Below are 72,089 nucleotides of genomic sequence, written 5' to 3'. Positions count from 1 at the left end.
TTTCTTACATAACACAGTCCCTCTATTATAAATCATCCTCCCACAATCAGAGGAAAAATGAGCACCGCACAAAACAGTCCTCTACACATACTGTTGGGGATCAATCAGAATTAGTTGGGTAACATAGATAAGATGTTTTATTTTCATAATATGCTTATGTGAGATACTTGGCATTAGAATGTTTCCCTTTGGAGTATAGGGTTGGCAGTTGCAGTTATCCCTTCTCAGCTAGGGCTCAGTCACTTGGGGCCCAGAGAGGGGAGAGGTCAGGCTTGTCTTCATATGTGAATGTGTCTGTTAAACCATGTGGTGCTATGCAGAATATCAGAAGGGGGGGAGGACAGAATGGAACACTGTCTTCTTATGGGAATGTGTCTGTAACTATTCCTAAACCATGTGAAGGGATGGCGTGATTAATGGGGAACCAGTTAGTTGTCTCCACAATGTCTGTACGCCAGTCACTCCCTCCTTTTCTCATTGGGGGGAGGAGTATGGCAGTGTCTGGAACCATTGTATGTCCCCTCTGATGTTGCCCTTATCTTGACCTAGTATATGACCTAGAGGCTCACTCCCCTCAGTGAGCTTGTCCAGGAGTGGGGAGAAGAGGGGGTGTATTTGAGATGGGAGTATCTAAAGTTTACAATTGATATATGCCATTGGATGAGGTAATGTTTTGGTACTATGAAGTACCAAGAACGAGATTAGAACCTGGTCTTAGAGACCAAAGTGAACGATAATTTATAGCTAATGCTATCTGGCTATGGGATACTCCTCTCTCAAGTAAAAGGCCCTTTGTGAAGTTCCTGAGATCTGTGGTTCGTCATGTGAGTTGAGAGGGGTGTATCTTGGCTATAAAAGATACTAGAATTATTTTGTAAGGACTCTCAGAATTAATTTATAGACACTGAATCGATCTGAGAGTCAAAGGGCTATGGTGAAGCTCATATAATTAAAGATGAAGTTTAAGTATAACTCTGACTGGTGTGTGGTTTATAACTCTCTTAATTTAGTAATACAGGAAATTACCACGACAATACACATGCAGATACATACCTACTCAGGGATACATACATCCGTGGGCACACGCGACATCCCCCTGGCGCTAAAGCCTTTATAAATAGTTTAACAGGAGTTGAATAAGGGTCCCTGCAGTTCACATGTGAATCAAATACCCCCGTCCTTTGCTTCCCTGTCAGGAAGACCTTAAGCCTGGTCACCTGCTAGATTCAACACCTCGATAACTCCATCCACATCAGGCGTCAATGTACGTGCCTTCATTACGGAAGATTGAAAGGTGAATAATGAGGCAGGGAAGGCTTGACGTGAATGAAGGCAAAGATTGAGGAGGAGCAAGAGACAGAGGCGTGCGTGACGTTGGGGAGAGTGTGCCAGAGAGAAAGACAATACACTGTAGCCGGGGGCATGACCAGGATGAAATTGAGATTGCTTCAGTTAGGCTGTCAGTCGAGAGGAACGATATACAGTATACAGTAGAGGCTGAGGGTGCAGGCATGAAGTGATCTCGATCGTATGCAATTAACTGAGGCCTTTAGGCTGCAGCCAAACAAAGGGAGCGAGAGGAAAGAGAGTATGGTATCTAGTTTCATTGACATATGGATAAGAAAAAATATCAAAACAATATTCTTCAATAGTCAAACCACTATCTTTTGGCTAGATCTGCATCTACTCAATTTGCCACTCAAATGCTGACAAGCTTTTCAAACTTGACTATACCATTGTTAGGCAGGCCTAGCCTAAGGATCCACACCGTATCTTACCTGCCCCACTGACTCCTTAGCATTTATGTGCATACTTAATCCTTAGACTACTGGAGGCACCACCAACAGAGAAACATTACTCTTATCTTCAAAGGAAAAGTAACGTTTGGTCATGCAAACAAACCCTGAATAACATGGCCAAAGGCATATTCATTCATTCCTTCATTCTAATTAAAAGGTCTGAAATAGCCCAAGTACAAATAAAGTAGGTAGAAAAGGGGCAGTAATGTTGGTGAATAAGTGACCTTGTCCCCAGGCTCAATTGCTACGCATGGAGTTTCGCATGAAAAAGAGAGCCAACTGGAGGATGAGATTAGTGAAAAAGATCATTTGATCCACAAAGCTGTCTGGAGGATGAGTAAGAGAAGATTGGGAAGGCGGATGCAGCAGTGATCATTCACTAAAGATCACAGCTTCTTTTATTGTCCTAATGTGGGCCAGCTACAGTCATGTCAGCTAGGGGGGGAGATCATGTTAATTTGGAAGAATCTCAATTGCATACTCCTCACGGTCACTCTCCTTGCATCCTTCTCAAAACCCTTAGGAAGAGAAAGCCAGAGGAACCTCCCCTCTGACCTTCTCTTCCAATGGGTTTTGAGAAGGATGTGACCCCCAGCTGACATGACTGTAGCAGGCCCGCATTAGGACAATACGAGGAATTAGGAATGGAACGCAGACGGGACCATTCAGTCATTTTACCTAATTTCTACGGTTTGTACTTTGCTTTGAACTAGAGACACAAAACGTATTCATAAAGAAATAATCACAGGAGACGACCATTAAATTCACAATAACCTTTATCATATCTTTGCAACATGACAAAATAAGAAACTAGTTGGGGAAAAGCGTATTTTTGGGGGGAAAGGGGGGAGTCATAGGGATAGGTCTTTGCGCTAAGACATGAAGAAGTGAAGGGGAACAAAGGACATGTTACAGCACTGCAGGGAGATCATGTGCATCTGGTCAAATGTAGTGCACTATGTAGGTAGTAATAGGGTGCCATTTGGGACGTACAAAAGTAATCCATATTGGAGAGTTGAATAAAGAAAGATAGAGCAAGATGGTAGACAGGAAATTAAAAAGAAACATGGTGAGAGATTTATATATATATATTTTTTTTTTTACACGTAACAGATAAGGCACAGGCAAAACTAAAACATACTTTGGTGTCCATTTTATTTAAAAAACTTAATGAATTGAACCAAACGCTTTACAAAGAAATGGAAAAGGACTCCATGAAAATGAAATAAATAGGAAATGAAAACTGTAGTGTAATTGTAAACCCCAATCATAATCCAAATCACTGTATGGCCTGGACTGTCATTTTGCTTTAATGTTGTATTGGGTCTATGCTGACCCATAAAGTGCCTCTTTGGATGAATGGGCATAAAAATACAGATTTTAATGAATATATTCTCCTCCAGTCTGGTTGAATTAAGTGTTGGACTGGTTTGGGTAGGTCAGACCATTTCTCTGAAATGTGTCTGGATCAATGACTGGACTTTTTAAATAAAAAAATAAAACAAAATCAAATCTGATAACTAAAAAGTTATTTTCAAAACATGAACAAACATTTAAAAAGTATTATTTCAAGCTGTGTGCTTTCTGCTCCCCAAGAGCCATTGCATTTGGAGACCGGCATAAACTAAGACAAATATCGACACAATGCAAACCCAACTCGTCAGCTTTTAAACCATTAAAACAACTTAATTATTAACCGCCATATTTTTTTTCCAACAAAATCTTAACCAAGAACATTAACAACAACGGCACATTCCAGGTTGAATAAGAATGCCATGGCAACAATAGTAGTGCCTGATCTACAATCCAATAACAAAATGGCAGGGGCAAAAACCAATGACTTATTTTCCATTATCGCTACTGTATGCTTTAGTGGTCTGACATGGTGATTTGAACACTTATACTGACCTGTACCATGTTGTGGTCATTAAGAGCACCTCATCTCTCTTGGCAGTTTTAAGTGTTGGGACATTGCATGTCATTTACCTCAGTGTGTCATTATTTGGGAAGGGTGTCAGTGTACTGAGAAGGCAGCATTTGAACAGTCAAGTTTCAGTCTAGCAATACTCAGAGCGGGGACCCAGTTTGGGGAAACCCTGCCTTAGTGAATGATTTGCAATGTAAGGACTCAGAACAGTAAGAAATAGAGGCGGATGGATAGAAATGATAGGGAATAACAGTTTGTTGGTAAGGCACTGGACAGCTCAGACCATGCACAGTTTTACTGTGTGTTTGGGTCCATTGCAGTCTTTCCTGAACTCTCCCCTCCCTCCTTCAACTAGTGTGATCTACAGAGCAGTGAAACCCATCCAAGCCTCGTAAGGAGTGTGATCTTTAGCATTATTTGTGTATATATCATTCAGCGGTGTGTGCGTGTGTGTGTGGCTTTTCCACCATCCATTCTGCCCTACTTTGGCCTCATGGGAGTTGTTCTTCCCTATTCCTGACACATCCTCCTTGGTGTCTCTGTAACAAATCACTCCATTTTGCTGTGGTGGTGGTGGTTGTTGTTAAGCACTGTGTGGCCATTGCCATTCTGCACAAAGCCATTTTTTGTTTTCTCCCTTTTCTCATGGTCATCATCCTCCTCGTCTGACTCAGTCTCTTCCCTGTCGCTCCTCTCATCCTCAACGATATCCTGATGGGAGAGAGAGTACATTTAGGTAATTTTGTCAAATGTAGGTCAAATTCATGCATTTAAGTTAAGGCAGAGGCTGCACAGCCAACTTTTCTAGACCCCGGTTCCTAGCAGCTGGAGGTCCCAGGGCTTCTTCTGCACATGTGCAGGACTCCACTTTGCGCATATTCTCTGAACGTCCATGCAGCATCTGCATACCAACCAATCAGTTTCATTGGGGGGGGGGGGTGTATTTAGATCTTCAGTTAAAGGCTACTATGAAACTGTAGACTATAACTCAACCACAACATTTGTACAATCTACATGAGTAATTTTATTTTAGAAAGACCCGTCGCTCCGTAAACATGCCTGGGCGAGAATAAATAATACTAGCAAGTAGGGCCGACCCCATTTCGTCGACAGGTCGATTGTTTGATCGATAGGCTTTTGGTCAACCAAGATTTAGTTGAGATTTGGCAAATATATATATATTAAAAAAATGTATTGCACACAAGACACCTGTCTGATTCACACCTGTCTCAGTGTCAATTAGACAAGCAGAGGCCGTGGGGATGGCACACCAGTATCCCCAGTAGTACATTTACCATTAATTCCCATAATTTCTACAATGTTTATTTCATTCTATTTACGAGTTGTAAATTTATTCATCGTCTTTTGTTTGGAGCGCTCCTGTCAATTTTGAGTAAGGACACACACCTGATTTGACTGGAGACTGGAGTGTCGGCCTTCTCGCCCGCTCCAATTTAACTCGAGTAGCACCCACTTCTCCAGCACAGGTCATGACCGCCCCAGCATGCATTTGTAGTCTACTTGTGTGCTGCTAATAGCTCCATGCTTTAGCTACTGTCATGGAGTTCGCTAAATATTTTCATAAAGAAACTGATAAAACACACAGGTGCTAAAAGGTGACTTACAGGACCAACAGCAAGAGAGGGAGTGTGGTGATGTAGTGTCCACAACTAAAGAATCATTGTGGAATCTGAAAAGACACATATCCTGAAAGCCACATGGTGTACTTACTACATGCACATGCTAAAAGAAAGGAACTAGGTGGGTAGATAACTAAGTGTGTCATTGTAGCAATGCATTTAGAAACAAGAAATCAGATCTCTTAAACGTGTCATTCATTTTTGGTCTATTATATTTACAATAGGCCATAATTGATTTTGGCCCAATAGGCCCTGCATATTCCCACATTCAAGCTTTCCATTTTGGTTGGGTTATTTTGCCTAAAAACCTTTAAGCCTACCTATAATAAAAATAAACTCTACATCTCTGCCCAGCCTGGCAAGAGGGGCCAAAAGGGTGTTTAGCATCCCCAGTGGCTCTGCAAGTGTGGAGAGGATATTCTCCGCTGCTGGCCCGCTCTCCAGGGACCATCACATGAGCCAGACTGGCCAAACCAGTGTTTCTAAAAATGAATTCAAAGGCACTAGCAAGTCATTTTTCATTTAATTTGTATTTCATTCTAAGTCACAGCCTATTAGCACAATCTATAGACTATAATAATTTAATACAACAAAATGTTAAAATGCAGAGTCCCCTATGTCCCTACCAGCCTACTGTGTCGCACTCGAAAATGCTTCACAATGTATTTCGTTGTAGGCTATAGCCTTGAAATAAAGCCTAAATAATACATTTTCGTTCCTTCTTAGGCTCCCCGTCTGGCTCCTGACCTATTTAATGTTTATATGCTGTTTAATATGACATGCATTCATCTTTTCATGTTTATTGAAATCCATGTGGTTTGGTTTAAATGCTTCGAAACCAAAATGGTAGCTCCAGGTAGTCACAAAAATAGATGGGTGTTGGTTAAATTGTGATTTTAATTAATGGAGCAAATTCGGAGCTGCAGTTTATTTTTATTTTTCCTGGTGAGCGCGGAGCGGTTTTTAGCAGCGCGGTTGGAAAGGAGCTTGCGCACAACTCCGGGATTTCCAACATCACAACTCGGCTCACATGCTCTGGTGGGAGGAGAAGCGTGTAACAGTTTTTTTTTTTTCTGTTAAGGCTATATTGATCTCTGGCTCCCGCTTTAGTAATTTGTGTGTCATCATTTTTAACCGCAATGCTTACAACATCAGACAAGCGCAGTATAATATATAATAGATTTAATAGATTTTTTTCAATCATAGGGTGTGTGTCTAGATATGTATTTCTTTGTCATGGACAGCACTAGCAAGCAAGCATCGCGACACACATATCAGCAATGGAATAATTATACAGACAAAGTAGCCCTACTAAACAAAGCCACGTAGACAGACAAAAATAACCATACGGCCTCAGCAAAATCTAAAGGAAATAACTAGATTGAACAACAAGAAGACTGTGTCCTCTTTTTGGTCAGTGCCAGCAGAGGAAAGGAAGAGCGGCCCTCAGTTTCTTGCGGTCTCCCCCCGCCGAGACTGACCAGAGGCAGGCACCATCAACCCAGTAAAAAAAAAAAAAAAAAAGCAAATGATATTCATTTATGCTCACTCAGCCGTGCCTCACAAGCAATAAAACAACTGATCCATTACCAATGTGATCATATAACCTACCTCAAATGTTGAAATATATCAAACAAAAATGGTCTGAGGAGAACAATGCATTGGCAGGGCAATTCAAGCATAGCCAACATATGGTGATAATCTATTAGGCCTAAAGCCTACTGAACAAACCCATTGCTACAGCAATGTTTTTAAATAGGTTAATGCTGCATAGGCTTAACATTACTTTTTTTTTTTTAAATCACGTAAAAAATATGTTTTATGTGAGCGGTAGAGCTCGGCTTGCCTTTTGACTCAAAAGGTGATCTTGACTCAAAAAGGTTGGTGACCACAGTCTTTATATCCACCAACCAATGGCATTTCTTAAAGTAGGTCAACCACTAGAGGGATATTTAAAACCTACAAATTCAAGTTTTATGTTTGTGCCGTTGTGTGCCCACATTGCATTGACGCATCCTTGACTAGGCTACTAGCATCAACCAGGGGTGAAAGTAATTAAAACAAAAGTGTCAAGAAAAGTATAAGCTTCTACACCATTACTGCATGAAAAATTAGCAAATGGACTTGAAAACAGGTGGTATATTCTACGCTCCAAAATGCGATGTGGTTCGAAGAGAGCACTGACATTTTGCCAAGGCAGATATGAGTGGCCGAGACGCGCGCGGATAGCAGTTGGCGAGTAAATTCTGGCCTAATGACAATCGCAAAATGTCTGTACACTTTTTTGGTATAACAACTGAACTGTTTGGAGGCTGGAAATATGTTGCGTGTCGTTGAATGCGCACGGGTAGCCTAGTAAAGAAGCTCTTTGAAGTGATTGTTCGGCAAATCAGAAGAAGAAAACATGACTGGTTGTGTTTATGCCATAAAAGGTAAAACGTTTTTTTTAAAGTCACAGTGCCTTTAAAAAATATTAATATCCCTTGATTTATTCCACATTGTTGTTACAGCCTGAATTAAAAGTTGAATAAATATTGGGTAAGTCTAAGTGCTTTGCCCACAAATGTACAATATTTGCACATAATAATATTTTTAATTCTTCAAGCTCTGTCAAATTGGTTGTTGATCATTGCTAGACAGCAATTTTCAAGTCTTGCCATAGATTTTCAAGACAATTTAAGTCAAAACTGTAACTAGGCCACTCAGGAACATTCAATGCCATCTTGGTAGGCAACTCCAGTGTATATTTGGCCTTGTGTGTAAGGTTATTGTCCTGCTTAAAAGGTGAATTTGTCACCCAGTGCATGTTGGAAAGCAGACTAAACCAGGTTTTCCTCTTGGATTTTCCCTGTGCCCCCCCCCAAAAAACTCTAGTCCTTGCCGATGACAAGCATACCCATAGCATGATGCAGCCACCACCATTCTTGAAAATATGACGAGAGGTACTCAGTGATGTGTTATTTGGGATTTGCCACAAACGTAACGCTTTGTATTCATGACATAAAGTCTATTTCTTTGCCACATTTTTTTGCAGTCTTACTTTAGTGCCTTAATGTAAACAGGATACATGTTTTGGAATATGTTTTATTCTGTACAGGTTTCAGTCTTTTCACTTTGTCATTTAGGTTAGTATTGTGGATTAACTACAACAGGGATGGGCAACTGGGGGCCTTTTTGTAGGCCCATGGACCAATTCATTTTGATTTATTTTTACTGTTTAGATAGAATAATAGAATACACAAGGTACAATTTCAACATTTGGTTGTGCATCAGCAGTCACATCAATTAGCCCATGCCAGCATTTTTTAAAAGATTGGTATGTTAGTCTAGCGTCCAACCGTCTAAACTTGTAGTGAGCATGGTAAAATTACAGACCAGGGTGGGGTCCATTGATCATCAGTTATCATATTAAAAACTGCAAACATTTGCCTCCACCCTATTGCAAAATGTGTAGAATTGCAGTACATTCTAAAACTGCTATTTCAAAACTGCTATTTTTTTCTCTGCCCCATGACAAAACATTTACAATTGCATCAAACTTGCTTCAAAACAAACATTTTCTCTATGCCCCATGGCAAAATGTGCAGAATTGCAGGAAATTAACTTTAAAACAATTTTTTTGTATCTTTGCTGTCAAGAAAATGTTTTGCTTGCAAGGTGGTGGGCCACTGAGGCCACTCTTCATGAGTTCTGAATTTTTGTGGAACCCGCCCATCCCTGAACTACAATGTTGTTTATCCATCCTCAGTTGTTTTCTGCTATCACAGCCATTAAACTCTTATTGATTTAAATCCCTGAGCGGTTTCTTTCCTCCGGTAATTGAGGTAGGAAGGACGCCTGTATCTTTGTAGTGATTTTTTTTTTACCCAACTACCAATAGGTGCCCTTCCCAGCTGCACAACCCAACCCAGCTGCATTGCTCCTTGACACAATGCCCACTTAACCCTGAAGCCAACCGCACCAATGTGTTGGTCGCAAGTGTACGGTGTTTCCTCCGTGTCAGCGTGCACTGCCCCCGGCCCGCCACAGGAGTTGCTAGTGCGCGATGGGACAAGGACATCCCTGCCGACCAAACCCTCCCCTAACCCGGACGACGCTGGACCAATTGTGCGCTGCACCATGGGTCTCCCGGTCGTGGCCGGCTGCGACAGAGCCTGGACTCAAACCCAGAATCTCTAGTGGCACAGCTAACACCGTGATGCAGTGCCTTAGACCACTGAGCCACTCAGGAGGCCTAAACACTATTATTGCACACAGTGAGACAATGCAATTTAAGATTATTTTAATTTTTTTTACTCCTGAACTTATTTAGGCTTGCCATAACAAAGGGGTTGAATACTTATTGACTCAAGAAATTTCTGCTTTTAATTGAATGAATTTGTAAAACTTTCTAAAAACATAATTCCACTTTGACATTATGGGGTATTGTGTGTAGGCCAGTGACCCTACATTCTGAATTGTATCCATTTTAAATTCAGGCTGTAACACCAGAAAATGTGGAAAAAGTCACAGGGTGGGAATACTTTCTGAAGGCTCTGTATATACACCCCCCCCCCTTCTCTTTTACACCGCTACTACTCGCTGTTATCATCTATGCAGTCACTGTAATAACTCTACCTACATGTACATATTACCTCAGTTACCTCGACTAACCGGTGCCCCCGCACATTGATTCTGTACCGGTACCCCCAGTATATAGTCTCGCTATTGTTATTTTACTGCTGTTCTTTAATTACTTGTTACTTTTACTTCTTGTTCGTATTTTATATTTTGAAACTGCATTGTTGGTTAGGGCCTCATAAGTAAGCATTTCACTGTAAACTCTACACCTGTTGTATTCGGCGCATGTGACTAATAACATTTTATTCGATTTGTTTTATTTGATTAGATAAATGCTTCATGAGCTTAGTTAAACTGTCATACCACATTAGAACCCAAAATACAAGCTTATTTCACACCAATGTGTATAAGCAATCTAAATGTAAACAAACAGTAATAAACATCGTTAAAACTAAAAAAATTATATCATGGATGGTCAGTCCTTGCATCCATAGCCCCATCTATGAATTTGAAAGTGGCTACATTTCTCCAGGCCCATCCCTAAACTTTTGACCAAAACAGAGGCGGGGTGTGGCTTTGTTATTGTTTCAATGGAGGACTCTATGTTTAAGTTAGCTAGGTAAGACAACCACATCAAAATAATTGTAAGTAAACGTTGAGTTTGAGTGGTGATGTCGAACAGTCGGTTTACATGTACAGTTGGGTGATAGAAAGTAGAGCGGTGAGGATCAGAACATTTTGACATAGGGGCGGTTTCCCAGACACAGATTAAGCCTCACCCTGGACTAAAAAGCACTTTCAATGAAAATTCTCCATTGAGTTTGCTTTTTAGTCATTAGGGGTATTAGGGTTTTCTAAAGCTAGCCAGCTGCAGTTAGCTTCATATTCCAGAGCCCTATATTACGTACGTAGTTTGAGCACCTTTTTCCCCACTCCTATCGATAAAATAATTTGCACACGTTTGACTATACATGAAGTTTCAAATGCATTCTGTCATTACTAAATGTGCTAGGTATTTTTAACACAACTATTTTTTTGAACACAAACATTTGGCTAATAAAATATTTAACAAGTTGTCTTACTCAAGTTAAAGGTGATGATGATGCAACCTTTGCGAAAGGTAATATGATTTTATTGGTCCTCAACTCGCAGCTCAGACCCTTCATTCAGGATAAATAGAGTTAGCCCTGAGTTAACCTGCCCGGGAGCAGACTAGTTCGTTGCCATAGAAATGTACCTGGCTAAAAAAGGTGAGCCACGTTCGTAGTACCGGTTATCCCGAGCTGAACGCAGAGTTACCTTGCTAAACTCCTCAAACCACATATATAGTATAGGGCTCTGGGCTAGGCTCAATCGCTGTCCAGGGAAACCTCTCCCTATAGTGATTAGGTTCGGGAATACATACATTTCCAGGTAGGAACTTGACGGCCATGCGCAGGATGAGGCCAGCCCAGAAGATGTGCAGACACTGTAGCACAAACAACAGCCCGTTGAAGAAGTAGAACCCAAAGAAAGGGGGATAGAGGGTCAATGGGTACACCCACGTAGTATGTATGATCCTGGGGGAAGAAACAGACAGATCCAGTCAATACAGCTCTGCATGGGCAGTCAAAAGCATTTTGACAAAGACTTAAGTAAATCCCCAGAATGCATTGCATCCTGTATCACTGACAGAAAATAATACTTGACACATATGGAGGCAGTTTCCCCAGACACAGATTAAACCTAGTCCTGGACTAAAAAGCAAGCTCAATGTAAAAGCTCAGTTGAAAAGGCTTCTTAGTCCAGGATTAGGCTTAATATGTGTCCGGGAAACTGCCTCTAGGATGCAGATGAGTGTCATCCAAGATCTGAGCATCTTACCAGAAGGGGAGTATGACAAGGCGGGTAAGGATGAACACAGCTGCAAACAGGATGAAGATGTAGTTGCAGGTCTTTCTCCATCCTGCATAGTTGAACATCTTTGCTGACTAAAAGGAACAGGAAAAAATAAATAAATAATAAATATATGGTTGCTGTTTCCGAAATTCTCCTCTAGATGGCAGGCTTAACAGTATGACCAGTTCTGTGAGTAGAGATTCTATAAGCACCATTTATTATTATAATGATAATACAATGACTTTCCATATAGAAATAACACTCACTCTTCTATACTTATCATGGAATGGATATAGTGTCTTTAGGTTTGTAATGGTGAAATAGCTGGATGCCTTTTTGCTTGACATTGTATTGCATTGTTGGAGAAATAAGATTGGGTATGGGGGGGGGGGGGGGGGGGGTTGTACCTCCAGTAGGTAGTCTGAGGCATCATGCACAAGCATGATCAAAGTCCCGGCACGGATGTAGTTGACCAACCACGAGAAACTGATCAGCAGAATAGTGGCCACATGGTGAACAATCTGCTCCTTAAAATCCTTGAAGAGAGCGAGAGAGGTGGAGTTTGTCAGTTATGCAAATGTTTAGTTTACTTTGTGCACTGCACATCAGCTTCAGTCATAACAGCGGTGGTGGTAGTTCCCTTTAAAATCTTGTTGAAACTAGTTCTAGTTCTGATGGATATGGCACCATGGTCATGACGTTCCTCACTCGTAACTTGATTATCGAGTTTCTTTTGGATGCGTCGTTCTGAACTACAGTTATCTTAAATTAGAGCTTTAACACTGCGGAATATTAGCAAAACGTTCAAAGATTGAAATGTCTGGAGGGACACCTAAGCTACGGTTACAGACACCTGGTTTCAACACCGAGTCATGTAGTTCAAATGTTTCCAATGATCCAGGTTTATTCAACAAAATCAATGTCACAAAAATGTGTCATGGAAACGGCAGCTATAGGAGAAATTATCATTTTTTTATCTGTTCGACAGGGGTTTATTTTTCTTATGTCTAACTTTCTTTGTGACAAATGATAATGGAAACTGTGTTTTTCAAATAAATTATGATTAGGGAATAATTTTGAAGGTAGGCCTATGCACGGCACGTGGGTTATAAAGCTTCACCACATTTAATTCTAAATGCCTACTGTTTGCTAATTTAAAAAAAAATGCAACTATAAAAATAAATGTTTCTTTGCAGGACAAAGACTGTCTTGACTTTCAAGAATGCCTGAATCACTTTGCCTTGCTTTTCTGGTTGGCTGGATGCAAGTTTCACCAGCCAATTATTTCAGATCTACAGGAGTGCAAGTTTCACCATGACACGGACCGTGGCGATAGTTTGCACATGGTAAATTAGTACATACGTGCATTCTATCCAGGCTGGCTTTCGCGGGCTACTTGAGACATGTAACAGATAGCTGGGGAAGTCATACAGGCTGACGCTGATTTATTAATGTGCAATTTTCATAAATGGAAACACTGAGTGCATGTAGCCATGTGCACTTTCCAATTACAACTGAACTAAAAACCCTACAAAGAAAACCTGAACAAAAAACAAACAAGCCCAATTTGGAATTCCACTGCAATTACAGCTAACTTAATGACACCATTGTTTTGGATCAGCCCCATTATTTCATTGTGTCTGTCAAATCAACCGACAAACAGGACTGGATTTCAGTCAAGTCTGCTGACTGTTTTGAAGAGTTGCCACCTTTCGTTTGGACTCGCCGGCTGGAAAATAAATAAGTCTGGAAAACATGGTCAATCAGTCTCCACTGCCATACCTTTCCACAGTGTGCCGGTCACACATTAACCCACAGATTAAATTAACACCCCTCCCTCCCTAACTTAGTTGTGATTCCCTAACTGACATCTGTCGAAATAAGGTTAGCTTGCTTTTATCGCTCTCTCTGCCTTCTTGACGACAGTCTCTCCTGTTACCACTGTAAATGGTACTGAATGTAAATTGTCAATGTTTCTGAATTAGGCTCCACTTACTTTGCGCTTGACATCCGTTGCCACACTGAATAGTAGCGAGATGTAGAATCCCAGCTCAATCATGTAGTACCAGTACTGAGAAGGCAGCAGTGGCTATAAGAGGGAAGAACAAACATTGAATATAAAAAAAATATGGTATTTAGCAGACACTTCTAAAGCTACTTAAAGTATAGTGCATGCTTACATTTATGCATGCATACATTTTCATTCATAAAAGGTGTCTAGAAATACCAAACTGGAATCTTCAATCAGGCAGCTCATCGAATTTGATAAACAAGCATGAAAAACTGTTCATGTACTGGGAACCTTTGAAAAATAATTTGCTTGTGACTCTCCCATATTGTGGTAGACACTGACTTTGTAAAGATTTTAGACCAACTAAACATTTAAAACCAATTAAAATTTAGAGACCAACAGTCTTATAGAAAATGTGGGCAAAAAAGGTGGCACATAATGTACATACCAGTGTGGGGAAGCCATTCCACATCTCCTCCATGTCATAGAACCATGGTTTCTAGGAAGAGATTTCAGTGTCAAACACGAACACAAAATGGCACACGCAAAGGTATAAAACATTACAAAGGCAAAGCATTGCTAGAGAAAATATATGCCAACAGTAAATGGTGGTACTCACATCAATTAGGGCACCCAGGCCAGCAATGAAAGCAAGAAAGTAAAAGGTAAATCTCCAACTGCAAGAGAACGCACAGCAACCTCAGAAACCCCATATGAACAGAACACAACTTCACATGTTCACACAACAGATAGACAATAAACTATGGCTCCTTCAAGACAAAGTAAAACATGAGCTACAACTACCTGTAAACTATACAAGGGAGCTTATGTTTTGATCAGGTGAATAAGACTCACGTCAAATCACGGTAAAGACAATAGCAGGCACTTTTACAGAAGGCACATAACATGTTACACAGTAGAAATACGCCCACATCGGAAATAAATAAATAAAGGTTGTTTAATTAATTAAAATGTGGGCAAGTGCAAGTTCCATTCAACCATGTTCATCTGCTCCGCTACTATTCATTTCAGTTAGCGGTACCATACTTTCTTTGCTAAAACAATTGATTTCAACCATATTCAATACAGAAATGAGTGTAGCCTCTGACTGTATAACCACAGATAGAAAAATAAGGCTTGTGGGTTTGCACTTGGCTGCTAAGGGTACCAGGCTTCCCGGAACTTCTTGATCTGGCTCGGCAGTTCCTGGTTCCTCCGCCGTCGGAACCACCTCTGGACCTGCCGCACCGAGCAGGCCGACTGTTTAGTTAACTCCTCCACTGAACTCTGACAGAGAGAAACGAGGGTTAAGAGCAATATACACTTAAATTAAAGGGATAATCCACCCCCCCCCCCAAATAAATACAAACATGAAACTCCTGTCAATTTGGTGAAGGTCTGTTTCATTAGTGTACCAACTCAGTGGCTTTGTGGTTAGTGTCTGCCCTGAGATTGGAAAGTTGAGAGTCCAGACTGCAAATTGGGGGTAAGGCCCTGAACTAGACTAGCGTCCTGTTCAGGGGGTGAACTTGTACATCAAGCTGCCTCACGCTACAGAAACAGGCTCTTATGAGTCATTCCAGATTGCACAATGATTTAACCTCTATGTGGTCCTTCTGTGAAATCAGGAAATCGTGTAGGAACGTGTCATAGCTACCTGGTTCTCGTCACTAGAGATAGGGGATAACACACCATCACATTTCATAAGGCTTTTAAAATAATTACCTGCACTCCAGATCGCCAAATCAGCCAATAGATGGTATGGGTGGGTATACTTGTCAAGAACACATCCATCCGTTCATATCGTCGTGACGAAGTACATAATATATTTCGCTTAGATGTGCTCAATCTAAACAGTGTCCCAAATGATTCAACTCAGGGTGTTTTCGTAAATTCACTGTGGAGTGCCTGAGTGTGCTCAGAGTGCGCTCTGGCCGTTCAGAAATTCAGAGGGTTGTCAGATTGTCCAGTAGGGTTGATCTGAGCGTTCTGACCTCACAACGGCTGTCAAGCACCTAAGCTAACTTACTGAAGTTGTCTAGCTTGCTAGCTACTTTCCAGACACGAATGAGAGAACACCTCCCTCTGACCATTTTACTCACCTTAGCTGAGCTGATTAGGTTGTCTACATGTTATCTAGAGCATTGGTGGCTAACTGTCCTGCTGGCAACAATTTAATAAAACATTTTTTTGCCAACAACGTTGACTGACACCAATCGTATTCAACAAGTGTTGCGCGTTTGTAAATTCCTCAGGTATTCTGCTCCCTGGCACACTCAGACGAGAATGCTCTGAAACCGGAGTTGATAGCCAGAGTGAATTTACGAATGCACCCTCAGTTTCTCCATCAAGTACCATCTTGCAATGCGCTTTGTGTGTCTGTGGAAAACGTGGGAAAGGGCCGTTGTTGCCATAGCAACGTACTCTGCACTCGTTTGTTCAGGCGATTTTACAGCTAGCTAGTTACTTCACATACTGATATTGACTTTGGTATTATTGTGTGTAGTGTAGCTACGTTTGCTAACTAGCTAGCCAACCAGCCCAGAGAGAGCCATGTTTTGTAGTCGACTTCAACTTCAACAGATTTCCAATGACTTTCACATTGCTACCAGCCTTGTTATAACAACAAAAAAAATGTGTTCACAAAAAACATTGTTTTCACATATTAGTGTTGTTTAACACAGTTAATCATAGGAATTAATGGTTTGGTGGTTTGGGGTGGATTATCCCTTTAACATCTTATGTGCTAATGTCTCCTTCAATTATTGTTTTACTGTAAAGTGTGCTGCGATTTTGAATGCACTTTAAATAATGGTTGATTTAATGTAGATATTGTGCATGGATTTGACTAAGGAGTTGTGCAGTGTTTGTGTGAACTATTGAACTGTGTGGCCACGTGGATTTGGTCAGTGGAACTGTATGGTAGTTTACTACATGTAGGATTAGGAAGGTGTTGGCGTTTGACCCCGGTATGTAGCATTATAGTTATGCTGTGCAATTACCTGTGAGGGGAACTTTGATGCATTGCAGAAATAGGATTCCAGTGTGGTGTTGGGAGCAGCTCTGACACGCGGTTTCTCCCTCACTCTAAGTAAAGAGGCAAGTTGAACGGCCACGGTCCTGGATAGTCAAGAGGAAGCAAAGGAGGACAGGAAAGTGTTGTAGGGACTGTAAATCAGTTATGATTGTTGTAGTGAACACAAGTCAACAAGGCTAGCTGAACAGGAAAACGAGATTTGAGCAATACAGGTTAAAAACAACAGCAAACTAATGGAACATAGCAAGGCCATTGCAATGTGAGGAGGTGGCGAGGGGAGGTATTGGTTTCATCCTGAATAGGGTGTCCCTACTTCTGACCAAGGCCCAAAGGATTCTTGGTCTTGGGCCTGGAGTACTGACCTCTCAAATATCTGTCGTACAATCAGGAAGCATACTGCGATGGGGAAGATGACCCAGAGATCCCTTCCTTTAGCGAAGACTTGGCCATCCCGGTCCTTGAGGTTGGCCCAACCCAGGCCCGCTGGGAACCACAACCGGTCCTGCCAGATCCATTCACTAAGCTCCCTAAGCCAGGTCAGCATTCTGAGAAAGAAAGAAAGATGCAGACAAAGGGGTAAAGGGACAAGGCTTTTTTGGTGTCAGGTACAGTCTGACTTCAAAACATTTGTTAGATCACATACCAAAATAACATCCAAAATGGTTCAAGTAAAGGAACGCTGCCACAAATATTTGTACGGAATGTATTGTTGTGTTAGTGAATTTAAAATGTGGGTGTGTCATGCCAAATAGTGTCCCCCTGTCAAAAAAGTATCTCCCCCCGCTTCATAATGGGATTTGATGAGTTCTAGCTTCTGTTGCTAGGGCTGTTGCTAGAACTTGCAAAATTCTGACCGGATTACGTAATGAACCAAAGCGTCCGTTGCTATGCTGGTTGCTTGGCTCTCGTAGCGGTCCCGAAGGATGGAGGACGCGGGGAATTCTAGTTCCATTTCGCCTCATAAGCGCTCAAAATTATTACCTCAAAATTGCTCTCCAATGACGGTTGGTGTTTTTAACGGTGACAACCTGCCAACTACCTGCTGCTTCAAAGGATCGAAAAGACGGGAAAGAGAACACTCTTTCTTAAACATATGTCTTTATAAGAAAATATTGTTAGAGGAATAAATCATTTCAGCTGTTTTTAGACTGACGTTGTTAGCTAGTGTACTTATTTACCTCAGCCTGCCTAGTCAGCTAGCAAGCCAGAGTTTTATTTAGCTAACGTTAGATCAGTTTCATTTAGCTAACGTTAGCTAGCTAGCTACCTTTTAAATATCATTAGGTAAAAGAGGATTACTATTTGCATCCATAACTTTTATGCGATCATTTGTGATGTGATTATTATGTCATGTTGATCTTGGTGTGCTGGTGCATCCATCCATATTTGCATAGTCACTCAGCCATGAAAACATGAGCGAGCTGGTGACACTTAATACACTGACAACCTTATCTGACCCATCAACATTTCCAACAATGCGTTGGCCTGGTGTATAAGAATGTATAACAAAGAACAATCTACAGATGCTTCAAACACCTACTGCAGGACTTCCTGACATTCCCCAGATGAATCCATTAGCTATCTGAATACAAGCTTTGACAATGCAGAGCAGCTGTTGTGGCATAGATGCAGCCATTGATACTAGTTGAGTGGGCAAGATGCTGTGTAGGTTTAATTACAACACAGGCAATGGGATATGCTGTGAAAGACTCTCAAAGCCACTATGACATCACTGCTACTGTCATTACTGGCAGGGTTTACTCGTTTTGTTAGAAATGGTGTGTAAATAAGAGGGCCTGATTCTCATTTTACTGAGGCACCTTTGTGTCTGAAGTCTGTCAGAGGGCAAGAGGCCAGCATGACCACACTACCCGCTTGGTTATTTTAGAACACACACTGACTGTGACACTGATAGTTGTGCAAAGCCAGATCATCAAATTAATGCAGAGAGAGCACAGATCTGTGCCCAACATCACACTTTTTACACAATCCTAGGCACAGGAGATGCCTTGTTTTTTTTTTGGGGGGGGGGGGGGGGGGGTTATTTTCACTTACGATGACAGTTCTTGGTACAAAAGGGTTTAAGAGTATTCACATAGGGAAGCCTCAGTGCCAGCTACACTAGAGAGATCCTCCAAACAAACCAGTCACTGTGTGACACCCAGTGCCCCTCTCCTGTCTGTTGATTGTTTAACAGGGATTGCATGCATGGACTTTGAACACTCCTATGCTTACTGTGAATTAATAGGGCTGTGGCGCTCTGGCGCCTGCCTTTGTTTGCACAGGAGGAAGGACCATTCTTGCAGTTTTCAGAGAAAGCTGGATATAAAAATAAATAAATAAAAATTTTACAGAGTATGTATGGGAAACATACCAACAATAGTATGCCACATAATTAATTGATGGAGTAGTTGGTCAGTATAGCACGCATATGCATGGTGTTTGTCACATCATTTGCTTAAAAAACAGCAGATCCTGGAATCTCCTTTACCCTCCAGGTGACCTATGAACTTACTTACAATGTCAAAGGACATGGAGGGAAACTTCACAAATAACACCGCAAAATGAAACATTGTAGTCAGAGGGTGAAATGCGATGAATTGATTGAATACAAAGTAGACTGTCATCGGTCCGGAGAGGAAACAATGTTGCGAGCATTCCAATAGTGTGTGCTTTTTGTGGCCTGGGATTTTAATGCAGGGTAACTGAAATCCGTTTGACCTCATTTTTACCAGCATGTCACCTGTGCAACTGGAGGCGACAAAACTCTTGAACACCAATACTCCACACACACAAACAAGGCTCTCCCTCACCCTCCCTTCGGCAAATCTGACCATAACTCCATCCTCCTGATTCCTGCTTAGAAGCAAACAGGAAGTATCAGTGATGCACTCAATACAGAAGTGGTCAGATGACGCAGATGCTAAGCTACAGGACTGTAGATTCACTGTGGGGAGGACAGGAAATGGAGGGCAGAGCACACCCCCTCCACAGGACTATAGTGGAGCGGGTCGACAGCTTCAAGTTCCTCATTGTCCACATCACGAAGGAATTAACATGGTCCACACACACCAACATAGTGGTGAAGAAGGCACAACAATGCCTCTTCCCACTCAGGAGACTGAAAAGATTTGGCATGGGTCCTCAGAGCCTCAAAAAGTTCTACAGCTGCACCATTGAGAGCATCTTGACTGGCTACATCACCGCTTGGTATGGAAATTGCTTGGCATCCGACCGCAAAGCGCTACAGAGGGTAGTGCGTACAGCCCAGTACATCACTGGGGCCGAGCTCTGCCATCTAGGACCTCTATACCAGGCGGTGTATGAGGAAGGGCCTAAAAACAGTCAAAGACTCCAGCCATCCAAGTCATCGACTGTTCTCTACTACTGCATGGCAAGCAGTACCGATTCACCAACTCTGGAACCAACAGGACCCTGAACAGCTTCTATCCCCAAGCCATAAGACTGCTAAATAGTTAACCAAATAGCTACCATACTATCTGCATTGACCCCCTCTTTTGCACTAACAAGCTAATCACATACGCTGCTGCTACTGCTTATTATCTATACTGTTGCCTAGTCACTTTACTCCTACCTATATGTACATATCTACCTCAATTACCTCGTACCCCTGCACATCAACTCGGTACTGGTACTCTGTGTATTTAGCCAAGTTACAGTTACTCATTGTGTATTTATTCCTTGTGTTATTATCTTTATTATTGTTGTCTCTGCATTGTTGGGAAGGGCCAGTAAGTAAGCATTTCACTGTTAGTCTACACCTGTTGTTTACAAAGCATGTGACAAATACAATTTGATTGGATTTAGATTGTGGCCGGCAATGTGGGCGTTGCTACACCTGCAGGAACGCGCCCCCTCAAGCATCCCATTGTGGGCATCCTCATGCTTGTGTTCAACTGCTCAGTGAAAATTAATTTTAAAAGTTAATATTCTGTTAACTCCTATCCAAATAATGTTGTTGACTCATCCTATACTTGTATGTGGCCAAAGCATAAATTGGAGAAAAAACACTTTTTCAAACCCCACCTCAGACCTTTTCAAAAATGCTTCCTATTTCCTCATTGAAAATGATGTAATCTACCATAGGAAGGTGAGCTGTCCAATCAGTCTACTTGCACAAATATATAAAAAATATATATATCACCTTTATTTAACCAGGTAGGCCAGTTGACAACAAGTTCTCATTTACAACTGCGACCTGGCCAAGATAAAGCAAAGCAGTGCGACAAAAACAACAGTTACACGTTCATTAACACGGTACTTAATTTTGTTTATCTGTCGGCCCCAGCCTGTGTAGCTAACTGACACTCTACCCATTCATTGCCATCTACCCATGTTGTAGTCTTAGGTGTTTACCCATTGTTGTCTTAGCCCTCCCAATCAACACCTGTGATTGCTTTATGCCTCCCTCTAATGTCAATATGCCTTGTATACTGCTGTTTAGGGTAGCTCTCATTGTTTTGTTTTACTGCAGAGCCCCTAGTCCTGCTCTACATGCCTCGGTTAGCTCCCTTGCCCCACCCCCCACACATGCTGAGACCGCACCTAGCTTAACTGGCACTTCCAGAGATGCAGCCTCTCTCATTGTCACTCAATGCCCAGGTTTACCTCCACTGTACTCGCACCCTACCATGCCCTTGTCTGTGCATTATTCCCTGAATCTATCCTACCACGCCCAGAAGTCTGTTCCTTTTACTCTCTGTTCCGAACACACTAGACGACCAGTTCTTATAGCCTTTAGCCGTACCCTTATCTTACTCCTCCGCTGTTCCTCTGGTGATGTAGAGGTTAACCCAGGCCCTGTGTGTCCCCAGGCGCTCTCATTTGTTGACTTCTCTAACCGGCAAAGCCTTGGGTTCATGCATGTTAACATCAGAAGCCTTCTCCCTAAGTTTGCATTATTCACTGCTTTAGCACACTCCGCCAACCCTGATGTCCTAGCCGTGTCTGAATCCTGGCTTAGGAAGCCCACCAAAAATACTGAAATTTCCATCCCCAACTACAACATTTTCCGTCAAGATAGAACTGCCAAAGGGGGAGAAGTTGCAATCTACTGTAGAGATGGCCAGAACTCCGCAGGCTTACTATCCAGGTCTATGCCCAAACAGTTCGAACTACTACTTTTAAAAATCCATCTCTCCAGAAATAAGTCTCTCACTGTTGCCGCTTGTTATAGACCCCCCACAGCTCCCAGCTGTGCCCTGGACACCATATGTGAATAAATTGTCCCCCCATCTATCGTCAGAGTTCGTACTGTTAGGTGACCTAAACTGGGATATGCTTAACACCCCGGCCGTCCTACAATCTAAGCTAGATGCCCTCAATCTCACACAAATGATCAAGGAACCTACCAGGTACAACCCCAAAATCATAAACATGGGCACCCTCATAGATATCATCCTGACCAACCTGCCCTCTAAATACACCTTTGCTGTTTTCAACCAGGATCTCAGCGATCACTGCCTCTGCCTTCGTCCGTTATGGGTCCGCAGTCAAACGACCACTCCTCATCACTGTCAAACTCTCCCTAAAACACTTCTGCGAGCAGGCCTTTCTAAATCGACCTGGCCCGGGTATCCTGGAAGGATATTGACCTCACCCCATCAGTTGAGGATGCCTGGTTGTTCTTCAAAAGTGCCTTTCTCACTATCTTAAATAAACATGCCCCTTTCAAAAAATGTATAACTAAGAACAGATATAGCCCTTGGTTCACTCCAGACTTGACTGCCCTTGACCGGCACAAAAACATCCTGTGGCGCACTGCACTAGCTTCGAATAGTCCCCGCGATATGCAACTTTTCAGGGAAGTCTGGAACCAATATACACAGTCAGTTAGGAAAGCAAAGGCTAGCTTTTTCAAACAGAAATTTGCATCCTGCAGCACTAATTCCAAAAAGTTCTGGGACACTGTAAAGTCCATGAAGAATAAGAACACCTCCCAGCTGCCCACTGCACTGAGGTTAGGAAACACTGTCACCACCGATAAATCCTCGATAATCGAGAATTTCAATAAGCATTTCTCTACAGCTGGCCACGCTTTCCACCTGGCTACCCCAACCCCAGCCTACAGCTCCGCACCCCCCACGGCAACTGGCCCAAGCCCTCCCCCGCTTCTCCTTCACCCAAATCCAGACAGCTGATGTCCTGAAAGAGCTGTAAAAGCTGGATCCCTACAAATCTGCTGGGCTAGACAATCTGGACCCTCTCTTCCTAAAATTATCTGCCGCCATTGTCGCAACCCCTATTACTAGTCTGTTCAACCTCTCATATCGTCTGAGATTTCTAAAGATTGAAAAGCGGCCGCGGTCATCCCCCTCTTAAAAGGGGGAGACACTCTAGACCCAAACTGTTACAGACCTATATCCAACCTGCCCTGCCTTTCTAAAGTCTTCGAAAGCCAAGTGAACAAACAGATCACTGACCATTTCGAATCCCACCGTACCTTCTCCGCTATGCAATTCGGTTTCCAAGCTGGTCATGGGTGCACCTCAGCGACGCTCAAGTTCCTAAACGATATCATAACCACCATCGATAAGACTGTACTGTGCAGCCGTCGTCATCGGCCTGGCCAAGGTCAATCACTGTATTCTTATCGGCAGACTCAAAAGCCTTGGTTTCTCTAATGACTGCCTCGCCTGGTTCACCAACTACTTCTCAGATAGAGTTCAGTGTGTCAAATCAGAGGGCCTGTTGTCCGGACCTCTGGCAGTCTCTATGGGGGTGCCACAGGGTTCAATTCTCAGGCTGACTCTTTTCTCTGTATATATCAATGATGTCGCTCTTGCTGCTGGTGATTCTTTGATTCACCTCTACACAGACGACACCATTCTGTATACATCTGGCCCTTCCTTGGACACTGTGTTAATAAACCTCCAAAAAAGCTTCAATGCCATACAACACTCCTTCCGTGGCCTCCAATTGCTCTTAAACGCTGGTAAAACTAAATGCATGCTCTTCAACCGATTGCTGCCCGCACCCGCCCGCCTAGCATTACTACTCTGGACGGTTCTGACTTAGAATATGTGGACTATATAAATACCTAGGTGTCTGGCTAGACTCTAAACTCTCCTTCCAGACTCATTTTGAGCATCTCCAATCCAAAATTAAATCTAGAAATCGGCTTCCTATTTCGCAACAAAGCCTCCTTCACTCATGATGCCAAACATACCCTCGTAAAACTGACTATCCTGCCGATCCTGGACTTGGGCGGTGTCATTTACAAATTAGCCTCCAACACTCTACTCAGCAAATTGGGTGCAGTCCATCACAGTGCCATCCGTTTAATCACCAAAGCCCCATATACTACCCACCATTGCAAACTGAATGCTCTCATTGGCTGGCCCTCAATACATATCCGTCACCAAACCTACTGGCTCCAGGTCATCTATAAGCCTTCGCTAGGTACATCCCCGCCTTATCTCAGCTCACTGATCACCATAGCAACACCCATCCGTAGCACGCGCTCCAGCAGGTATATTGCACTGGTCATCCCCAAAGCCAACACTTCCTTTGGCTGCTGCCAATGACTGGAACGAATTGCAAAAATCACTGAAGTTAGAGACTTATCTCCCTCTCTAACTTTAAGCATCAGCTGTCAGAGCAGCTTATCGATGGCTGCAGCTGTACACAGCCCACCTGTAAATAGCCCCTCCAACCAACTACCTACCTCATCCCCATATGTGTTTCTGCTCTTTTGCACACCAGTATTTCTACTTGCACATCCTCACCTGCACATCTATCACTCCAGTGTTAATTGCTAAACTGTAATTATTTCGCCACTATGGCCTATTTATTGCCTTACCTCCTTACTTCATTTGCACACACTGTATACAGATTTTCTATTGTGTTATTGACTGTACGTTTGTTTATCCCATGTGTAACTCTGTGTTGTTTTTTTCCGCACTGCTTTGCTTTAACTTGGCCAGATCGCAGTTGTAAATGAGAACTTGTTCTCAACTGGCCTACCTGGTTAAATAAAGGTGAAAAAAAGTGTGTACAGTCAATAACACAATAGAAAAGGAAAATAGAAAAATATATGTACAGTGTGTGCAAATGTAGAAGAGTAGGGAGGTAGGCAATAAATAGGCCATAGAGGCGAAATAATTACAATTTAGCATTAATACTGGAGTGATAGATGTGTAGATGTGCAAGTAGAGATATTGGGGTGCAAAAGAGCAAGAGGATAAGTAACAATATAGGGATGAGGTAGTTGGGTGTGCTATTTATAGATTGGCTGTGTACAGGTACAGTGATCGGTAAGCTGCTCTGACAGCTGATGCTTAAAGTTAGAGAGGGAGATAAGTCTCCAACTTCAGTGATTTTTGCAATTCGTTCCAGTCATTGGCAGCAGAGAACTGGAAGGAAAGGCGGCCAAAGGAAGTGTTGGCTTTGGGGATGACCAGTGCAATATACCTGCTGGAGCGCGTGCTACAGATGGGTGTTGCTATGGTGACCAGTGAGCTGAGTAGGCGGGGATTTACCTAGCAAAGACTTACAGATGACCTGGAGCCAGTAGGTTTGGCGACAGATATGTATTGAGGGCCAGCCAACGACAGCATACAGGTCGCAGTGGTGGGTAGTATATGGGGCTTTGGTGACAAAACAGATGGCACTGTGATAGACTACATCCAGTTTGTTGAGTAGAGTGATGGGAGGCCATTTTGTAAATGACATCGCCGAAGTCAAGGATCGGTAGGATAGTCAGTTTTACGAGGGTATGTTTAGCAGCATGAGTGAAGGAGGCTTTGTTGCGAAATTGGAAGCCGATTCTAGATTTAATTTTGGATTGCAGATGCTTAATGTGAGTCTGGAAGGAGAGTTTACAGTCTAACCAGACACCTAGGTATTTATAGTTGTCCACATATTCTAAGTCAGAACTGTCCAGAGTAGTGATGCTAGTCGGGCGGGAGGGTGCAGGCAGCAATCGGTTGAAATGCATGCACTTAGTTTTACTAGCATTTAAAGATTGGTATATGCCAACAACATTCTGTTGTTGAGGTATGCCCACACCATTCCAACACAGAGAAGCAGGTTAACATAATAAATAAATATTTCACTCATATTTTAAGTAATGATAAAATATTGCACATGAATTATATCACAAAGCAGAGATGCTAAAAAAATGTTGCCCGTGCTACAGACATCTATATTGGTCCGCTAATACTAGTAAAGGCCGAGTGCACTACTTCTGTGAATACCTTTTTCAATTATAATTGTTTTATTCAGATTTTTCAGGGGGTGTATGGTCCTAGCTAGCTAGCTAGCTACCTACAGGTGTTTCCCCTGAAAGCGGGGGCGAAGGTCACTGTCTACCTGTGTCCTAACTAATTAGCTACTGGTGTAGCCCGCTGCCTCCCGCCAGCTACAGTACAGGAGTCCTATCTTAAAAATTGACCAATAGAATTGGACCCAATAAAGAGGGGTTCCTGCAAATGAAGGAACGCTCCGAATTGCGGGCCGCAATCACACCCTTCTAAACATTTCCGGTAACTTTCCTTAGGGTGTGGGACTTCTTACGTTTCATCATCTGTAGGTTATAACTCGTTATAGGCTATTTTCCTCCACAACCAAAGTAAACGATGGACGTCCAAAGCATTCGTTTTCACGATTTTCTTCTTTCCAACCTGTTATTGTGCGATAGTTCATGGTTGCATTTCAAACCATGACCTTCATTTATCGCTGTGTTCCTAAACAAACATCACCACGAGATCAGCACATAGCCTATTCGGACAAACTCCAGTTGACAGGAGTTACTGTCATCCGGAATTATTTGAAAACATTCAAGTATATTTCTCTTTGTGTGGCAAGGGGGTGACAAGTTTGCGGAAAAGCCATTATAGGCGCGCATCTCAGGGTACTAACTATCCAAGGGAGAGTGAATGTTAAAATACTAACAAGGCGAGGCGAGTAGTCCAACGTAGCCTGTTTTAAAATGACAATTGCAAGAATTCAAACAAAACTTATATCACATCTAGTTCCATATAACGGTGGGAACTTACCTCCGTTTTATCTTTCACGCAGGTAGGCCTATTCGCCGCAGTGTGAAAACGCGGAAACTGGAATGTTGCTGTATGTCTCCTATAGAATAAGCAATTGAGCTCTATGCCGACGACGCCATCAGCGATAATCCAAATTGATTATGAAAATTGGCTGGAGTCTGCATTGAAGATTATTATCCGGCCACTCGATCATCGACAATTTTCTGCATTTGAGGGAAATGTAATGCTTCCCCTTGGCTTGTAGAACTTTCTCCCTTATGAAATACTTCTACTTTTTGTTGGGATGAGGGCCCGGAACAGTTATTTTACTTACTCGGAGCAATATGGCAGATGTTTGCCGGGAATGGGCGTCGGTTAGCCCGGTTTCTCATTTGGACAAACGGAATGGGAGTAGAAGATGGTAGAGTAGGAGCACTGAGGTAAGGGTAGGAGTCGGGACAGTGGGAGTGGCGGGGATCAAGCTATTTAAAGTGACGTTCACGGCATGCGAAAACGCCTGAACTTGTTGGGACGCATCTGCCAAACCCTAGTACAGTCGACAGATTATCCTTTATATTGACCAGATACTCTAGTGCCGGCTCTAACAATGAAAATACATTTCTTTAAAAAAATGGAAGGCAGTCGTCAAATTCAGGTGGGACCATTCTAGCCAATGAGAAGGCAGATATGCGTGTGAACAGGCACACCGGTTTCCACTAATTACCACAGCCCTAAAAAAAATAATCATGAAAACAAACATTTGCTTTTAATTTATGTTTAGGTATAAGGTTAGCAATGTCATTAAGGTTAAGTTTAAAATCACATTTTAAGTAGATAAATTGTAGAAATAGGCGGGGTGACTACCAGACAATTTCAGGTGTTATTTTCTCAAAGTTGCCAAGATGTCACGTGTGTCCTACTTATATCCATACACTCGTAACAACCTAATGATTGCGACATTTCTATTCGATCAAATAAGTAAAAAAAATATGCCATTACATTATTTTGTTCACCAAATTCAAAACTCATTGACCACCGTACAAATACTTATCTCACCTGGTGAGCAAAAACGAGAAATGCCACCTGCTGGAGAACAGATTTTGGGCCCATTTATCCCTCTCACTTCTTCTCTGCCACAGTTGTTTTGAGCCTAGGCTACATCAGATAGGAACAGGCGAAGCAAGAGGTTTTACTCCGCCCAAAATCTGTCGAAGAAAAATAAGCTTACGAAGTGAGAGATTTTTTTGTATGGAAGTCAATGAGTGTCGAATTTTGTCAACAAAAAAACAATTTATCTCTATACACCGTTCACACGCGTATAAGCCTTCTCATTGGCTAGAATGGTCCCACCTGATCTCGCCCCTCCCGCGTATTTCCATAACAGGCAATCTCTGTCTTCACGCACTGACCTGTGTACATTTTATCTGAAGATCTGCTGAGTATCTGTGGGGCTGACCTGTAATAAATGACTATGAAACAAATTGTTGGTGTAAGAGCTAGAATGAATCACATTATTAGACAAAGTCTTTAAATTAATTGTAGCCTATTATCTAAGCGGCAATTAACATGACAACTCAAACTAAATTATTCCACTGCTCTCTTTGCTACATACTTTAGTCAGACAACCATCATTGAAGTGGTTTATAGTGAGGAGGGGCGTTGTACAAAACAAAGTCATCAGCGATTGGATCATCTCTAACCAATCAGAGTATCAAAGCCAATTACTCATTTTCAAAAAGCTGCTTTACCAGCATAGTCTGGGTAGACAGGCAAGGCTGCAATATGAGTGAAAAAGCAGTTGCTATAGCGCTACTTAGATTCCCGTAGGCATACTTTGTACAGGGTTTTAGCTTAGAATGGGTTATGGATAGGGGACAATTTTTCACCTTTACTTGGTGATACTTCCTTATTTCTCGATTTGTAAGGCACTGGTGTCTTATAAACGCCTGTTTCCAGTTGCAGGTAGAACTCCGATAACAAGGAAATATAAAGAAGTGGCACTGCATCACAGTGCTTGAGGCGTCACTACAGACCCGGGTTCGATCCCAGGCTGTGTTACAGCCGGCCGTGACCGGGAAACCCATGGGGCGGCGCACAATTGTCCAAGCGTCGTCTGGGTTAGCAGAGGGTTTGGCTGGCCGGGATTTCCTTGTCCCATCGCGCTCTAGCAACTCCTTGTGGCGGGCCAAGCGCCTGCAAGCTGACTTCGGTCGCCAGCTGGATGGTGTTTCCTCCAACAAATTGGTGCGGCTGGCTTCCGGGTTAAGCGAGCAGTGTGTCAAGAAGCAGTGCGGCTTGGCAGGGTCGTGTTTCGGAGGACGCATGGCTCTCGACCTTTGCCTCTCCCAAGTCCGTAGGGGAGTTGCAGCGATGGGACAAGACTGTACCTACCAATTGGGGAGAAAAATGGGTAAAAGTAAAACATTTAATAAAATTAAAAATAATATATTTTTGTACAGAGTGAGAAATGCCTCCTGCATGTGTATAGGTCTTTGTTTGTGTTGTTTAGTTTGTGCTGTGTGACATGTTATCTTCTCCTACACATGGCCACGTTGCTGACAAATGACTAGGTCCATCAAAATTATATTTTTCAGAATATTCTCAGGTTTTTGGAGTTCCTCCTGGAACTAGAAACAGACGTTTATCAGACACTGATAACTTGCAAATCAAGAATGAAGAAAGTATTGCCAGGTTAACGTTGGTTGAAAATAAGTTTGCCATGCTTTCAATGGACCATCGGATCGACCTCCAGTACAAACTAGTTTAGCTATGCCGCTGGAGGTTCGATCTAGATACGTTAGGTCTAGGCCAATGGGAATCTGTGTTGTATACCCCTAATACAATAATCCTTAAATTGTGTCTTACTATATTGCAATATTGCAATATATTGCAACCTCAAAAAGCACAAGAAAGAGGCTTGACACCCACCATCTCAGATGATTCTGAAATAGTTTCTGTTGTTAGAAACAGATAAGATTAGCATTTCTGCAACAATTTTGTTGAAGTATAATTTGATCTCTAAGAAATTAAGATAATTGATTGCACCCAATTGGCCACTTTAATTTATACGATTCATGTGGGAATGGCGTGGGGGGTCCATGGGTGGCGTCTGACCATTTCTTTGGATTCCTCATGTCTTACTCATTGTTAGAAAAAAGTTTGCTCCAAATAGAATTTTAGGTACAGTATTTATTGAATATTATCTGAATCCTGTAAATTAAAATGGTCAATTTGGGCGCAATCAATTAGTTGATTTTTTTCAGATCAAATTATATTTCAACAGAATAACGTTGCGGGAATGCTAATCTTAAGTGTTTCTAACTACAGAAACAGTTTCAGAACAATTTGAGATGGTGGATGTCATGACTGACATGGAACGACCCAATGGTGAAGTAAGCTACCTTTTAGCAGTAGCCTGGGTGTTACCCTTTGCAGCATATTTCTCCGCACTTCACAGTTCTATTGCGATGACTAGAATGCTCTACTTCTTGGGCCCTGTAGAGCAGCAAACTCCAGGTGATCTCAGAACAAAATACTGTCCTCCACCCAATGACAGTAACTATTCAGGTGTTTTTTGTGTGCCTGTGGAGCCATATAAATTGGATTTGCTTTCAAATGACAAGCAGGCATCCATCCAAGAAAATATTTTACAGCAAATATTTAACATTTACCAACATGTGGTTTGATATACCCATTTCAGACAGAAGATGTGGTATATTACCTGTAAAAAATGTAAGGCAATGTTTACATGACCTCCTTTCAAGCAGGCCCTTATTTACCACGTTCTTGCAGGTATACCCTATTTATACATATCAGTGCGTAGCAAAATTGATAGGGGTGGGGGGGGAGTTGTTAAACCATGGGAGCAGTTTGCTTTTCAAATTAGGGAGGTGTTAAACAATGGAAGTCTTAATGAATTTACTTGCAAAAAAAAAAGCTGAGAACCATTCACACAGACCCAATACCTGTATTTTGGTTACAGGGTCTGTAAAAATGCAGGAATCATGACCCCCTGTCCCTTTCCGATATATCAAAAGCAGGCATGGTAAATTAGTGGGATTTTTGTCTGTGTATGAAAGGGGTACTAGAGTAAAATGAAAGTCAGAAAATACATCTTTCAAGGTATATAGTCACAGACAAATATTGGCATCCTTGCACTTTTCTTAAATGTCTTTTTCTTTTTTCATTTAACCTTTATTTAACTAGGCAAATAATTCCCTATTTCTTGTAAAATAAGTTGAAATTGAAAATACAACTTTTGGTCACCACACAAAACCTATTTTATTTTTTGTAAATTTAAGTTTACAATTTTGAATTGAGAAAATAAAGGCAAATGGCTTGAACAAAATTATTGGCACCCCGGAGCTAGTACTTGGTTGCACACCCTTAACCATGACAACTGCAGACATATGCTTATTGTAGCCATCAATGAGCTTGCTGCACCTTTCTACTGACAATTTGGCCTACTTTTCAACACCAAATTGATCAAATTATTCAATATTTGAGGGTTGCCCTCCACCAACTGCTGTTTTCTGATCTCACCATAGGTTTTGGATGTGATTCAGATCTGGACTCTTAGCTGGCCATTCCAAAACAGTCCAGTATCTCTTCTTAACGATTCCTGGGTGCTTTGTGATGTGTTGGGGGTCATTGTCCTGCTGGAAGACTCACAGCCTTCAATGGAGACCCAGTTTTTAGACTCTGGGTTGAACATTGGACTGATAATCTGCTGATTTCATGATTCCTTGTACACATTCAAGACCCCCAGTACCAGAGGCAACAACGAAACACCACAGCATTATCAAACCTCCCCCATCTTTGATTGTAGGGAGGGTGCATTTGTTGGCATTTACTGTATCTTGGCCAAAATATGTGCAATCAAGTACTAGTTCCAGGGTAACAATAATTTAGTACAATCCATTTTCTTTATTTTCTAAATTCAAATTGTAAACTTAAGCTTACAAAAATAAATTTGGTTCTGCAATGTTCCAAATCCAACAACGTGTGGAAACCAAACGTTTTTTTCAATTTCTTATTTAAGAAAAGTGCAAGGGTGTCTATATATTTGGCCGCAACTGTATATATAAAAACCCACAGCTCTCTGTTACACACCATGCACACATCATTTTCGAAATTGTACTTTATTTTTCTTAGACATATGTTTTAAAACAGCAATTGTAGAGAATAAATAATGAAACAATTATGATTTTGATAATTACATTTATGTAATTACAAATTCTACAATACGTGTATCCATAGTCTTGTACTGTAGACCACAGGAATATTCTATTTTCTAAAATAAAAAATAGCCATATCTCCCCCTTCAATTGCATAACAAATACATTAAAAGTAAAAAATTAAGATACAAAAATTCCACCCAATTCCCATCCCTCACACCCCTATGCCAATAACAATAGTAGTGGTTGTAATAACTTACACATGTTTTCATTATTTGACTCCATTTAAAACAAAGATATGTACAGTGAGAAGAAGTTGATTGTTCTTCTTGCTTAATTACTCCTCGTCTTTAATTTCAAATAATAAACTAAATCTACATACCAATTCGACCAATGGTAATCATACAGAATAGCATTTTTCCCCCAATAAGGTTACCATCCCACTTCTCCATCCCCATACATTGCCCTTCCCTCTTAAGTTATGGACCACAAACCACACTATACAGTGAAACCCTGTTCATAAGAATAAGTGATATACTTTTTCATGTAGACCGTGTAGCTGACAGTACAGTTTGTACAGTACCAGTCAAAAGTTTGGACACCTACACATTCAAGGGTTTTTCTTAATTTTTCTATTTTCTACATTGTAGAATAATAGTGAAGACATCAAAACTAAGAAATAACACATGGAATCATGTAGTAACCAGAAAGTGTTTATCAAATCAAAATTATATTTTAGAATTTCGATTCCTTAAAGTAGCCACCATTTGCCTTGATGACAGCTTTGCACATTCTTGGCATTCTCTCAACCAGCTTCACCTGGAATGCTTTTCCAACAGTCTTGAAGGAGTTCCCACATATGCTGAGCACTTGTTGGCTGCTTTTCCTTCACTTTGCAGTCCAATTCATCCCAAACCATCAATTAGATCATGAAGGCCTGACTCATGCAGTCCCCTCTGAACAGTTGATGTTGAGATGTGTCTGTTACTTGAACTCGGTGAAGCATTTATTTGGGCTGCAATCTGAGGTGCAGTTAACTCTAATGAACTTATCCTATGCAGCTGAGGTAACTCCGGGTCTTCCTTTCATGTGGTAGTCCTCATGAGAACCAGTTTCATCATAGCGTTTGATGGTTTTTGCGACTGCACTTGAAGAAACTTTCAAAGTTCTTGACATTTTCCAGATTGACTGACCTTCATGTCTTAAAGTAATGATGGACTGTAATTTCTCTCCGCTTATTTGAACTGTTCTTGCCATAATATGGACTTGGTATTTTACCAAATAGGGCTATCTTCTGAATACCACCCCTACCTTGTCACAACAACTGATTGGCTCAAACGCATTAAGAAGGAAAGAAATTCCACAAATTAACTTTTAACAAGATACACCTGTTAATTGAAATGCATTTCAGGTGACTACCTCATGAAGCTGGTTGAGAGAATGCCAAAAGTGTGCAAAGCTGTCATCAAGGTAAAGGGTGGCTACTTTGAAAAATCTCAAGTATAAAACACTTTTTTGGTTACTACATGATTTCATGTGTGTTATTTCATAGTTTTGATGTCTTCACTAATATTCTACAATGTAGAAAATGGGAAGAATAAAGAAAAACCTTGAATGAGTAGGTGTGTCCAAACTTTTGACTGGTACTGTGCATAATGACTGAATCCAGCTGTGGAATGGTATATGTACTCCGAACCACCCACCACATTTGTTTTATTCTGTTGTTGCTGATTTTTAGAAGATGCATACAGTGGGCTCCAAAATTACTGGCACCCCTGACTGGCAATGCACAAACAATACTTAAAAAAATATTAACAATATAATTATAGAGAAACTCAAAATACCAACATGTGAGAAATACTGTACTTTATTAATGTTTCAATGGAACCAACCAAAATCATTCAATTATTTAATACAAAATAAATTTAACCAAAATCAAGGTTTCATAATTATTGGCACTCCTCATTTAGTACTTAGTGCAACCACCTCTGGCAAGGATAACAGCATGGAGTCTTTTCCTGACAAGGTTAAGGAACACATTTGGAAGGATTTTGGACCATTCTTCTATGCAGATCCTTTCAAGATCCTTCACATTCTTGGGTTTGTGCTTATCAACTGCCCTCTTCCACTCAGCCCACAGGTTTTCGATTGGATTGAGGTCCGGCGGCTGAGATGGCCATGACAGAACATTGGTTTTGTTGTCACAGAACCATTTCTGTGTGGACCTTAAGGTATGTTTCGGGTCATTGTCTTGTTGGAAAGTCCACCTACGGCCAAGTCCCAGCCTTCTGGCAGAGGCAACCAGATTGTCAGCCAAAATTGCCTGATACTTGGTGGAATTCATTATGCCATCAATCTTAACCAGTGCCCCTGGACCTCTGGTATTAAAACAGCCCCAAAACATCAATGACCCCCCCTCCATGTTTCACCGTGGGTATGAGGTGCCTCTCCTTGTACGCATCTCTGTTTCGACGCCAAACATACCGATGCTGTATCTGACCTAAACATTCAATTTTGGTCTCATCTGACCAGAGCACCTTCTTCCAGTCATAATTTAAATGACGTTTGGTAAACTCCAAGCGCTTGCATCTGTGTCTTGGGGTCAGAAAGGGCTTTCTTCTGGGAACCCTTCCAAAGAGCCTGTGGATGTGGAGGTGGCATCTGATGGTGCTTTTTGAAACCTGATGACCCCAAGACGCCACCAAGGCCTGCAATTCTTTCACAGTGACTCTTGGGGATTTTGTTGCTTCTCTCACCATCCTCCTCCCTATCCTGGGGGCAAAATGCATTTGTGTCCTCTATCCGTGAGGTTTTCAGCTGTTCCATGTCTTTCGAATTTTCTAATAATTGCCCTGACAGTGCTCAGTGGTATATTCAATCGTTTGTGGATCTTCTTGTAGCCATTACCAGATTTATGAAGGTCTATGACCATCTGTCTCTTTTGAACTGCTAGTTCTTTTGTTTTCTTCATGGTGTTGGATGACAGCGGGATATTGCATGCGTGTTACCTCATTTTTATACCCTAGTGAAACAGGAAGTGATGTAATGGCTCAATATAGTTCCTTAAGACTTAGATAAACTTAAATAAGTGGAATTTAATTTGTGGTTTAATTTTGGTAGATGTTATTTACAATAACCTTTAAGGGTGCCATTAATTGTGAAACCTTGATTTGGAGGACATTGATTTTTAATTAAATCAATCAATTATTTTGGTTGGTTCCATTGAAACATTAATAAAGTACAGTATTTCTCATGTTGGTATTTTGAGTTTCTCTATAATTATATTGTTTATATTTGTTTAAGCATTGTTTGTGCATTGCCAGTCAGGGGTGCCAGTAATTTTGGAGCCCACTGTATATTTTATCTTATTTTTCGAGAAGTGTTGTTGCTCCTTTGTTATACGGTTTGGGCGAAACCAAAATGCTGGAAGTAGTTTCTTGATAGAACTCATATCTTCCCTGGGAGAGAGAGACAGAAAGAAAGAGAGAGGATGAATACAAATATTCAAATAGTTTAGATGAGCATATACAGTGGAGTCCGAAATTATTGACAGCCTTGATAAAGAGCAAAAATGATTGTATAAATTAAAGAATTCAAACACTGAGCTGTATTGTATGCTCAAAATAATGGGGAAATTCTATTATTTTATACTAATACAATTGTTCAGAGAAAGATTTAGTCATTTTTCTTTTCCTCAGAAAGGTAGGGGTCAAAATGATTGACACCCCTGTTTTCAATACCTCACTTTGCGAGGATAATGTCGCTGAGCCTTTTTCTAAAATGTGGTATGAGTTGGAGAACACATTGGGAGGGATCTTAGACCATTCATCTAATCAAAATCCTTCCAGATCCTTGATATCCTTTGCCTGCGCTTATGGACTACTCTATTCAAACCAAACCAAGTCTGGAGACTGAGATGGCCATTGTCAAATTTTGATTTTGGGGTCAATTAACCATTTCTTTGTGCATTTTGATGTTTACTTCAGTGCTTGGGGTTATTGTCTTGCTGGAAGATTCACTTGTGGCCAAGTTTCAGCCTCTTGGCAGAGTCAACCAGGATTTTGGCTAAAATATCCTGGTACTGGGTAAAGCTCATGATGCCGTTGACTTCTTTGACAAGGCCTACACGTAAGCTATTTTGTTTCAACTGGTCCTGGAGCCTTGTTAAGTTTAACGGCATCATAAACATTACCCAACCAGGCAAACCTGGTTGCCTCTGCCAGGAGGCTGGAACCTGTCCGCAAGTGGATCTTCCAGCAAGACAATCACAAGCACACATCTAAATCTACAAAGAAATTGTTAAATTTGCCAAAAATCAATATTTTGATTCAGTCTCAGGACTTGAAACCCATTGAAAACCTGTGGTTCGAATTGAAGAGGGCAGTCCATAAGCGCATATTAATGATATCAAGGATCTGGAAGGATTTTGTATGGATGAATGGTCTAAGATCCCTCCCAATGTGTCCTCCAACTCATAAAACATTTTTTTTAAAGGCTCAGTGACGGTATCCTCGCAAGGTGAGGTATTGAAAGGTTTTGAAAACAGGTCTGTCAATCACTTAAACCCCTACCTTTTCTTAAGGAAAAAAAAGTATTACTTGTTAAACAAAATCTATTTCACTGAGCAGTATTAGTATAAAATAATAACGTTTTCAAATTTTTGGGAGCATAGAATATAGATCAGTATTTGAATTATATATTTTCTAGAGTAATTTTTCCTCATCTTTATCAAGGGTGTCAATCATTTCTGACTCCACTGTATATTTAATATGTTCACACTCTTCAGTGTGGGAGAAACATCTTCAAACACGTTGGTTACACAGATATCACATGGATGTCCTCATTTTTAACTATACAAGCACGCCTAGGGTACATGCAACTCATACAGTGACAACCATACTGCTGCATTGATGTGCATTTCTTATTTAAATATTTTTTTTGTCTTGTTTTGGCAGGCAAATAAATTCCAAACATGCACAATAGGAATTCTGGGCGGTATTTTTTTGTTGTTCTCTTCTTAATACTCTAGTATAATGTTAAATCTCATTGACCAAACAATTGAGTCAAAAAAGATCAATTCTTATTCAATCATTTTTTTTAAATAACAGAGGACGATTTTCAAACTCATCCTCTTAAATAAGCAGTTATATCAAAGGTTGCACATGAGACCGTAGCCTATGGCTTTTTGTTTGATTGGAAATTCGTAGTAACCCAGAATTCCTACAGAGGAATGCTGTACCTCAGTCAGCAGCACGTGTGATGTGTCACAATGACAACATACAATTTCACCCAAAACTCTCACATGAAATGTTAGTGTCTCACTTGGTACACACAACCACACACACTACTTTATGTATTAATACACACAAGTACTTTATGTGGATCTGCACAGGTACACATATGCACACAGCATCATTATGTCACTAATTTGTAGGTAGGCTACACATACTTATTCTCACAACGAGTCATACCAAAAACAAACAAAGTTCAGGCACAAAGTCACTTGGATTCAATTACAACCTCACAAAAACCCTGCGCTCCCGGAAACTAAAACACCAACCAACTAAACACGGGGGACATGTAAGAATGATAATCATGACAAACAACAAAAAGGAAACTAATCAAAAACAAAATCCATCAAAGGAAATATTTATATCCATGTTTGATTTAGGGTTAATGCTTAATATTGCTCTGCGCAATAAAATACTTATATTACAAACAAATATAATATCATGTCATGATAATCAATTGCTTACAAAATCTCAAGTACAGTGACAGTATAATTGATCAGTGTTTGCAAAACAGGACAAAATAATAGAGGAAACTCACAATGCACCAAACACAATTCATGGTCGCCACAGCAACTCGCCATGCAGTTGAGCATGGTGAATAAAGGCAACGGTCAAAAATAAAATTGCTAATGGCAACCATCACAGGCAGTATTGCCACAGCAACCAACACAGGCCAATTAACTTACAACGCTGTGAGAGGAAGGGGGTTTTAGCGGTTGCTAGGCAACCATAGCCACGTAGTCTCCACGATATATGTATGGACAGGACAGTCTTGACTGTGGTATGATGTTTTTTCAGGAAAATGACACAGCACAAAAACAATAAATAAAAAGTACAAAATAAATTAATGACGTATAATAGTTAGTCTTCAACCCAATCGTACAACACTTGTTATATTTGTCTGGACTATTTAAAATCTACTTTTGAATAATTAAACATTTTGTCAACCCTTTTGTCATGGCAGTGTTATGGCCATATCTCAACAAACCAAGTAGTCCTATGATTTTGTCTAAATGTTTTAAACAACTACTGCTTTTAGAAGACTCCCCTCACTCACATGTGGATCTGGTTCACTTACACTATATATACAAAGTATGTGGGCACCCCTTCAAATCAGTGGATTCGACTATTTCAGCCACAGCCGTTGCTGACAGGTGTTTAAAATCGAGCACACCGCCATGCAATCTCCATAGACAAACATTGGCAGTAGAATGGCACGTACTCAAGAGCTCAGTGACATTCAACGTGGCACTGTCATAGGATGCCACCATTCCAACAAGTTATTTCGCAAATGTCTGCCCTGTTAGAGCTGCTCCGGTCAACTGTAAGTCCTGTTATTGTGAAGTGGAAATGTCTAGGAGCAACAACGGCTCGGCCGCAAAGTGGTAGGCCACACAACCTCACAGAAAAGGGCCGCGTAGCGCGTCTGTCCTTGGTTGCAACACTCACTACCGAGTTCCAAACTGCCTCTGGAAGCAACGTCAGCACTAGAACTGTTTTTGTTGGGAGCTTCATGAAATGGGTTTCCATGGCCAAGGAACCATACACAACCCTAAGATCACCATGCGCAATGCCAAGCGTTGGCTGCAGTGGTGTAATGCTCGCCGTCATTGTACTCTGGACCAGTGGAAACACGTTCTCTGGAGTGATGAATCACGCTTCACCATCTGGCAGTCCGACGGAGGAATCTGGGTTTGGCAGATTCCAGGAGAACGCTACCTGCCCCAATGCATAGTGCCAACTGTAAAGTTTGGTGGAGGAGGAATAATGGTCTGTGGCTGTTTTTCATGGTTCAGGCTAGGCCCCTTAGTTCCAGTGAAGGGAAATTTTAACACTACAGCATACAATTACATTCTAGACGATTCTGTGCTTCCAACTTTGTGGCAACAGTTTGGGGAAGGCCCTTTCCTGTTTACGCATGACAATGCCCCCGTGCACAAAGCAAAGTCCATACAGAAATGTATATTTGTCATGATCGGTATGGAAGAACTTGACTGGCCTGCACAGAGCCCTGACCTCAAATCCATCTAACACCTTTTTGGATGAATTGGAACACCGACTGCGTGCCAAGCCTAATTGCCCATCATCAGTGCCCGACCTTGTGGCTGAATGGAAGTAAGTCCCCACAGAAATGTTAAAACATCTAGTGGAAAGTCTTCACAGAAGAGTGGAGGCTGTTGTAGCAGCAAAGAGGGGACCAACTCCATATTAACGCCCATGATTTTGGAATGAGATGTTCGACGAGCAGGTGTCCACATACTTTTGGTCATGCGGTGTATTTTATCACAGTTGATCCTTTTAATAATGATCTTCCACAAAATTAAAACATAAAATTCTCACTTTATCCCATAACCCCCTTAAGACCTCGAAGCCAGTTCCACTGCATTTTTTCATTGTTGCCCTCTAATCAGATACTGATTTAGACCTGGGACAGCGGTTGGGCGCAATTCATTCTCAGGTAGAACAGAAAACCAGCAGGCTTCGGCCCTCTTAGGTTATAAGATGAATAACCCTGCCATAACCTACCTTAAACACAGTTTCCACTCCCTGTCAATCCCCCTGACCATCCATCTCACCCTTCATTCTCATCCCACCTTGCTCACCTCATTTAGTAGGGTCGGTTGGCATCCTTGGGCCTCTTAAGCTGCACCTTGAGTCTCTTCATGCCAATCTGGAAACCATTCATGGCCTGAATTGCGGTCTGAGCACTGGACGGGTTGTCAAAACTCACAAAACCTGAAGAGAAGCAAACAGTTATAGACAATTCTGTGAAAGTATTAATACTACAAAAGAAGGGAGCAATCCTTCCCAGCACTGCCTCCTCGTTATCATCATTGACTGTGTTCCCAATGTGGCACACTATTCCCTATGGGCCCTGGTCAAAAGTAGTGCACTACATAGGGTGCATCGTGTCATTTGGGACGCACTCGTTGCCGTCACCGTCACTCACCAAAGCACTTGCTCTGATTGGTGGCGCGGTCAACAAAGACCTTTGCTGAGATGACGTTGCCGAAGGGGACGAACATTTGCAGCATCTCTGAGTCAGAGAACTCCTGAGGCAGGTGATAGATGAAGATGTTACACCCCTCAGGCCCTGAGAAGAAGAAGAAGAAGAATACAGGGGAAGGTTAGACCATCAAGGCTCCCTGAGGGGTGCTAACGTGACTTGAGATGATCAGGATGGAGGTAGTGATTGAGGCAGTGTAAACTTTGTGGGAAACCAACATTGAAAATAGTCAAAAGTGAGAATTCATAGGAGGGAGGACAAGTAGGTAGGAATCACCTTCTCGTTGCTGCAGTTGCTGAGGCTGCTGGTGTTGCTGTGCAAGCATTGTGTGTTGGTGTGGGAATGGCTGCCCCACCATTCCATAGGCAGCAGGGTAGGTTGCTGTGGGTGTGTTCGCATACGGAAACATTAAGGACTGTTGAGAGGGCATTTCAAACCTAAAATTTCCTCTGGGAAATTTTAAGGACTCAAACGGACTCACTACTGTCCCACCTGTGTAGTGCTGCATCCCTGCGTATGCTTGCTGAATAGGATCCAAAACTGGACTCTGAGCTGAGAGAGAGAATCAAAGAGAAAAATAACAGCATGATTTATCAACTGCTTTTTGGAGGATGCGTACATGCTCTAAATGGCATTGGGTGCCGTGCATCAGGATTCTTAGTAAACAAACCAAACTCCTAGATAAGGTTAATTTGATTACATTTTCATAATGATACTCTGACTTTGCTTTCATCAGATTAAGTGAGATACCTTGGTAAGAATGAACTCCATTGGTGTACAGGGTTTCAGATGCTGACTGTCCATTGGGTGGAGCTGGCACTGGAGGGTAGCTGAGTGGTGGAGGCAGAGCAGGCACCGGTGTGGCTGCCATGGTGGGCGGAGTGCTGGTACCTGCACAGGAAGACCATTCGGGGACAGACAGACATGGTCAAACAAACACAATAACAAATGCAATAAAATAGTATCAAAGGCAGAATTATATGGGGCAAAGACTCTCGAAAAACAAAATATATACTGTATAAAGAATAAAGAGAAACTGTGAGACGAGCAGAGAATCCTGTAGGAGGGGATGAAGTGATGGAGGATGGGAGCTTCTTATTACCTGAGGTAGTAAGTGATGCGATGGGCGTGGCAATGAGGCTGCTGGGGTTGAGGGCAGCCAACTGCTGCATGGTAATGGTGGATACAGGAGACAAATACGCCGACTGGGCCACCAGAGCCTGCTGCTGCACCAGCTACAAAGAATAAAGAGAGAAAGAGGGAGTCCTTCGATGTCATTCACTGTCAGGATGCGTCCCAAATGGCACCCTATTCCCCATATACAGTACATTCGGAAAGTATTCAGACCCTTTGACTTTTTCCCCAAAAATGTTACGTTACATCCTTATTCTAAAATGTATTCAATAATTTTTTCCCCTCATCAATCTACACACAATACCCCAAAATGACAAAGCAAAAACAGGTTTTTACACATTTTTGCAAATGTATTAAAAATAAAAAGTATTCAGACCCTTTACTCGGTACTTTGTTCAAGCACCTTTGGCAGCAGTTACAGCCTTGAATCTTCTTGGGTATGACGCTACAAGCTTGGCACACCTGTATTTGGGGAGTTTCTCTCATTCTTCTCTGCAGATCCTCTCAAGCTCTGTCATGTTGGATGGGAAGCGTCACTCTACCGCTATTTCAGGTCTCTCCAGAGATGTTACATCAAGTTCAAGTCCGGGCTCTAGCTGGGCCACTCAAGGACATTCAGAGACTAATCCTGCGTTGTCTTGGCTGTGTGCTTAGGGTCCTTGTCTTGTTGGAAGATGAACTTTCTCCCCAGTCTGAGGTCCTGAGAACTCTGGAGTAGGTTTTCATCAAGGATCTCTCTGTACTTTGCTCTGTTCATCTTTGCCTTGATCCTGACTAGTCTCCCAGTCCCTGCCGCTGAAAAACATCCCCACAGCATGATGCTGCCACCACCATGCTTCACCGTGCCAGGTTTCCTCCAGATGTGACGCTTGGCATTCAGGCCTAAGAGTTCAATATAGGTTTCATCAGACCAGAGAATCTTGTTTAGGAGCCTTTTGGCAAACTCCAAGCCAAGTCTGGCCACTCTACCATAAAGGCCTGGTTGGTGGAGTGCTGCAGAGATGGTTGTCCTTCTGGAAGGTTCTCCCATCTCCACATAGGAACTCTGGAGCTCTGTCAAAGTGACCATCGGGTTCTTGGTCACCTCCCTGACAAAGGCCCTTCTCCCCCGATTAGTCTTGGTGGTTCCAAACTTCTTCCAGTTAAGAATGATGGAGGCCACTGTGTTCTTCGGGACCTTCAATGCTGTAGAAATGTTTTGGTATCCATCCCTAGCTCTGTGCCTCGACACAATCATGTCTCGGAGCTCAACGGACAATTCCTTCAACTTCATGGCTTGGTTTTTGCTCTGACATGCACTGTCAACTGTGGGACCTTATATAGACAGGTGTATGCCTTTCCAAATCATGTCCAATCAATTGAATTTACCACAGGTGGACTCCAATCAAGTTGTAGAAAACATCTCAAGAATGATCAATGGAGACAGGATGCGCCTGAGCTCAATTTCAAGTCTCATAGCAAAGGGTCTGAATACTTATGTAAATAAGCTATTTCTGTTTTAAAATGTTGAATACATTTGCAAACATTTCTAAAAACCTGTTTTCGCTTTGTCATTATTGGGTATTGTATGTAGAGTCATAAGGATTTTTTTGTGTAAAAAGTTAAGGGGCCTGAATACTTTCCGAATGCACTGTAGTGCACTACTTTTGACCCATATAAGAAATAGGGTGCCATTTGGGACATAACCATTTTACTACAACTAGTGTGTTACAATCTCTGCATAATGCCTGTGTTTGGGGTTCAGTACTACTAGTACTCACTACCTGTGTGTAGGCATTGTAAGCCCCGAGGTGTAAGGTCATGGGACTGATGACCCCCAGCTGGGACGCCACCTGCTGCATGCGCCTTATCCCTCGCTCTTTCTCAGAGTCGGCGAACTTCACCACTAGGCTGGAGGAGGCACCCTGCAGGGAGAGATTACAGATATTACACAGCAAAAATGACACACATCTCTGTAACCAAATGACCTATATCACTAACACGAGGACTGATGAGGGCATTCCACAAATATGTTCTCACCTCCTATAAATTACAGTAGGCCATGGAGTGTTTGTGTAGGAGGAGGTCTGACGGTAGCAGTGTTTAACTGTTGATGAGTCCCTATGTTGTCTAAATTACTGTGTGTGTGAGTGAGTGAGTGAGTGAGTGAGTGAGTGAGTGAGTGAGTGAGTGAGTGAGTGAGTGAGTGAGTGAGTGAGTGAAAGAGAGAGACTGACCGGTAGAGTGCGGCTCCCATGCAGAGTGCTGATGGCTGCCGCAGCCTCTACGTTGTTCTGGTACTTCACAAAGGCACAGCCTACAAAACATGACACATCGTCAAACCCTGGCCTCCCCTCACGTGACACAACATATCCCTAGAAAATGCATCAGACAATCGGCGCTTCATTAGTTATAGCTGCGTCATTAACTGTGGTCCACAAAACATTAATTTCTTCATCAATCATAGCTCATAAACCACGTTGAGCATTATTAACTATGACCTATAAAACATATTGCATCATTATATTCCCCAGGTCGTTGCTGTACATGAGAATGTGTTCTCAGTCAACTTACCTGGTCAACTAATAGTTAAATAAAATCATAAAATAGTCATACCTCATACAACAAACACAGAAAATGAAGCATCCATCTTTGTAGTGTCACGAGTTTGGATGTGACTGATTCCTGACCTTAATGGTAATATTTTAGTGCTGTTGGTGTTGATGTAAGGCTAGACGTTGTAGCGGTCAGTGTTGCAGTAATGGTGTTAGCTACCTTTGCTAGTGCCGTCAGGCCCGCGGAGCACTGTGCACTCTTCAATGCTCCCAAACGCCTCAAACATCTTCCTCACGTCAGCATCCGACTGCTGCTTCCCCAGCATGCCAGCAAACAGCTTCCGGTCTTCTAAGGGGAATGTGAGGTGAGGCGCCAAAACCGGAACGAAGAGAGAGGAATATGGACAGAGAGTGATGGAGAGAAGAGCAGAGAGAGTGGTTGGTTGAGGCCAATAATAGGTAGAGGCAAAGGGCATGAATTAGAATGGAATAATTGAATGATTGAGAGAGAAAGGATCAAATGTAGGTAAAGAGGAAGAACATGCTCAGGAATTTGCACCTTGTTTTACTTGATTAACCCAATGTGTTAATCAATCAGCTACATTTTTAAATTGGATGTTGTTGCAATATATAGTATATTGATGTCTGTGAATATTGTGCGATAACCCTGCTATATATGGAAAAGGCCACCAGAGTGCATTATCAATAAACCTGCTGCACAAAAGAGCATGATCTGGCTCTGACTGGAATGCTCCTTCGTCATCCACTGTTCTGTACGCTAGGTGACAATGTCTTTGAGGTCATGAAAACAGCAGTTGAAATCGTTATTATATTTACTTTCTTTAGTCTGGCATTTAAGAATGCTTCTACTTGAATATGGGGGGGGGGGGGGGGGGCGTTAGGAGGAATTTCTAGAGGTGTTGTTTAGAAGCAGGTGGTGCTTAGCAGCAGTGACGAGTGGGTATTTTTGTTGAAGCTGGGCTGAAACCATTTCGGGGTTTTGTCTTGAAACGTTGTAGTTTGTTGTTTAAAAAATGTAACACGTTAGACAGGTGTTTTGGAAAGGTGTTGATTGAACAGTTGCAATTCTCTTCAGGTGTTGTTTGAACAGGTGTTGCTATGGAGGGGTGTCTCTTACCCCCTCTGCCCTCGCTGTCTGCTGGCTTCACTTGAATGGGCCGGTTCATCTGAAATAGAAAGCCCACATTACATGGTCCTCTTATCCCAAGGCACATCCATAATTATGAAGATTCTTGTTTATTTGCATATGTACTTTACATACAGTACCAGTCAAAAGTTTGGACACACTTACTCATTCAAGGGTCTTTCTTTATTTGTACTATTTTCTACATTGTAAAATAATAGTGAAGACATCAAAACTATGAAATAACACATATGGAATCATGTAGTAACCCAAAAAGTGTTAAACAAATCAAAATATAGTTTATATTTTGAGATTCTACAAAGTAGTCACCCTTTACCTTGATGACAGCTTTGCACACTCTAGGCATTCTCTCAACCAGCTTCATGAGGAATGCTTTTCCAACAGTCTTGGAGTTCCCACATATGCTGAGCACTTGTTGGCTGCTGTGGAAATTCTACCATGAAGACCTGATTCATGCAGTCTCCTCTGAACAGTTGATTTTGAGATGTGTCTGTTACTTGAACTCTGTGAAGCATTTATTTGGGCTGTAATCTGAGGTGCTGTTAACTCTAATGAACGTATCCTCTGCAGCTGAGGTAACTCTGGGTCTTCCTTTTCTGTGGTGGTCCTCATGAGAGCCAGGTTCATCATGATTTTTGCGACTGCACTTGAAGAAATGTTCGAATTTCTTGAAATTTTCCGGATTGACTGACCTTCATGTCTTAGTAATGATGGATTGTCGTATCTCTTTGCTTATTTGAGCTGTTCATGCCATAATATGGACTTGGTCTTTTACCAAATAAGGATATCTTCTGTATACCACCCCTACCTTGTCACAACACAACTGATTGGCTCAAACGCATTAAGAAAGAAAGAAATTCCACAAATGTACTTTTAACAAGGCACACCTGTTTATTGAAATGCATTCCAGGTGACTACCTCATGAAGCTGGTTGAGAGAATGCCAAGAGTATGCAAAGCTGTCATCAAGGCAAAGGGAGGCTACTTTGAAGAATCTCAAATATTAAATATATACTTTTCTGGTTACTACATGATTCCATATGTGTTATTTCATAGTTTGATGTCTTCACTATTATTCTACAATGTAGAAAATAGTTTAAAAAAAAGAAAAACCCCTTGAATGAGTAGGTGTGTACAAACTTTTGACTGCTACTGTACATATATTGTGTATGTATGTAGAACACAAGAAAGGGCTGGAATATGAGCTGGCCACTCCCTCGGCTTCTAATGAAGCCCTGCCCATCACCCTCCTGGTTTACTGTTCTTCTTTTCCTCTCTCATTCCCTATCCATTATATTCCCTCCCAGAGAGTGAGTGTGTCTCTCTCTCTCTCTCTCACACACACACACACACACACACACACACCACACCACACACACGCACACACAGGAAAAGCACCCACACACAGGCACACAACTACGCGGGATTAGGCAAGTGATAAGATTAAGAACGCTCGCTGGCTAATCCGGATTACAGAAGCACGCTGGATTAGAATGGTGGGAGATTCTGAACAGAGAGAGAGGGGGAAGGAGCTGTAGAGGAATGGATAGAATCAGAGTAAGGAAAGAGCAACCAAAACAAATAAGGAAACAGACAACCTTTCACACATCATAAAAACACAATCCACAAAAATTACTTTTGTGGACCATTGACACAATCATTATAATGATGCAGGTCAAGCTTGGCACTTCTATACTCTCTTTCACATGTGTGGTTGTGCACTGAGAAGGAGAGCAGGTGGAGGATGCAGAAAGGACAGTGATTGGCGAGCAGAGAGGAGCATAGCAGAGTCACAGTGTGTTAACGGTGGCTTAATTAAGGTCTTAATTATGGAGCTGGTGACATTTGAGTCAGTCACTGATCCCTGTCTCTGATTGATCATCCTTGATTGGTCACCAGGAGACAGTATTGATCAGTGCTGGCAGGGCCCTTGCCATCTGCATGCACAAACATTATCACCAGCAGGCCTTGGGTTTCTAACGGAGTGTCCCATTGATTACGACAATTAATTAGATGACCATGTGGATTAAGAAGCACCTGTTTACCGGGAAGGATTGAAAACAGTCATCAAAATGCATTTTTACGTTGTGAATGCTCCCGGTAGTCAGTAAATAGAATAGAATTTTGTGCTCAGAGGTGATGTTTTTCTACACGCCTCAAATGTTCGGCAAAGTCACCTTGGATAAAGTCGTCCACTAAATGAGTTGCGGAATAAATGCAGTCCTAATTTGCAACGGGTGAAAGACTACTGTATTAAAACACAGAACAAAACCAAAAGATCACATCTTAGCCTACACTTCGACTTTAACGACACAGCCTAATCATGACACAACAAATGTCTCAAATCGAATTTTAGGATGTAATATGCCCTGAATAAAATATTACAGAGTATGTTTCCTATAAACGCTAGGTTAGTCTATCTATGACTTGAGTGCTTCCACGGTTACCACGGTTGTGATAAGGAGATGAGAAGCTGAGCAAATGGCACAAGATAATGGAATTAGATTATAGTGGAGAAGTGGAGGCCAACAAGGCAGTGGCACTCGAGGTTGACACGGCAACCAGCCCTGCTAATCTGACAAAGTCTCCACCTCGCATTGCGGTCACCATGACAACCCTGTGATGAGATCCACAGCAGGTAAACAAGGTTGCCCAGAACATCGTGCGTAGGGGAGAAAAAGAGATGGATGAAGGAGAGAAAAAACCCTATGAGAAATAAAGGGTTGTACTAGGTTGAGAGACGCTGGGATTATTAGATGTGTATGTCGTGAGGGAGAAAGGATGCTTGGGGGAGAACTGGAATTGTAGGGACAAAAGGACAAGGGATGGTGCCTGTTGCATTTAATTGCTGCCTCAAGGGCAGATACTGTAGGGACCAAGAAAATGTCTGCTTCTATTACACTGTGCAAGCCGAGCCACTTTAATATTTTTCTCTTCTATATTTTCTCTTTTTCTGCAAATCAACAGGCTCATTTTAAAAACAAAGCACAGATTAAACCCGGCCAAAGGCCAAACCCGCCCTATCTGTGACCCAATTTAGCTTTAAATGTGCATGTTGTCCTTTTTTCAAATCCAAATATACAGAGACATTATGATAATTATTCAAACTCAACAAACACAGTGGCACAAACATAACGTCCACATAGGCAGTCTTTGCACACATACACTGTTCCTGGCAGTCTCATATGTATAGACACTCTCTTGCTCACATTGACATGAGCACACAGTTAATCTTTCCCTCTGTGATGCCAAAAAGGATTTCACTGGGATTACAGTATGAGATATTAAATCCATAGATTATCCAATCAAATCACAGCAAGACCCCTCCCCCACACCTGACCCCATCCCCTCAATGCAAACACACACATTACCCTACAGATGCTTGTGCACACACACACACACACTCAGACACACACTTGCATTTATTGAGCAGTTTGAATGTGGGATGTGAGATGATAGGAGAGACAGGGTGTGTACATCCCTGTTAATCACATTCTTCCCTCCTTTCTTACCCTCTTCCAAACCAGAGAAAAGCTCATAATCTCTTGTCCCCTCCACTCACTCACTGTATCAATAAGTCCCAAATAGGCTGAAGTAAAGAGGGTGACATATATGTCTCCCCTTTTTATCTCAAATCCATTCTGCCTGTCTTCCAGAAAAGCAGGGACTCTGAACGGTAAATATATCAGTGGAGACCATCTCTGTATTTTTCAAGAGCTTTTACAAGGAGGGAGGGAGGGAGGGGGGGGGAGGGAGGGAGGGAGGATGGGGGGGCACAATGACAATTTTTCTCCCTTCTCTCCATCACACAGCACTGGTCATTGCATCACACCGGTTACCTAGCAACCTGGCATCTCTCGTCCCCACCGTCTCCTGGCAACGAGACCTGGGACCATAATCAACCTGCCACCCCATCCCCCCTCTTCTCTCCGCTCCCTCATCTCTCCCTCCACATCACAAACACACACTAACAGAGATACTTAAGAGTACAGAAAATACATCGGTGGAAATATAGGCTATATCTCTATTCGCAGATGCAAACAAAAAGAAACTCACACAGACATAGAAAAACACTCAGGCGCACAAAGAGATGAACAAAGTAACAAAGGCAGGCGCAGAAACAGAGGTACAATCACAAACACAAACAAAGACAGGAAATCTCCCACGCACACACACACACGTGCCAACAACCTGTAATCAAAGTCTGCTATCAGTATGTCACTGTTACTCCTCCCTAGTCATGCTCGGTCTGTCTATATATTCAAGGCTCTCTGGGGTTGGGTCGTACATAGAAATAGAATCCCTATTGTAGAATTACTAAACAATTCTATTTATTTGGGGTCATACAAGAGGAAGAGAGAGAAGTACCACAATTATTTATGCTACTCTGTCCTCTAGCTGCTTTTCTTCATCAGAAGATGCACAGTGTATCTCTAAAAGTAGAGTTACACTACATGACCAAAAGTATGTGGAAACCTGCTTGTCGAACATCTCATTCATAAATCAAGGGCATTAATATGGAGTTGGTCCGCCCTTTTCTGCTATAACAGCCTCCACTCTTCTGGGAAGGCTTTACACAGGATGGAACATTTCTGCCGGGACTCACTTCCATTCAGCCACGAGCATTAGTGAGGTCGGGCACTGATGATGGGCTTGTTCCAATTCATCCCAAAGCTGTTAGATAGGGTTTGAGGTAAGGGCTCTGTGCAGGCCAGTCAAGTCCTTCCACACCGATCTTGACAAACCATTTCTGTATGGACCTCACTTTGTGCACGGGGGTATTGTTATGCTAAAACAGGAAAGGGCCTTCCCCAAACTGTTGCCACAAAATTAGAAGCACAGAATCATCTAGAATGTCATTGTATGGAACTAAGGGGCCAAGCCCGAACCATGTAAAACAGCCCCAGACCACTATTTCTCCTCCACCAAACTTTAGAGTTGGCACTATACATTGGGGAAAGTAGCATTCTCATGGCATCTGCCAAACCCAGATTTGTCCGCCGGACTACCAGATGGTGAAGCAGGATTTATCACTCTAGAGAATGCGTTTCCTCTGGTCCAGAGTCCAATGGCGGCGATCTTTACACCACTCCTGCCGACACTTGGCATTGCGCATGGTGATCCTAGGATCCTAGGCTGCTCGGCCATGGAAACCCATTTCATGAAGCCCCCGACGAACAGTTCTTGTGCTGATGTTGCGACCAGAGGCAGCTTGGAACTTGGTAGTGAGTGTTGCAACTAGGGTTGCAAAGGGTTGGAACCTTTACGATAAATTTCCGTAATTTGTCCGGAAATTTTCCATGGGAAGTTAAGCCCGGGAATTTGGGGAATTTTGCTTAAATTCATCAAAAAAGTTAGCTATTAACAGTGAATCTTTTTTGTGGGATACACATAAGGCAATTCTAGGTCTTGTGGCATATTTTGGTTTAACTATCCCCAATTCAATGGAATTGCAACCCTCTGCATGCACAGTGCATTCTTCCATCACATGTGCAGTGCACTCTTCCATCACATGTACAGCTGATTGTCAAGATCTTGCACACTAATGAGATGGTATTGAGCCCACACTACTACACTGTCTGAGCCAAGGACTACATGCTTTCTGGTAAGTTTTGATTACAATACTGGGTGGGGTGAATATATTTTATATGACATACATGATTTTGTGTTAACTAGTAAATAGTAGCCTACAGCAAAGTGTGTTTAAATCATTTCTAACTTGTTAACAATTTCTGCTAGTTTGTTTTTGCTACCATGTGGGTTTAGCTTGCTTGAGCCTGCTAACTGAGGAGTGTTAATTCACCTGTTTCCATACATGTTTCATTTTAAAACATGTATCTTAAAAGGAGTTGTTTAATCTAACTGCTTAACTATTTATCTTACTCATTTTTTTCTAATCTTTACAGGAAAATGCCACAGGCACTATCTGATGTGTGGAGACGTTTCACTGCAGCTAATGTAGAAGGAAAAGCTGTGTACATTTGCAAATACAGTGCCAAATCATATGTGAAGAATGCAACAAAGATGTAGAATCATCTGGCCAAGTGCATAACGTTCCCTCAGCGCTCACAACAAGCAACCTCTGACAAAAGTCCCTCTACTTCTATTCGAGGTGAAAATTTTGAATCAGACACCTTATCGATAGCAACAGCTCATGGTCCTCCTGGAATCAGATGGTTTTTTAACTTAATGGAGGAACGTAATCAGAGAAATGCTGATGAATGTCTGCCTTGAGCTGTGTATGCAACTGGTTCACCTCTGATGCTCACAGGCAATGTGTATTGGAAGAGATTTCAGAATGTTCTTCGCCCAGCATACACCCCTCCAACCAGACATGCTTTATCTACTAATTTGCTGGATGCAGAGTTCAACAGAGTTCAAGTGAAGGTCAAGCAAATCATAGAGAAATCAGACGGTAGTCCTACCCTCACATCACACCCATTGGCTGTGCTGCTCATGCAATGAATCTGCTCCTCAAGGACATCATGGCACTGAAAGCAATGGATACACTCTACAAGAGAGCCAGTGAAATGGTTAGGTATGTGAAGGGTCATCAAGTTATAGTTATAGCAGCAATCTACCTCACCAAGCAAAGTGAGAAGAATAAGAGCACCACATTGAAACTGCCCAGCAACACCCGTTGGGGTGGTGTTGTCATCATGTTTGACAGTCTGCCGATATGGACAGCCCCATCAAGGGGATTCTCCTGGATGATGTATTTTGGGAGAGAGTGGTAAGCTGTCTGAAACTCCTGAAACCTATAGAAGTAGCCATTGCACGGATTGAGGGAGACAATGCCACCCTGTCTGATGTTCAGACTCTGCCTGCAGATATAAGAGAAGAAATCCGTACTGCCCTGCCCACTTCACTGTTGCTCCAAGCAGAGAAAACTTCAGTTCTGATATACATCAAAAAGCTTGAAGACATCTGCCTGAAGCCCATAAATGCCGCAGCATACATGTTGGACACCAAGTGTGCTGGCAGGAACATCCTGTCTCGTGCAGAGATCAACAAGGCCTATGGTGTCATCACTGCCATGTCTCGCCACCTTGGCCTGGATGAGGGCAAGGTTCTTGGCAGTCTGGCGAAGTACACTTCCAAGCAAGGACCTTGGGATGGAGATGCAATATGGCAGTCGTGCCAACATATCTCATCAGCCACCTGGTGGAGGGGACTTTGTGGATCTGAGGCTCTTTCCCCTGTTGCCTCCATCATCCTCCAAATCCCACCAACATCAGCCGCCTCAGAGTGCAACTGGTCCTTGTTTGGGAACACACACATCAAAGCACGCAACAGGCTGACCAATACAAGAGTTGAAAAATTGGTGGCCATCCGGGCAAATTTGAGGCTTTTTGAGCCTTACAACAAGCCATCCTCAACAAGGTTGGAAAGTGGCAGTGAAGATGAGGCCTCAGAGTCTTTTTACATATTTTTTGGGAGATGCGATGGATCATTGGGGATACTTTCAATATTCCCTTTCTATTGTTGTTTCGTGAAATCATCCCATGTGAAGAGTCAACTCATTTAATTAAAGTTCAATTCGTAACTAAATAGATTTTTTTATTTCTATTGGAAGGATTTATTCATTTGCAATTATGTCCACTTGATGATAAGGTAAAATGTTTATGTTTCTGTCTCAATGTGATATGGAAAATATATCCAATGCAAAAAACATCTACATTTAAATGGTATTAATATTAATTTGCATATATTTCCGTTAATTCCCATATATTCCCACAGAAAGATTCCACCTCTGAATATTCCCCAAAATGTGCAACCCTAGTTGCAACGGAAGAGAGACAATTTTTACGCATTCTGTGAGCTTGTGTGGCCTACACTTCGTGGCTGAGCCGTTGTTGCTCCTAGACGTTTCCACTTACAGTTGACCGGGGAATCTCTAGCAGGGCAGAATTTTGACGAACTTACTTGTTGGAAAGATCGTATCCTATGACGTTGAAAGTGCCACGTTGAAAGTCACTGAGCTCTTCAGAACTGGCCATTCTACTGTCAATGTTTGTCTATAAAGATCGCATAGCTGTGTGCTCGATTTTATACACCTGTCAGCAACAGGTGTGGCTGAAATAGCCGAATCCACTAATTTGAATGTGTCCACATACGTTTATCCATGTAATGTATACGGAAGTAGGTACAGTATACTCCAGAGTTGATTCTGAATCGTTGACATTTTCTCGGTCTGAATTGTTGTAAGCATATGTTAATTATATTTTATGTTTGTCCATATTCTATATTGCACAGGGGTAAGAACCAACTTGTGGTAGCTGGATTTCTGTTGTCATAGGGATACGTCTTCATTTTTTGTAGGTTTAGTCAGTTTAATTCCACCAAAGTGCAATATGTACAGTGCCTTCGGAAATTATTCAGACCCCTCGACTTTTTCCACATTTTGTTATGTTACAGCCTTCTTCTAATATGGATTAAAAAAAAAAATCCTCAGCAATCTACACACAATACCCCATAATCACAATGTGAAAACAGCTTTTTTTGTGTTTGCAAATGTATTAATAAAACAGAAATACCTTATTTATATAAGTATTCAGACCTTTTGCTATGAGACTTGAAATTGAGCTCAGGTGCATCATGTTTTCATTGATCATCCTTGAGCTGTTTCTACAACTTGATTCGAGTCCACCTGTGGTAAATTCAATTGATTGGACATAATTTGGTAAGGCACATACCTGTCTATATAAGGTCCCACAGTTGACAGTGCATGTCAGAGCAAAAACCAAACCATGAGGTCAAACAAATTGTCCGTAGAACTCCGAGCCAGGATTGTGTCGAGGCACAGATCTGGGGAAGGGTACCAAAACATTCTGCAGCACTGGAGGTCCCAAAGAACACAGTGGCCTCCATCATTCTTAAATGGAAGAAGTTTGGAACCAGCAAGACTCTTCCTAGAGCTGGGCGCCCAGACAAACTGAGCAATCGGGAGAGAAGGACCTTGGACAGGGAGGTGACCAAGAACCCGATGGCCACTCTGACAGAGCTCTAGAGTTCCTCTGTGGAGATGGGAGAACCTTCCAGGACAACCATCTCTGCAGCACTCCAATAATCAGGCCTTTATGGTAGAGTGGCCAGATGGAAGCCATTGTAAGAGCCAGCTTGCAGTTTGCCAAAAGAAACCTAAAGACTCTCAGACCGTGAGAAACAAGATTCTCTGATCTGATGTAACTGAGATTGAACTCTTTGGCCTGAATACCAAGCGTCAGGTCTGGAGGAAACCTGGAACCATCCCTACGGTGAAGCATGGTGGTGGCAGCATCATGCTGTGGGGATGTTTTTCAGCAGTAGGGACTGGGAGACTAGTCAGGATCGAGGCAAAGGTGAATGGAGCAAAGTACAGAGAGATCCTTGATGACGACCTGCTCCAGAGAGCTCAGGACCTCAGACTGGGGCGAAGGTTCACCTTCCAACAGGACAACAACCCTAAGCACACAGCCAAGTCAATGCAGGAATGGCTTCAGGACAAGTCTCTGAATGTCCTTGAATGGCCTAGCCAGAACCCGGACTTGAACTCGGTCAAACATCTCTGGAGAGACCTGAAAATAACTGTGCAGCAACCCTCCCCACCCAACCTGACAGAGCTTGAGAGGATCTACAGAGAAGAATAGGAGAAACTCCCTAAATACAGGTGTGCCAAGCTTGTAGCGTTATACCCAAGAAGACCTCCCGGGTGGCGCAGAGTCTCTGGGTTCGCGCCCAGGCTGGGCTGGGTTCGCGCCCAGGCTCTGTCGCAGCCGGCCGCAACCGGGAGGTCCGTGGGGCGACGCACAATTGGCATAGCGTCGTCCGGGTTAGGGAGGGTTTGGCCGGTAGGGATATCCTTGTCTCAGTACGTAAAATGTAATAAAATGTATGCACTCTACTGTAAGTCGCTCTGGATAAGAGCGTCTGCTAAATGACTAAAATGTAAAAATGTAAATGTAATCGCTGCCAAAGGTGCTTCAACAAAGTACTGAGTAAAGGGTCTGAATACTTATGTGAATGTGATATTTCAGTTTATAAAATGTTTATATATTAGCAGACATTTAAAAAAAATGTTTTTGCTTCGTCAATATGGGGTATTGTGTGTAGATTGATGAGGAAAAAAATACAATTTATTCAATTTTAGAATAAGGCTGTAACGTAACAAAATGTGGAAAAAGTCAAGGGGTCTGAATACTTTCCATTGGATTAAACGCTGGCCTAGAGCGCCTGAGTTAACAGAGCCTGATGAGTTTTATAATAAGAGCCGTTTTCCACACACACAAACACAAACACAAACTCGTACCCCCACCCTCTCTGTAACAGATGTCTGTATTTAAGATGATTAACGTACTGCCTCGTTCCTCAACCCCCACTGCCACCCGTTGCTCATTATGTCAAACGTTCATTCATTGCTTACCCCCTCACAGTGTTGTAGTACTCGAGACCCTCGAGTACGGGCTCCAGACAACATATGTAGTATCTCGGTCTTATCTCGGTGTCGGATACATTTGTACTCGGTCTTGACTCAGGTCTTGTCTCATTCTCGGACAGTGAGGACTTTGTAATTTCTTCCCGAGAACAGCGGAGTAGAAAACGCAATTATCAGCGCATAAAACCGCTTCGCGAGGCCAAATATATACATTCCTTCCTTAAAACATTAATATCTTAACAGCCTTTATATGTATTATAGACATGTTGCACAGTGACGAACCTATAGGCCTTCAGTGTGTGACAGGTTCATAATTCTGAAAGGACAGCAATCGTAATACCAGCGCACTCATGTAGGAGAGTGCACTTTCTGTAAAACACGAAGGTCCAGTGGTGTAGTGAATGGTAGACGCAGGTATAAACCGTATACCCACTTTTTTTCAGAGGTTATTGCTTATATTCACTTCTTAATCCATAGTGATGCGTATCAAAGTAGTGTAGTGGAGGAATACGAATGATCAATTATGTAGTACAACAGAGAAATAATGCACAAAGTAACCAACACAATTGTAAAGCACGTGAAATATATTCACATGCGCGCCACACGTTTCAGCGGAATATCATCTGCAGGCAGCAAGAGTGGGCAGCTCTCAACTGTTTTTGCAAGGAGCAGCTCACAGAAGAAGGACATCGGTAGCCGGTAGGGTAGGAAAGACTTTAAATTTATGATATCCAGTGGTGACCGGTCATTCGGTGTTTTGAGCCCCACCTGTTTAGCACCTATTTAGCATGCCTGTTTTGCATGTTACTTTGGCATTAATACCTGTCTCATATCAGTTTGCAAACAATGTAAAATAAAATAATCATCATTGAGTTAATAAAGCTTTGTCTCTTTTTTTCTTTCTTGATTAAGGCAGCTCCAAAATGCAGTTGTTTCAGCCTAGCTCAGTGCTTTCTGTGGCGGTGGGGCAGCCAGCGGAAAATATGGAGCGTAGGGGTTGGTAATGTTTTCTAGTTGCGCTGTGATTGGCTCAGTGTGGGGACACTATATCACCGCCAAGTCTAAGTGTAGAGCTTGAAAATTCAAACCCTTGGGTGCTGCTATAGAGTTATATTAGAAGTACCCATCCAATAAGTATCAAGGTCATTGGCCACAGATAAAATTATCAAATCACATTATATCTACAGTAGCTTAGATTGGACTAATCATGTCAACATCATTCTTTCTAAATCTTAGCTAGCAGTCATCATCATGAATCACGTCGACAATCTACTGGCAAATCCTTTTCAATCCTTGTCATATGAAGGGAAATAATTAAGGGGCATATTTTGATAAAATGTATCAAACAAAAAGTTGGAAATTGCAAATTCAACAATGAGTGGTTTGGAAGGATCAGTGGCTAACTGCAAGCACTGCAAAGCAATCACTAGCCTGCTATTCAGTGGAGTGGGTGTGTGGTCCCAAGTCTGGGTTTAAGGGTTTCTAACGCAAGCTTAAAAGGATAAACATTCAACATTGGCCATGCTGTCAATCCAGCATGACTTCTGCTCGCTCAAAACAACTGGAAACTCGGAACTGGGAAATCTGATTACAGTGCGTTCAAGACAACTGGGAACTCCGAAAAAACGAACGCTGAATGGGAAAATACGTTTTGAACGGTCATCCAACTCGGAAATTGCAAGTCGGGAACTCGGGCCTCTTTCTAGAGCTCCGACCTGAAGATCATTGACGTCATCATGATTTGACCTTCCGAGATCCCAGTTGTCTTGAAAGAACCATAAATCCAGAGAATGCCAGACTTTAATGACAACGTTTGATGACAAAATTTGCCCACGAAGGACCGCCATGCCACCTTCCTGTTCAAGTGAGCACAACAAGGTGAGTCCAAAAATGTATTGTATGCTGCTATATAAATGATGTAATATGTATACTGTAGCTAAGAAAGTAATACAAAGGGTATGTTGTGTAGTAAGCTGTTAGATGTTGGTGGTGCACATGTAGCCTATAGCCTGTTTTAGAGAAATGTCATCATCGAATATTGTAAGAGCTTTCTTTGTCTGCTTATGTGCCCACTTTATTTATCCTACGGTTCTGACTTGGTGTACAGGGAGAATACTGTAAGAACGGCCCATGTTCTTAATTCTGTCACTGTACATTACAAAGGTGCTGAATAAATAGTTATATTGACTACGTCTATCCTAGCTCGCTCATTAATGTCTTAATCGAAATTACGGATTGCCTCTTATCCGCTCGTCGTCCCCTTATGCCATAGTGTGTACATCTCAATTGTCAGTAGAAACCACATTTGTTTAAGCAAGTCAGCCATATCTGCTATGTTTTTTTTAAAGGCAGTAAATGAGGCTGAATGAACTGTTTCGCTGCCAGACAAGGCTCTGCTGATAGCCAGGTGTAGCAGTGGTAAGGTGTTGGGACTCTGCTGTTGAGACAGCTTTATGTAGGCCGTAACAGTTTGTGGGCACCGTTTGTCACCGTTATAGTGCAATTAATGTATTGTTTAGTGTTGTGTTGTGGCTTTGCTGGCATGCATTCATTTTTTAGTTTTTTTGTTTGCCCAACCAAGATTTACATGCTAAAATCGCCAGTGATGATATCTACCAGTAAATGCTAACTAAGGCAACAATGGGTTTTCAAGTGTTGGTTAGTAGGCTATTTGTGATGCGCAATTGTCATCATGTGCTGTTTGCATCAGTGGTGTAGACATGGTTTAAGCATTGTTGTGAACTTAGACCATCACATTTTTGTCTTTTTTCTATAAATTAAAAAGTGTGATTTTGAGAGTGAAAATCTGAAAAACTTATAGGAAAACTCATAATTTTGGGGGCAAAATTAGAGTATACCCTCTTCTCCAGGCTCCACTACACCTCTGCATAGGGCCGATGGAAAGACAGCAGTCACACACAGCATGATGTTAAAGCACCACTACACCACTGCATAGGGCCGATGGAAAGACAGCAGTCACACACATGATGTTAAATCACCACTACACTACTGCATAGGGCCGATGGAAAGACAGCAGTCACACACAGCATGATGTTAAATCACCACTACACCACTGCATAGGGCCGATGGAAAGACAGCAGTCACACACAGCATGATGTTAAAACCTGTTGAGGATAGAGGGCGCTATTTTCACTTTGGGGAAAAATCGTTCCCAATTTAAACGGCCTCGTACTCTATTCTTGCTCGTACAATATGCATATTATTATTACTATTGGATAGAAAACACTCAAGTTTCTAAAACCGTTTGAATTATATCTGTGAGTAAAACAGAACTCATTTTGCAGCAAACTTCCTGTCAGAAAGTGAAAAATCTGAATTCGAGGCTCTGTTCCAGGGCCTGCCTATAAATGTGCTTGATATGTATTAGTATACATGCACTTCATACGCCTTCCACTAGATGTCAATAGGCTGTGAGAGGTGAAATGGGGTTTCTAGGTATTTCTATGGTCAAAAGATAGAGCTTGGAATGACATGACCCCAGAATTCCTTTGTTCAGGAAGCGCATAAAGGTCACCAGTATTGGCTTCTGAAAAGCAAACGTTATAGACGTCTTATATCTCCGGCTTTGATTTTATTTGATAAATGTGAAAATATCATCGTAAAGTATGTTTTTTCAATATAGTTTTATTAGATTATTGAAATTTTTTCGGGAGTTTAGGCATGTTGCGTTCTTTGCGTTTGGTGACGAAGGAGAGCTTAGCGCCACTTGGCTAGTTTTGCTTGCTCATTCGAGAGGGAAAAATGCCATTCTAAAACCAAACAATGATTGTTCTGGACAGAGGACCCCTTGTACAACATTCTGATGGAAGATCATCAAAAGTAGGACCCATTTATGATGTTATTTCATATATCTGTCGAACATGTTTACTTTTAGTTTGCGCCCAGATTTTGGGCGCTCTCTCGCAATAACGTAAGCTGCATGTCGTAATGAAGTTATTTTTAGAATTCTAACACGGCGATTGCATTAAGAACTAGTGTATCTATCATTTCCTATACAACATGTATTTTTTAGTAAAGTTTATGAATAGTTATTTGGTCAGAATAGGTGAGTGTCAGAAAAATATCCAGACATTCTGGGAAAAAGATGCTAAGTTTTCAGAATGTATAACCACGGATATCAGCTCTAAATATGCACATTTTCGAACAAACCATATATGTATTGTGTAATATGATGTTATAGGACTGTCATCTGATGAATTTTGAGAAGGTTAGTGAAAAAATTAATATCTTTTGCTGGTTTATTCGCTATCGCTAACGTGCCTATCGCTATCGCTAACGTGCCTTGAATGAATGAATGCGGTTGTGTGGTAGGCTATTGTAGTAAGCTAATATAATGCTATATTGTGTTTTCGCTGTAAAACACTTAAAAAAATCGGAAATATTGGCTGGATTCACAAGATGTTTGTCTTTCATTTGCTGTACACCATGCATTTTTCAGAAATGTTTTATGATGAGTATTTAGGTATTTCACGTTGGTCTCTATAATTACTCTGGCTGCTTCGGTGCTATTTCTGATGGTAGCTGTGATGGTAGCCGCAATGTAAAACTGATTTATACCTCAAATATGCACATTTTTCGAACAAAACATAGATTTATTGTGTAACATGTTATAAGACTGTCATCTGATGAAGTTGTTTCTTGGTTAGTTTGGTTGGTTCTTGGTTAGTTTGGTTGGTTTTGTGCATGCTACCTGTGCTGTGAAAAATGTCTGTGCTTTTTTGTATTTGGTGGTGCGCTAACATAAATATACGTGGTGTTTTCGCTGTAAAACATTTTAAAAATCGGACATGTTGACTGGATTCACAAGATGTTTATCTTTCATTTGCTGTATTGGACTTGTTAATGTGTGAAAGTTAAATATTTCTCAAAAATATTTTTTGAATTTCGCGCTCTGCCTTTTCAGTGGAATGTGGGAGGAGTTCCGCTAGCTACACCACTGCATAGGGTCGATGGAAAGACAGCAGTCACACACAGCATGATGTTAAATCACCACTACATAGGGCTGATGGAAAGACAGCTGTCACACACAGCATGATGTTAAAGCACCACTACACCACTGCATAGGGCCGATGGAAAGACAGCAGTCACACACAGCATGATGTTAAATCACCACTACATAGGGCCGATGGAAAGACAGCTGTCACACACAGCATGATGTTAAATCACCACTACACCACTGCATAGGGCCGATGGAAATAAAGCAGTCACACACAGCATGATGTTAAATCACCACTACATAGGGCCGATGGAAAGACAGCTGTCACACACAGCATGATGTTAAAGCACCACTACACCACTGCATAGGGCCGATGGAAATAAAGCAGTCACACACAGCATGATGTTAAATCACCACTACATAGGGCCGATGGAAAGACAGCTGTCACACACAGCATGATGTTAAAGCACCACTACATAGGGCTGATGGAGAGACAGCTGTCACACACAGCATGATGTTAAAGCACCACTACACCACTGCATAGGGCCGATGGAAATAAAGCAGTCATACACAGCATAATGTTAAATGATAAGCAGTCCATAAACTCTGACGTAGGTCGCAATCATAATACAAAAACACAACCATTAAGCATTTCCCAATCAAAATGTACAAATGTACAAAATGTACATCCCATTGCAAAAAAATATTTCTCATTTAGCACACAAAGTAACCGGTGACCTAAAGTTTAAAGTGGACTCTTTTCGTTTTAACTACTTTGAAGATATGAAACAAACAGACAATAATAGTCAAACATATCAAATTCCCAGTTTATGCTACAAAACCAACTTAAGAGGTTTTAAAAATAGGTTCCATGACGTACGCTAAGTCATTGTTGGCAGAATAGATGTACGCAGTTCAATGCATTATTAATATAATTCACCAATACATTTCTTGGCAGTCCAAAATGTTTTGCTATCAGGTTGTAAATCCCAGCTGGCCTGGTACATTGTTCGCTGCCTCCATTCGGGAAGCACTGTTTCAGTTTCAATGACTCAATATTCTGGATAAAAATAGACGAATGTATCTAAGGCTAATGTCAATACAATCAAACTAAGATGAGGAAAAATAAAGACCTTCCTGACCTCTCAGATGGGATCAGCAGGCATTTCAGATTACTCTTGACGTTATTCTCGCGCTGTACCGAATGATTTATCAAAACTCGCTTGGTGAGTCGATGTCCTCATTATGGTTTTACAGACGTGTTTGACACGTTTTATGTGCACACTTTATTCGAATATTTATGAAATGCACATTGTTATATTTGGTAACAGTGACTTGTTTTCTCTTGCCTCCAACCCCATTTCGACGCATTGATGTGGGTGGAGCTATTTCTTCCTAAGGGTGTTAATTTAAAAAAACTCAACAACAGCTCTGACGAAGGCGATATGTAAAGCTTATTAAAGAGCAGTGATACTAGCAAGAGCAGTGTGCGGGTTTCTTATTTTTTCTTATCTTATGCAACTGTTACCGTGCACCTGCAACAAAGACAGCTCAGATACGCGAGTGCCTTTTGAATACAATCAAACTAACAAGGGCAATGATCACAAGTCAGTCATAATTTGGCTAATATGCTAGTGTATCTATTTATGTAGCAAGCTAAAATCACGGCGCCTAACGTTAGCTAGATAGCTGCTAGTAGGATGTCATGTCATGCCCTCATATCGTTTTTCAGTGGCTATAGATAGCTAGAGATCCAGGTGTCATTTGGTTAGCTAGCAAGAACTTGAATGACTGTTATCCAGTTAGCATATGCTAACTGTTATCCAGTTAGCATATCTCAGTGTAAATCCTGTACTACAAAAACGGAAGAGATTAAATTAGAACATCATTGAAAACAATAATATAATTATTATTATAATCATTATTTTATAAATCCTTAGCCCTTCTTTGAAGGCCAATTGTCCCCGAATGTGTTTGGGTTAGTAATCATTTGTAGAGTGGCTCTATTGTCCCTCAACATGCCTTTATTCACTCTTCTGAATGTCTAAAGAATCCACATGTTGTTCTGAAATATGAACAGTGAAATACTGGACATTTTCAACTCTTATTATGGTGGTGATTTGACAAAATTACAACATGGTCTTGAATTGGACTCGCATTTGTCTTGACTCTGTCTCAGACCCCTTGTCCCATTCCCGGTCTCGGTCTTGACTGGGACTTGATTTGCGCCGGTCTTGGTCTAGTATTGGTCTCGCTTTAGGTGGTCTCAAACACAACACTGCCCCTCCCCCACCCTTCTACCCATACCCCCCCATTCATCCAATTTCTCTTCAATTCACACCCATTTACCCTCCTCATACATTGAATCTATTCTACATTCATCACAACAGTCTCCTCAAGTGACAGCTGTTGAGCCTTTCTACAGTGAGGTGAGCTTTCACAATATCTGTACCATCCCTTGGCTTGCACAAATTGATATCAGTGTATAATGATATGCATACATGTGCAAATGTAACACACACACACACACACACTCTTTAATAGCTCAATCAGACATGTGTGCTCAGATATGCATTAATTATTATAATCATCCCTGCTCAGACTACTCACTGCTTTTTATGCTTATACACATGGACACACAGCACACATAACAAATAGGCTATCCTCACAGGCATACTGTGTGTATGCTCAATTGTTAGTGATACAAATGAATTCCTTTTCAGACGATTCACAAAATAATGCATCTGACTTGTCATGGCAGAGTAAATGTCAAGCTTAGTCAGATATTGAAACTCAATATTTTTTAGGGAGAAGGTATTTTCTTTATAAAGATCTTAAAAAAAAAAAGCTCTGACAAAGCTGAATTAACTAAAGTGATACTGGCAAGAGCAGTGTGCAAGTTTTTATTCCCTTTATGAAGATGTAAAAATCTTTAACTTCAATCCAGATCTCTGGATGTTTTCTTCCCTGTCATACCCCCCCTTCAGCAAATCAAGTCAGTCTGAACACCTGCCCTCCCCCTCCCCCACTAAACACACATACAGCTGACATCCTCCTCACACATGTACAATCTCACTGTGCCTTACACACACACACACACACAAATCAATCTCTGGAGACATGCCCCAGCAATACATACCAAAAAATGAAGTCTATATACATTTCATTATTCAAAACTAGTCCTAAAATATTGGAATATCATTCACAGGCAGATTTGACTAAATCCATCATCACCTGGTTATTTATTGCTAATAAAGGGCAATGGCTGGTTCTGATTTCAGTGAAGCAGAGATACATTATCATAATAAAGCACTGAAACAAGCATTTGACCTTTATCAGTAGGGATGACCATTGTGAAAGCTCATCTCTAACTCCGATAGAGATAGAGGGGATAGAGATAGAGGGGATATATAGGTTACATTTTGGGGGATGGGGAGCAATTTTCGAGTTGGCCCATTTTCTGTCTGTGTAGTCATGTTTGTCTGCCCAGACTTTACCTGTCTCAAGCAGCTGTAGTAGAGAAGCTGACCAGACACACTGGGATGGCAACAAAACAGAATTCAGACAGCAAGGGATAGCAGCGGGGAGATGGAGAGATAAAGATAGAGCAGACAGGAAGACATGAGTACAAGATGGGCAAAGGAGGAGAGAGTACAGCTGCAGATTCTTCTTTGTGTGTCTTTTTCCCCTCACTGTCTACAACCTCTCTCTTCCTCCGTGTGTGAGTTTGTTTTGACACTATTCCTCTGCCTCCATGTCGGTGACCTTTGAGACAGATTGTCTCTCACCTGAAATTAAACACAAGTCCAGGTGCCACTCAGATCAGACCATCTGTTCATCCCGCCCGCCCTCCCTCCCTTCACTTTTTCCCCCTCTCCTTCTTACTTCTATATCTGCTTTTCGGACGCAGCTTGTGTGTAGTGAGGACAATTAAAAGCAGTAACATTTTCCACCATGGCAGGCAGTGTATAGCTCACTAGAGACAAAGGGATGTTGAATATAAATGCACAGAAAAATAATGACATGCTTCAGCTTTATGTATTCAGAAGCGCATTGGTGTATTCGCGTCTTTCAATTACTTTCATGTAATTTCTTTGTAGCGTCAGTGACAAGAGGATGGTGAAGTTAATTCTCTGGCAGTGCAGGTGGTATTAGATGACGATTACACCACAGCTGGTAGTTGGGGTGAGGATACTACTTGTCTAGGGGGTGGTAGTCAGTGTGTAGCTAATGAGGTGGTTTTCCTCATTGCGGGGGTTAAGATAGGGGACACGAGGGGGAGGTTGTTCTCGGACGGTTGTACAAGACTTGGGTGAGGAGGTCTGGGAGGGGAGTCACTGGGGAGACGGAAGAGAAGGTTAAGCGATGGGGAACCTGCCTGCTGATCTCCTCTGAGAGGTCAGGAGGGTCAGCCTAATAATATGATTTATATTGCTGCTAGTGCTAACTACCTCTCTGGCTCCCAGACGCCCCTACTAAAACCCATACTCCCTCACTGTCTCAGCGTACCAGTAAGCATTTCATTGTACCGAGTACACTACACCATGTTCTGTGTGTATGACAAATAAACTTTGATTTGACCTACTACTATCTTAAAACGGGAATACTGGTAATAAAACCTAACAAAGAATACAACTCAGTAAACCTTAATAAAAAGAAGAGGGAGATGAGAGGAAAATATTCAGAGACTGAGTGAAGGAGGACCAGAACCCTATAGGCTCTGGTCAAAGTTAGTGCACTATATAGGGAATAGCATTTGGAACACAATACTAGTCTGTTTCTATAGAGACTGCAGAGAAAGAATGCCTGTCACCTCACAATCTGCTCCATAAATGTCACTTGGCAGCACACTTGCTGCGTGGTTATGCTCATCAAGCTGCTCTAACTTTGATTTGAATATGCGATATGCGATATGCGAGAGAGAGAGAGAGAGAGAGAGAGAGAGAGAGAGAGAGAGAGAGAGAGAGAGAGAGAGAGAGAGAGAGAGAGAGAGAGAGAGAGAGAGAGAGAGAGAGAGAGAGAGAGAGAGAGAGAGAGAGAGAGAGAGAGAGAGAGAGAGAGAGAGAGAGAGAGAGAGAGAGAGAGAGAGAGAGAGAGAGAGAGAGAGAGAGAGAGAGAGAGAGAGAGAGAGAGAGAGAGAGAGAGAGAGAGAGAGATGACTTCGGCATGACCCTAAGCTGTCACTTACAACCAAAGACGTTGTAGCAGGATGACTAAGGCGCTGACTGGATGCATCATGTCCAGGGAATATAGGAAAGCCACCTCTGACCTACCTCTTGGGCATATCAACTCAAAGGGAAATGGAGCTCACATGTCAGAGTGAGTTAGTTGTTCTGTGGCACACTGTTGTGTCTGTGTGTGTAGTGCAGTGAGGTAGAATGCCACTTGTTCCGCATTTTGCTCATGGGAGTGTCCGAGTCCCAAATGCGACCCGATCTTTCTATATAGTACTAGTGCACTCATTTTGACCAGGGCCCATAAGGCTCTAGCCAATAGTGCACTACATAGGGAATAGGGTGCCATTTGGAACTCCGCCAGTGTGTGCTGTTGAACGTCAGAGAGGGCACTCACCCCTGGTAGCGTCTTCTGCTCGTGTAGTGCATTCTGGGCTTTGAGTGCAGACTCTCGTTCGCAGTATGTCAGGAAGGCACAGCCTGGGGTAGGATTGAGGGTACATTATACCATTAAACAAAGGATGTATTTGTATACTGTGATACAACAGTGGACAAAGAGAAATTGCAGCAGGTTGCACTGTGATTTTAAAGGGGAAGTTGTTGTTTTTCAACCAATTCTCAATTTTTTTTAATGTAAATGGTATGTGAAAGAAGGGTCCAGACACCTTTTTGGTTATTTCACGTTTTTGAAAAACTTACCCCAAACAGCAAATCACTTCCTCATCCTGGTTGTGTAGTTTGGGGCCCCCAGAAAAAACATGAACAAAGGCTACAAAAACACCCAAATACAGGGCCTTCAGAAAGTATTCACACCCCTTGACTTTTTCCACATTTTGTTGTGTTACAGGCTGAATTTAAAACGTATAAAATGTTGATTTTTTTTTGTCACTTGGCTACAGCCAACACCCCATAATGTCAAAGTGGAATTATGTTTTTACAAATTAATTCAAAATGAAAAGCTGAAATGTCTTGAGTTCAATAAGCATTCAAACCCTTTGTTATGATAATCCTAAATACGTTCAGGAGTAAAGATTTGCTTAACAATTCACAATAAGTTGCATGGACTCACTCTGTGTGCAATAGTCGTGTTGATTCGATTTTTGAATGACTACGTCATCTCTGTACCACACATACACTTATCTGTAAGGTTCCTCAGTCGAGCAGTGAATTTCAAACACAGATTCAACCACAAAGACCAGGGAGGTTTTTCAATGCCTCGCAAAGAAGGGTACCTATTGGTAGATGGGTAAAAATGAAAAAAGAAGACATTGAATATCTCTTTGCGCATGGTGAAGTTATTAATTACACTTTGGATGGTGTATCAATACATCCAGTCACGACAAAGATAAAGGCGTCCTTCCTAACTCAGTTGCAGGAGAGGAAGGAAACCGCTCAGGGATTTCACCATGAGGCCAATGGTGACTTTAGAACAGTTACAGAGTTTAATTGCTGTGATAGGAGAAAAATTGAGGTTGGATAAACAACATTATAGTTAAAAATATATATATATTTAATTTAATCTTTATTTTAACTAGGCAAGTCAGTTAAGAACAAATTCTTATTTACAATGATGGCCTACCGGGGAACAGTGGGTTAACTGCCTTGTTCAGGGGCAGAATGACAGATTTGTACATTGTCAGCTCGGGGATTCGATCCAGCAACCTTTCGGTTACTGGCCCAATGCTCTAACCTGCCGCCCCTGAGTTACTCATATAGTTTCTCCAAAAGTAACCTAAATGATAGAGTGAAAAGAAGGAAGCCTGTATAGAATAAAAAAACATTCCACTGCAAAAAATGTGGCAAAGAAATAAAATTTATGTCCTGAATACAAAGCGTTACAGTATGTTTGGGGCAAATCCAACACAACATGGAGTGCCACCCTTCACATTTTCAAGCATGGTGGGGGCTGCATCATGTTATGGGTATGATCGTCATCGGCAAGGACTACAGAGTTTTTTAGGATATTTTTTTTTAAATAGAGCTAAGCACAAATTCACCATTCTGCAGGACAATAACCTAAAACACAAGGCCAAATATACACTGGTTGCGTACCAAGATGACATTTCTGAGTGTCCTAGTTACAGTTCTTACTTAAATCAGCTTGAAAATCTATGACAAGACATGAAAATGGCTGTCTAGCAATGATCAACAACCAACTTGACAGAGCTTGAAGAATTTTATAAAGAATAATGTGCAAATATTGTACAATCCAGGTGTGCAAAGCTCTTAGAGACTTACCCAGAAAGAACCACAGGTGTAATCACTGCCAAAGGTGATTCTAACATGTATTGACTCAGGGGTGTGAATACTTATGTTAATTTGATATTTCTGTATTTCATTTTCAATCATTTTTTATATTTTTTCATTAAAAATGCGTTTACACTTTTTTTTTAACCTGAAAATAATATATATTATAAATAATATACAGTGGGAAGAACAAGTATTTGATACACTGCCGATTTTGCAGGTTTTCCTACTTTCAAAGCATGTAGAGGTCTGTAAAAAAAAATAATCCAGAAAATCACATTGTATGATTTTTAAGTAATTAATTTGCATTTTATTGCATGACATAAGTATTTGATACATCAGAAAAGCAGAACTTAATATTTGGTACAGAAACCTTTGTTTGCAATTACAGAGATCATACGTTTCCTGTAGTTCTTGACCAGGTTTGCACACACTGCAGCAGGGATTTTGGCCCACTCCTCCATACAGACCTTCTCCAGATCCTTCAGGTTTCGGGGCTGTCGCTGGGCAATACGGACTTTCAGCTCCCTCCAAAGATTTTCTATTGGGTTCAGGTCTGGAGACTGGCTAGGCCACTCCAGGACCCTGAGATGCTTCTTACGGAGCCACTCCTTAGTTGCCCTGGCTGTGTGTTTTGGGTCGTTGTCATGCTGGAAGACCCAGCCACGACCCATCTTCAATGCTCTTACTGAGGGAAGGAGGTTGTTGGCCAAGATCTCGCGATACATGGCCCCATCCATCCTCCCCTCAATACGGTGCAGTCGTCCTGTCCCCTTTGCAGAAAAGCATCCCCAAAGAATGATGTTTCCACCTCCATGCTTCACGGTTGGGATGGTGTTCTTGGGGTTGTACTCATCCTTCTTCTTCCTCCAAACACGGCAAGTGGAGTTTAGACAAAAAAGCTCTATTTTTGTCTCATCAGACCACATGACCTTCTCCCATTCCTCCTCTGGATCATCCAGATGGTCATTGGCAAACTTCAGACGGGCCTGGACATGCGCTGGCTTGAGCAGGGGGACCTTGCGTGCGCTGCAGGATTTTAATCCATGACGGCGTAGTGTGTTACTAATGGTTTTCTTTGAGACTGTGGTCCCAGCTCTCTTCAGGTCATTGACCAGGTCCTGCCGTGTAGTTCTGGGCTGATCCCTCACCTTCCTCATGATCATTGATACCCCACGAGGTGAGATCTTGCATGGAGCCCCAGACCGAGGGTGATTGACCGTCATCTTGAACTTCTTCCATTTTCTAATAATTGCACCAACAGTTGTTGCCTTCTCACCAAGCTGCTTGCCTATTGTCCTGTAGCCCATCCCAGCCTTGTGCAGGTCTACAATTTAATCCCTGATGTCCTTACACAGATCTCTGGTCTTGGCCATTGTGGAGAGGTTGGAGTCTGTTTGATTGAGTGTGTGGACAGGTGTCTTTTATACAGGTAACGAGTTCAAACAGGTGCAGTTAATACAGGTAATGAGTGGAGAACAGGAGGGCTTCTTAAAGAAAAACTAACAGGTCTGTGAGAGCCGGAATTCTTACTGGTTGGTAGGTGATCAAATACTTATGTCATGCAATAAAATGCAAATTAATTACTTTGCAGAGACTTTGATAATACAGGCCGCGATTGATATGTTGAAAACAATGTGTGGGGAGGCAGAGGCACAGAAACTCACATCAATACCTTTGTCAGATAACACTGTTAAATGAAGAATTTATGCTATTGAGGAAACTGACTGAACGACTCAAACTCCCCAGCTTATGCTCGCCAAATGGACGTTAGCTGTGAGGGCTGAGATGCTCATGTATTAGATGCCCATGCATTGACTTTTGTCGGGGGATGCTATTTGTCTGGGGATGCTATTTACGAGGACATATTGTTCTGTCTCACGATTCCCGAGCATGAAACGGTATAGGGGATGTTGATGCTGCGTGGCTATATTGACGAAAAACAGATTACACATGGGATCGAATGGTGGGCTTTTGCGCAGATGGGGTTTCATCGATGGCGGGCAGGCCGGCCTCTGCACTCTAGTTATGAATGTGTCTCCCTCTGCCATATGGACGCATTCTATGATACACCGAGAGCAACTGGCGGCAAAAGAGCTGAGAACAGAACTGGGAGATGTACTGCAGCAAGTAACTTCAATTGTAAACTACATCAAACCACATCCACTGCGCGCACGCCTGTTCGCAAAACCACGTGGAGATATGGGATCAGAGCATGACAATGTTCCATTCCACACCGAGGCTTGGACGTTATCGAGGGGCAATGTTGGAAAGATTTTTCACATTGAGAGAGGAACTGTTGTTTTTCACAATATATGTAAATGCGCCTTGGCATAGATTCCAAAAGCGTCTGGAACTTCCTATGTGGAAGCACACCATGCTTTCATTATACTTTGTGTCCCTCATTTACTCAAGTGTTTCCTTTATTTTGGCCTGTAGAATGGACAGAGAAGTATCGCTCGGGATGCAACAAAATGAAAAATACAATTTCATGACACAATTTTATATGTACAACATCTAAAGACCTGCATCACTATACTGAGAACTTTGCCAAGGACATATTTGGGTGTTTTGGGAGCTTTTGTTCATGTTTTTTCAGGGCCCCCCCATACTAGAGAAAGGGGGATACCTAGCCAGTACAACTGAATGCATTTAACCCAACCCCTCAAAAACATGTGAGATCACAAAAAATGTGTCACACCCTGATCTGCTTCACCTGTCTTTGTGCTTGTCTCCACCCCCTCCAGGTGTCTCCCATCTTCCCCACTATCCCCTGTGTATTTATACCTGTGTTCTCTGTTTGTCTGTTGCCAGTTCGTTTTGTTAGTGAAGCCTACCAGCGTTTGTTCCCCTGCTCCTGTCTGTTCTTGCTCCTGTTTTCTAGTCCTTTCTGGTTTTGAACATTCTGCCTGCCCTGACCCTGCCTGCCGTTCTATACCTTGCCCTACCTCACTGGATTATTGACCCCTGCCTGCCCTGAACCTGAGACTGGCTGCCATTCTGGACCTTTTCCACCCTCTCTGGATTACTGACCTCTGCCTGCCTTTGACCTGTCGTTTGCCTGCCTCTGTACTAAAAAATAAACGTTGGTTTCTTCGACACTGTCTGCATCTGGGTCATACTTGAAACCTGATAAAAGGTATCTGGACCATTCTCTAACATGCCATTTACATCAAAAATAGAGATTTGGTTGTAAAAAAGAAAACTTCTTCTCTACACTGACACCCTATTCCCTATATTGAGCACTACTTTTAACCAGAGCCCTATAGGTCCTGGTCAAAAGTAGTGCAATACATACGGAATAGGGTGCCATTTGAGACGTACCCATTGGTTCAGCTGGTCCAAAAACAAAAACAAGCTGGCAGGTGCACTTATGAAATAGATTTATTTTGTAGGCTGGCCAGACTGGCCATATCTGCCAGTGGCCATGCACCTGTTACATAGGTAGCATAGCCTAAATATCCTCAATCATATAGCCTAAACAATGTCTCATGCCTGACAGCAGGACTATGCATTGTAACTTACAGTAAATGTCCATACTAAAGAAATAGGGATTCAATGCACAGTGTCAGAGACAACATATTTCTATAGAGCTGTGCATTATATAATAAAGTATTTCCGTGCGCTCTACAGCATAGCCTACACAGTAATTGTTTCCTCTCCCCTTACCTTTGTGCATCCCTGTGTATTTGTCCTTTATCACCGTCAACTCATAGATCTTCCCGAACTGTTCAAAGATGGGTTTCAAGTCCTTCTCCTCAAGATTTCGGGGTATCTGCCCGATGAAGAGCTTGATTGCATCGGCCTCCTTCATTGAGACGGTGTGGGATTGGAGCAACCCGTTGCGCACCGAGGATGGACACTGAAAAGGTGGTGAGAGCAGGGAGCAGGAAGAGCCTATAGCTCTTTGGACGAGTTAGAAATGACGGGCAAATGCTTCAACTCAGTCCTGGAGACGAGGAGAGGGACGATAGAGGAACAGATGAGAAGAAGAGCTCTAGACGAAATTATTAATTCATTCTTAAATGTATAATAACTTTCATTTATAATTAATTGCAATTATTTTGCCTATAATGTTTTTTAATCTGTCCCCAAATTTGATAAATTGATAATCAATTATGTTCTGACTCAGATATATAT

At 41.9% G+C, this 72,089-nt stretch overlaps 2 protein-coding genes across 4 annotated transcripts; both read right to left on the bottom strand.

The window, feature by feature from the left end:
- Positions 1-2,557: 2,557 nt before the first annotated feature.
- On the bottom strand, positions 2,558-27,988 carry LOC120041139 (ceramide synthase 2-like). Of its 3 annotated transcripts, none has more exons than XM_038986090.1 (11): positions 27,907-27,988; positions 17,215-17,397; positions 16,818-16,935; positions 14,984-15,102; positions 14,435-14,492; positions 14,264-14,314; positions 13,801-13,893; positions 12,212-12,340; positions 11,790-11,896; positions 11,332-11,485; positions 2,558-4,437 (listed from the first exon to the last, which is right to left on the bottom strand). In XM_038986090.1, the coding sequence occupies exons 2-11, from the start codon at positions 17,394-17,396 to the stop codon at positions 4,276-4,278; spliced, it is 1,173 nt and encodes a 390-aa protein (XP_038842018.1). In that variant the 5' UTR covers position 17,397; positions 27,907-27,988; the 3' UTR covers positions 2,558-4,275. The 3 variants fall into 3 exon arrangements, with proteins under 3 accessions (XP_038842018.1, XP_038842017.1, XP_038842016.1); XM_038986089.1 differs by lacking the exon at positions 27,907-27,988 and adding an exon at positions 27,185-27,301; XM_038986088.1 differs by lacking the exon at positions 27,907-27,988 and adding an exon at positions 26,872-27,284.
- Positions 27,989-35,404: 7,416 nt separating this feature from the next.
- LOC120041141 (CUGBP Elav-like family member 3) lies at positions 35,405-71,766 on the bottom strand. The gene is made up of 13 exons (XM_038986093.1): positions 71,619-71,766; positions 66,100-66,182; positions 45,132-45,180; positions 44,214-44,339; positions 43,676-43,755; positions 43,220-43,363; positions 41,428-41,560; positions 41,076-41,216; positions 40,818-40,877; positions 40,602-40,706; positions 40,269-40,412; positions 39,922-40,054; positions 35,405-35,485 (listed from the first exon to the last, which is right to left on the bottom strand). Exons 1-12 carry the CDS (start codon positions 71,761-71,763, stop codon positions 39,927-39,929), a joined length of 1,338 nt encoding a protein of 445 aa, XP_038842021.1. The 5' UTR covers positions 71,764-71,766; the 3' UTR covers positions 35,405-35,485; positions 39,922-39,926.
- Between the last annotated feature and the right edge of the window lie 323 nt (positions 71,767-72,089).

This window comes from Salvelinus namaycush, unplaced genomic scaffold (genome assembly GCF_016432855.1).
Source record: "Salvelinus namaycush isolate Seneca unplaced genomic scaffold, SaNama_1.0 Scaffold41, whole genome shotgun sequence".
In the NCBI taxonomy this organism is placed as follows: Eukaryota; Metazoa; Chordata; class Actinopteri; order Salmoniformes; family Salmonidae; genus Salvelinus; species Salvelinus namaycush.
The sequence above is the reverse complement of the archived record's forward strand: the minus strand, read 5'-3'. Positions and strand labels throughout refer to the sequence as shown.

Coding starts and splice junctions, on each gene's coding strand:
- LOC120041139 (XM_038986090.1), bottom strand. CDS start 17,396: ATGCTGACCTGGCTTAGGGAGCTTAGTGAATGGATCTGGCAGGACCGG. Junction 15,103..16,817: donor CATCAAAGTTCCCCTCACAG/GTAATTGCACAG, acceptor TCTCTCTGTCAG/AGTTCAGTGGAGGAGTTAAC. Junction 14,315..14,434: donor GCCTGGGTGCCCTAATTGAT/GTGAGTACCACC, acceptor ATCTCTTCCTAG/AAACCATGGTTCTATGACAT.
- LOC120041141 (XM_038986093.1), bottom strand. CDS start 71,763: ATGAAGGAGGCCGATGCAATCAAGCTCTTCATCGGGCAGATACCCCGA. Junction 43,364..43,675: donor ATGGGAGCCGCACTCTACCG/GTCAGTCTCTCT, acceptor CTCTCCCTGCAG/GGTGCCTCCTCCAGCCTAGT. Junction 40,878..41,075: donor TGGAGTTCATTCTTACCAAG/GTATCTCACTTA, acceptor TCTCTCTCTCAG/CTCAGAGTCCAGTTTTGGAT.